The sequence below is a fragment of the Dreissena polymorpha genome, chromosome 16, assembly GCF_020536995.1.
Source record: "Dreissena polymorpha isolate Duluth1 chromosome 16, UMN_Dpol_1.0, whole genome shotgun sequence".
NCBI lineage: Eukaryota > Metazoa > Mollusca > Bivalvia > Myida > Dreissenidae > Dreissena > Dreissena polymorpha.
Window position 1 is genome coordinate 32,542,378 of NC_068370.1, and position 72,089 is coordinate 32,614,466.

Below are 72,089 nucleotides of genomic sequence, written 5' to 3' on the forward strand. Positions count from 1 at the left end.
GAAAACCGTCACATATATATTGTAAGAAGCTTCTAACAGTGCTTATGAATTGTACCTCTTAACATAACCTCAATAAATATGGTTGAATATGTTTCAATATAGTCGACCATTTTAAAGACAATTGCTGACATTGCATTGACCAGGTTTTATCCATAGTTCACCATGTTTTATGTTTCGCGGTTTATTGTCATTTTGGGGACCATGGTCTACCACGAACTTTGTAAAGACAATGTTATATTTGTTTCATGGTCATACACAACTGACATGGTTCAACGTTTTTGAAAGTTCTTGTAGTTTATTTCCAACCTAGCAACGTGGTCTTCAATGATTTGAGCATGTTTAATTTTAAACATCATTATTCATGTTTCATGTTTAGGTTTAATTTGACATTATATAAGACTTCTATTTTAACGTTTTCAGTTTCTTCACAGATATGCTATACAGGACATATTGAGCACAAAGTTAGAAAACTGACGAAAATTACGTATACATGCATTTCTATATAAAGTAATACATATAATTTTAATAAGTATGACTTCATATAATATAGTACCAACTACTTGTAAGATTTCGGTTTAATAAATATATATTTATTTGTTTTTGTATGGTGTATAAATAGTAGCACATGTACGTCTGAATGTTTTTTTCTTAGTCTGTGAATATCCATCGATTCACCTTGTACAGGTCGTAATGTCCGTTCATTCGTCTGTCTTTCTGATGTCTTCTGGTCTTTCTTACTGAAAAAAACGTTATACTGTACCCATGGTGGCAGTAGTGATATTTAAGCTGTAACTGATGTAGCATGTACAATACATATTCCTACGAAGGTTACACGGATTCTAAATACTGATTACATTTCAATAACGGTAGCCGATCTTACAATAAATGATTTACCTTCCACGAAATCATGTCTGAGATTTTAATATATTATCAAAAAAAAATTCTGATGATTTTCTTGCTTGGGGCTTTTTGATGACAACGTTTATTTGCAATAAAACTTTATGTCATTCGTTTGTTAAAAAAATCCCGCGTGTTTATTGGAGCATTTATTGTAATTTCGGAGCGGTGAAGCAGGTAGTTCCTAAATACTGGAGTCAAAGCATTTATTCTGATACACAATTCGAGAAAAATTATACATTGTAAACCGATTGCCATATTATATATGTATGGCTTCAAAATTAATTTCAACATGATTGAACCAGTTCTTTGCCGGTATAACGTCTAAGAAGGGCGTTTAAGTAAATAATTTCGATTCGAGTGAATTTCTGATAACTGCAAAATTCACACGCAGACAAATCGTATAATAATTCGACCAAAGTTAAAAGCACATTACTTTGCTTATGTTGTGAATAAAATAAAGAACTGATAATTCGACCTATTTGTTTTACCAAACGCTTGTTGCAAATAGGGATTGTTTAATTGTATTTTAGAAATAGGCAATCGTTTATAGGTGTACGTGTTACATTAACAATATTTTAAATCGTGCATTAAAATAAAGCATAGACGCCATTTTATTTAAAGGTTATACATTTTGAACAAACATAAAAACGACAATAAAGGCAATAAATCACGAGAACTGTCGTATTAGTGTATCGTCGAATTTTGTCTGCGGTCTCCAGTGTATGCAAAACAATTTACCAAAACGTGAACAGGTCCCTTTAAAGCTTTTTATTACATAATTAACAGATCAGAAAAACATTCATACTTCCTTTGTAATGTGTATACAAAAGAAAATCCACTTACCCTGATAAAAACGGTATACAGATTGTGTACTTTGTCTCACGTAGAACTTTCGCGCTCGATTTGCGCGCTCGATCTGCGCAGTGAAAAACCATATCCGGTTACTTGGTCTATTTCCGAGATCGTGAATATTTGTTTTTGTTTTAATATTTTCTTTTTTTCTGGAATTGTTAACGCAAAATAAAATAACACTATTTTGAAATATCTTTATAAATACCAAAGATAATGTCTTCAAAAAATGTCTCAGAAAAAAGTCTTCTTACTGTCTCCGTAAACACTCATATCGTTTCGACCTAGACCGTCAAGTGAGGAACTTATTATCGCATGAATATGTCAACAATAAAAACTATGTCGTAGCGAATGTTAAGCAATTTTGCTTCAATATTTTTTTACATTTTTTTATGACACTGTCATGTTATGTAGTGATGTTCTGTATTTACAAGGCGGGTTATTGAGATCTGCGAAGAACTACTTTTATTGTGCATGAATTTAGTGGTAAATCGGATTTTTGGGAATTAGGTTTTTGGCGGACAGTCAATTCGGATAGGCTCAGAATTTTGTATCATTACTATGGCCTTGGGACTACGCCCCAGGCCAAAAAACGATTGTTTATTTTTGTTTGCTGAACAAGTGATCTTAATGTGTTGCGATAAAACCGTCTTCCATTCCCTTAACTAGTTCGGCTTGTGTTTTAATACGCATATTGTTTAATACATGTTTTTAATAACTAAATTATGATCATCATGAATCATTGTTTTCTGATTATTTTGTGATTATGACATGTAAAACTGTTGTAACGATTTCAGTTATATAATATTAATACTATTAAACGATGTCCGGATATTAGGCATTCGCGAAATTCCAAACGAATTCCTCAAAAAAACCACTTAATTTACCTCTGATATATGAACAATGTTTCCGCAGTCTCTCTCCTATACACATCTCAAATAAAAGGAAATCTACTTTCTTTCTTATTGCAGATAAACAAAACATGACTTAAATAATGTTTAGTACATTTTCTGTATTTGGCAAAGCATATGGACAGTCTACTGTCTGCTGCATCAAATATGACAAACATCACAATAATATAATAATTCAACACATACATATAAAGAAAATGTTCTCTTTATGACAAACATCTCATTCATGCACATATACGTTTTCCTAGTTTGTTGTTATCTCTAAGAATACCTAAATTTAGTTCGAACATTTATTCACACTGTAATAGCAATTAAAATACAAAAAAAAGAAAACAAACACAAACTTTAACTATGTCTTTATAGTTTGACTTTCCAACGCTGAATGACGGAAACCGTCCAACACACTCGATATCCTCGGGCACGCTTTAAGTACGCCCAAGCGTTCATTACATTGCCTTCGGATTTTTTTTGTCTGATTCGTAAACTCAGACGATGAAAAAACATTTTCTGGAAGTTTAATACAATATTGGCACATTATTCAAGTTAGTCATTCTTTCGAACGGAATGCTCATCTGCTAATTTTGCTGTATTGTGTTGCTTTACCCAAGTTGTGTTTATCAAAGTGACGTCCTTCTATGTTCATGACGTCATGTCATTTTAAAGCGTAATCCGATTGGTCATTGAAATGTTATTTGCATGTGGGAAAAAGACGTCAACCAATTTAAAATATTGTAATACACGGTTAATAAGGTTAGTCGGATAACACACATACAACAAAGAACAGAACGCAGAACAGATCATATAGTTCACCAGTTCATATTAAACGCATACGAAATTCAATTATGACATCTCCACCTTTACAGGCATTTGCGCATTTAATGACGTTAACTGTTTACATGATATCCAAACCGTATAAGCCGAGTCATTGAACAAAATTCAAGTCATATGCGTTAACTGCGATAGTTTTCCGAGATACTGAAGTTTAATAACATAACATTAAACACTGATATGTCTATAATTAGAGGGAATGTGTTTTAAGTGAATTCCTGATAATATATCATTGTCAATAGTATGTTCTTTATTAACAAAAAACGCCACTTAAAATCTAATACATCATTTTTTCGCAACAGTTGATATCATTAGATCATCTTTCTTTGCTATTTATTTATTTTTGCGGTAAACGAAATAAGAATCATATAACGTTATTATTAATTTATTTTCAATAATAATGTATGATTATGCACTTAATAAAAACCCACACATTTTAATACATTTCTTTGCTTGGAGAAATTAATACAATGTGTATCGTTGTGGGGTTGGTAACCCGAATACCAGACGAATGTCCTGTCTGTCAAAATAATGCATGAACCATTTTTGGAGTTGTCAACATTACGTTGTAACGAATGTCCGGTGGGTCAAAACGACATATGAATCAATGTCCGCTCTTGTCCAAATTAGCGTAGGAACCATTGCCCAGATACCTCGTCACCGATAGAAAGGTTGAAATGAACGACATTTACAGGTATCCTATAACTATCATAAAATACACATAATACACATAATTTATTGTTGGTTCATTGTTTCCAACAAATTTATTAAGATAAAACAGCGTACATGTTTTAGCATGCATGACTTCATAGACAAGCAATTACAACAACGACTTACTTTTCCGTGCGTTACACGATGACTTAGGTCACCAGGGGCGTGAAAGAACTCTGTCTCTGTTTAGAGAACGCTTTTATTGGTCAGGGATGGCGACAGACGTTGCTTTGTGGGTTAGCAGGTGCTGGAGATACCTTCGAAGTAAAAGCCCGCCGATCATAGCAACAGGGCTTGTCAATATTGAATCAAGCTATCCGATGGAACTCTTATGCATTGACTATTTGTCACTGTTAGTACTCAAAGGTGGCTACGAGAACGTACTTGTAATTACCGACCATTTTACGCGGTACGCTCAAGCCTTCCCGACGAAAAACCAGACCGCTCGGACCACCGCAAAAGTGTTATTTGAAAATTTCTTCGTGCACTATGGGTTCCCCGAAAAACTACACAGTGACGGTGGACAGAACTTTCTTTCGAAAGTAATTCAGGGACTTTGTAAGATTGCTGGTGTTAAACGCACGCGTACCACACCATATCATCCCCAGGGAAATGGCCAATGTAAGCGTTTCAATCAAACTCTCATCAAAATGTTGCGCACACTAGAGTCAGAGCGAAAGTCCGACTGGAAATCAGCAATTTCGGCCTTGGTACACGCATATAATGTAACCAAATGTGAGGTTATGGGATACTCTCTGTACCACCTAAGGTTTGGCAGGACACCACGGCTCGCCATTGACGCTGTACTGGGCATTTTAGGTCAACGTGTTTTAGGCGCCTCGCCATCAGAATATATGCGACAACTTGAGCTTCAATTAGCCGACGCATACAAATACGCCAACCGATGCGCTCTAGAAAATGCTAATAAGGCTAAACAACGCTACGACAGGGTACAGGAGGCGAAATAACATCCGGGTGACAGGTGTGTACTTCGGAATCATTGAATAAAGGGAAAACACAAACTGAGTGATATATGGACTTCTGACGCTTACGTTATTTTAGATCAGCCTAATTTAAGTTTTCCCGTATTTCGCATTCAAAAGGAAAACGGCGACGAGGGCGTAAAACCGTCCACCGGAATCATCTGCTGGCGTGTTCCTTCTTACCGATACAGGAAGTGCAGCGTGTTTCGTCGCTTGAGGTTTCCGACGAGTCCTCCACGGACGTGGATAAACGCGCAGAGAACACGAGTTCCGACAGCAAGCAGTCGGAAGTGGAAACAGATGCACGACGCTCCAAACGTAAGGAGGTACCACGGCGCCCCAGCCAACGTCAGACCCGTTGGCCGGCGTGGTTTACATCCGGGGAGAATAAATTGTGATCGGTGTTGTTATGTATTTGCAATAATGATTAAGTATAGTGACACCGACTATTTTAATATGTGTGGATACACAGCTGTTAACATTCACTTTTGAGTATTAAAATACAAATTATTGTATTATGTGTTTCTTGTCAAAGTGTCATTGTTTTCAAATTGCAAATGAACAGTTGCAAACGAAAACAGTTATATTGTTGATTGTCATTATTTTTAACAACGATGCTTTCATAGATATTTGTATTACGAGATTAATCAAACCTCGCTTTACAAGCGGTGTTTGAATTTTAATAATGTCGAGGACGACACTTTCTTAGAGAGGGAAAATGTGTTATAGACGAATTTAAATTGTCGTTGTTGTAAATATATTTATTTTATAAATATATTTATTCTGAATGATATTGAAGTAAATTATTTGTAAAGGAAACATTGCTCTTAATATTCAATAATTGGACAGAGTAGATTTTAACAGTAAATAGGATAAGTATCGTTCTTTTGTAGTATTTGATTAGTTTTCAGTATGTAGAGACTGAGTAGACAGTTGAACTCTTTTCACTAACACTTTTATATGTTAACTGGCTTGTCACGCATGAGTTTATTCACTCAACCGCATCCGTGTCTATGAATGACTATTTCAAATATCATTCTTTGCATATGATTTATGCTGTCAACCTGTATATTTATTATATTAAATCATAAATATAATATATTTAGGTAAATATGCATTTTATACAACTTTTATACTCATGTCTGTCGGTTGTTTTATTGTATTTATTTTGTTTTAATAGTTGTATGTGTGTATTAATTCTGTTGGAATCTTACCGTCAAACACATCATTTTACATATAATTGAAATGTATACTTATCATAAGAAAGTGATTCTTTGCATATGATTCATGCTATCAACCTATATATTTATGATATTAAATCAAAATATAATATATTTAGAAACGCAAACGTGTTGGTTGAAGAAAGAACCCTAAACGCCCATACGGCAACACTTAAAAAGTGTTTATTATGATTTAATGTTACACTTTGATATCGCATTACATAGGCATAGAGATGTTCATTAGACATTGCGTATTAGCATTATACGGTCATGTGTTAAAATATCTGCCGTAGTTTAACCCATTAATGGCTAGCGTCTAGAAAAATAGCATCGGCAAACAGCGTAGACCAAGATGAGACGCCGCATGATGCGGCTTCTCACCAGGGTCTGCGCTGTTTGCTTAAAAGAATTTCTGAGAGAAGTATTCTAAATAAAGAAATAAATATACTAGACATCCTTTATTTTGGAAATAAATTGATCCAATTTAGAAGGATGGGAGAGTCAACTACGCATAAATGGGTTCACACATATACTGGGGTGTGATAAGATAATTAAATACGTGCGGACTTCAAATGTCTTTTCTAAACAATATCTCAATAAATTCTAGCAATAAAAAGTGACTGTGTGTGTATTTTGAACTGCATGAAGTCCTTCCGATCTAATTTAATAACATGACGCAAGAAAGCATTGGTAAATTTTGACGTACGCATATGCAATTATCAGTTATTCAATTGTTATTAAACGATTTTAAATTTAATTGTGGCTTTGTGTTGTGGGGGGAGTGAGTAGCCGGAGTACCCGAAGGAAACTCCACCTCTCCGGTATTGTGACCACGAACCAAACTAAAATGCTTACAGGAACACGGATTGAACCTGTATCGCCAAGATGAGACGACCCGGATTCCATCCCCGTTACCGAAAATACGTGAGTATTAATAAATACATATTTAATGTACTCAAAAGGATATTTTAGACGTGACAAGTTTTACGTTTTTAGTGATTACAATCCTGAAAAATGCATGCATACTTAGCCTTTGCGTCCGCCATGCGTGACCTCAACAAGTGTTTATTAACTGCGGTTCGACTATCCGGGTTCACGCCGTGTTCGCATCCTCAACTTCTTTAAACGAGTCCGGTACAGATACATGATAGAGATGCATAAACTGTGAGCATATATGGCATGACAAAAACATCTTGAATGGGGCTTTCCCAAGAATGTAAATGACTGATGTACATGACTAAGTGTTCGAATGAAATAGGTACAGAATTATGATTTTGTTACACTCTTATAACCAGCGGCTTTTTAAAAATCCATTTATGCCTAGTGGACTCTCCCATCCTTCTAAATTGGATCAATGTATTTCCAAAATTAGGGATGTTTAGTACATTTATTTCTATCTTTAGAATATTTCTTACAGAAATTCCTTTAAGCTAACGGCGCAGACCCAGATGAGACGCCGCATCATGCGGCGTCTCGTCTGGATCTACGATGGTTGCCAAGGCCTTTTTTCTAGACGCTAGGCAGAAATGAGTGAATATAAGTTCTGTTGTTCTTAACTTTTACAGTAGACTAGTTTGTTATTCATAAACGATATTTCTTTGTAATTTCGACTTCCATACTTTTTATATGACTTTTGATGACATCGAGCATGGCTGTTTAAGGAATATTGTGTATATGATCTTTTATTGGTTTCGTAATTTCACTGCGCAATAATTTGTTATATTCAGACAGAGTACTGCCTTAAAGTTTCTAGCAAAGTACTGTTAGTCAATTCTTCGAGGAAAAATCAAAATGACTGACATTTGGTCTCATGATTTGTATTCTGGTACAAATCTGTATTGTCATATACAGAAATATGTACGGTCAAATATATATAACTGAACAGGACATAAGTTACTCAAAATAATGATTAATTTCTACCAGGAAAAAACAACTTGGTAAGACTAATACAATTTTGATCAGTTTTTTCTTTCGATTATACATTGCCTTATATTTGACCCTAAGTTAAATCAGTCGTTTATTTGCAAAGAGTATCCGGGAGAAGTACCGGTGCATATCGTGAAAAAACGTGACGTATCTCATACTTGACTCTCAGTAAAATCAAACGGTGATTTACAAAACCAAATGATACGGTCTGAATATTTTTGATCGATTTTGATATGTTGTTCTTCCGTTTTACAGTGCCTCATATTAGACCCTAAGGTAAATCAGTCGTTTCTCTACGAAGCGTAAACCCAAAGAAGTATAGGTGAAAATCTTCACAAAACACGAAATTCTTGCATTCCACCAATATATACTTAAACTTGTACCAAACAAAACTGCCTGTATGGTGTACACATTTAACAAATGAAGTCATTGTCCTTGGTATGAATACTAAAATAGTCCATGCGGATGGGTCTAAATTAACCCATTTATGCCTAGCGTCTAGAAAAAAGGCCTTGGCAAACAGTGTAGACCCAGATGAGACGCCGCATGATGCGGCGTCTCATTTTGGTCTTCGCTGTTTGCTTAAAAGAATTTCTGTAAGAAATATTCTAAATATAGAAATAAATGTACTAGACATCCCTTATTTTGGAAATAAATTGATCCAATTTAGAAGGATGGGAGAGTCCACTAGGCATAAATGGGTTAAGTTACACACACTTTGATTCTTTGAATTATTACTGAATAGAAGGAAGTTGCGACAACACTCAAAAAAAGACAAAAAAAGACAAGAGCCTAGGCTAAGATGTTTTCAATGCTAAATCTTTTCAATATAAACGCTTTTATGGTATTTTTAGTTTCAAGGAAGTCCCTCCTTACCGAAAATCAAGTTAATTCGGAAAGTGTCGTCCCTGATTAGCCTGTGCGGACTGCACAGGCTAACCTGGGACGACACTTTACGCACATGCATTATGTCCAGCTTTCACAGAACAAGACACATACAATGAAGATGGTTGATGTCTTTTATTTATTGACACAAAGCAAAAGACGTTTGACACAGCAATGTTATTTACTACTAGGTTTAGCATCATATGTATTTGTAAAGGCTTTAACCATGTTAATGAATTAATATTATCAAACATCTTCAACACACTTCACTCAAAACCGGCGGGAAGTTTTTAAATGACATATATATTCCCAGTGTGTTAAGAGAATTATGCCTTTTATAACAAACTAGTTTATCGTAATAATGTCACACAGTTCCGGTACAGTCAAACACCCATGGTCATGGTGCCACTGCAGATAATTTAATCAACGATGCTTGAGCTTTTAAATCCATGCCTCAACGGCGAATGGTGATGTCCGTAGAACCGGAACTACCTAAAACACAACACATATCGGAAAAGTATCGCAAAACAAAAAACGCTTAGAAGGTTTGGAGGATGAAAAATAGTATTCGGTCGCTTCTTATTGTACTCAGAAACGAAACCGGCACGAACAAGAGCCATTTTGTGTGCTTTTTTGCAAGTTTTAAAATCCTTCCGGGCTAGAGACTGCATAATGTGAGGATCAAAAGTTGAATTTATTATACATTGTTTGGAACTGTGCACATGCTAAAGGCATTGTCAAATATACGATACGGTTCTCGTTGGAAATTTACATATTGAAATTTTCCTAACAAGCTAACATGTCGGTATTTGATAATTGACATTTCCAACACAACGTCAATTTACAATGCCTAGACATTGGATGATACGTTTGTAATCTTTGTAAGATTTGTAACGCATAATAGGACACATACACAACCACACATTTGACACACACGAATACATTTAAAAATGATGTGATATGTTCGAAACAGATGTAACGACTTCCGAGGAAATCTTAAATTATAAATCTTAAATCCATCTTGGAACAATGAAATGATTATGGTGTGAGAAATAAAAATAAAAAGTCAGGTAAAAGTCTAGAAAAGTAATGCCCCACAAAAAAGCATCCCAGAATATCAACTTTCGAATAAGAATGCTGTGCAATGCACACAAATGAAGCAGATAAGTATGTATACTTGAGTAGATTCCTGGACTCAGAGCCGGTTTATTTACCTTGGAATTTTCAAAGATATCACATCTTCTTCATCAATGATTCACTGACGACACAATCACATGACCGGTGAAGGGTCACGTGATACGAGGAGACTGTCATACACCCGGGGTAGCTCGAGTCCCTCGTCCCTGTTAAGTGATGGCCGCCGCTGTTTGATCTCTATTGCTTCTTTCACTTTGCGTTTCCATAGATGTTCTTCGGACGTGAGTACTTTGGTGTTGTTAGGTTTGATCTTGTGTCCAGTTTGTTTACAATGTTCATATATGGCAGAAGAAGTTCGTGTAAGATGTTCTTTTAATCTAGTGTCTAATTGTCTCGCTGTTTCACCAACATAGTCATTTTCACCATCCTCACATTGAATATGATATATGACACTACATCTCTTCATTTTGTCTGTTTTGTCTTTAACTTTGGTGAGATTCTGTCTGATGGAATTGAAAGGTTTGTGGAAGATGTTGGCTCCATGTTTTCTGAATACTCCAGCCAATACTTCTGAAGTGCCCCTGATGTAAGGTCAAGAATCTACTCAAGTATGCATCAATCAGAGCAGAGAAACCTACATGAACAGATTAGTATGGTTTGTTGAAAAAAAAACACTCAAGATATAAATGTGTGATTTTATTTCTACCACAAATTGAATTGTCTAGAAATACGCACAACTATCGACAAATGATGGATGCATTAAAATTTTCTGCAATCTAACCTCCCAATTGTCATCGTCGTCGACGTCATTTTGTGTCGATAAAGAATAATTTAATACGTGATATTAGTAATTAGTAATATTAGTACATATAGTGTGGGAAATATTATAATAATTTTATTTTATGAATATTATTTGTTTCCTGAATATCACAAATCGGACTCGATATAAAGAGCACATAGGGAGTGAACACAGAGACAGAGGCGTTAACAATAACTGTAAAGTCCTTTTTCATTTGTGGTAGAGAGGATATTTGTTGGATTCGGTGGATTATAAGATTGTTAAAGAGTTCAACTAAAGAATTGCGTTGGGATAATGACGTCATTTTGTCACGTATTTTTTTCAGTAAACAGTGAAAATTATCTATAATTTTCACTGATAATTTTCACTGTTTGAAGCAGTGAAATTATCAGTTTTAATTCACTGATATTTCTCTATGAACCACGGGAAAGCATAAAATAAAAGATAGTTATTCTTTCAACGTGAGAAAAAGACAACTTAAGAAAAGTTAATATTCCATGCAAAATGTGCATTACGTTTGTGAATTTGGCCAAATCAGAACATTTAGTCTATTTATTAGGTCTACTAGGATGAAATAAAGCTTGTTATGGAATTTAGAAACCTATTTAACAGATAAAGCCTACTTATCACCCCATGCGATAGACAAGAAAATCTCACAGGACATGAGGTCCGATACCTTTTAAAACTTACCGGACCTCACCGGATTTTACCGGACCTTGTTCTTCTGTAACTATAGACAATACTTGTTATAGAGTTTGTTTGTATCATTATGACATTCGCAGCGTTTAACAACTCTAAACAAAATAACATATATAGTTACGCCTGTTTTATTAAAACATATGGTAAGACTTTGAAATGCAAGCATAGGTATATTTGGTCAATAAAAGGGCTCCGTACGATATGTTACTGGTTCCAATAATCGCATTCGGAGTTTGTTACGTAAACAGCAAATGAAGCAAATTATTTAAATTTAACAGTTTAATTTGAATTTAAATAATCTATCGAAGAAAATGAACGCAAACCAGTCCTTGTTTTGTTTACATAATCTTAGTTTCGTTTTCATTTGAACCAAAACAAAGTGTTTCATGTTTTTTTTTGTCCGACACGAGGACCGACAGTTTCGGGAATATACGGAAACAAATTTTGTCCGAGGTCCGACGTTTTTCGCGTGGATTGTACTTAACATGCATACAAAATATAACATAAGCAGCCTATCGACCCTATCCTATATTTAGCATTTATATTTAGCATGTGAGGTAATGAAGGGGAAATAAACAGCATATCTAACACATTAGCTGCATGTTTATCATAAAGCATGTTAAAAATATAGGTTGAAAAAAGCAGTATATTTAGCATCAATACCCTACTTATACGCATGTTGTACACAATTATTAAGACTATTAAGCAAGTTGATTTCATACGATAGAATGCACAGCATCGCAGGCATAGTTAGCTAATCAAAACAGCCTATCTAGCATATTAAGCCTTTTTAATGATATTTGTGTCTTGTTCTGAGAAAGCTGGTAATAATGCATGTGCGTAAAGTGTCGTCCCAGATTAGCCTGTGCAGTCCGCACAGGCTAATCAGGGACGACACTTTCCGCCTAAACTTGATTTTCGGTAAGTAGGGACTTCCTTGAAACTAAAAATACCATTAAAGCGGATAGTGTCGTCCCTGATTAGCCTGTGCGGACTGCACAGGCTCATCTAGGACGACATTTTACGCACATGCATTATGCCCAGTTTTCTCAGAACAAGACACATTTATACAATAAGATGAAATAAACAGCCCATGTAACATATTTAATCTAGTTAGCAGTAGATTTTTCAACGGTTGAACTACGTCACGATATGTATCATTCTATCGTTGTAATGTATGTAGCTAATTTCTCACAGCGCCTCATAATGATATGATGATGTACTGCCACTAAGCGATGTTTAACATAAGTATGGGCCGACAGAGGCGACATAAGTATGGGCCGACAGAGGCGACATAAGCATGGGCCGACAGAGGCGACATAAGTCTGGACCGACAGAGGCGACATAAATATGGGCCGACAGAGGCGTCTACAATACCAAGAATTAGGCAAATCAAGGCTGAGGAGGTATCAACGAAAACATTATTTTAATTCAGTTCATTGTGTGAACTTTAATTCAGGAATGCAAAACGCTACCGTACGTGTAAGTTATTCGTGTCAATTCACGAACACAACCATTTATGGTTCAAAGTTGGTTCAAAAGTTAAATGTCTTGATGTAAAATGAATGTCACAATGCACGTTTTATCAATAATGGCGGATAGTGTCTACACAATGGGTATCACAAACTGATGTTTATTTCGAATGGTGTGACGTTAAGTTAAGTTTCTGAAACAACATTAACCCATTTATACCTAGCGTCTAGAAAAAAGGCCTCGGCAAACAGCGTAGACCCAGATTAGACGCCGCATGATGCAGCGTCTCATCAGGGTCTGCGCTGTTTGTCTAATGGAATTTCTGTAAGAAATATTCTAAATATAGAAATACATATACAAGACATTCCTAATTTTGGAAATAAATTGATCCAATTTAGAAAGAAGACGAAAAAAAAGGTAACCATTCTTTTCAGGTTTATAACGCCAAGAATGTACGTCTCCTATGGGATGCAACGTCACCAAACTTAAACAAACACGTTCCTGTTGTGAAATTAAATAGTTATCGTTGACGAACAAACCGACTGAAAGACCAGCAACTCCTTTTTTCTGCATGTATTTCGGTCCGTCCGTTTGTCTATCCGCCGTCTCCTCCGTTTGTTTTTCAAAGTAGGTTATCATCTGCTTTCTTTGTTTAACAATGCGCAATAACCTTTGAGGTGGTATCCGCGTGTAGCATTTTTATGTTAGTATATGATTAAATTGTGAAAAGCGGTAACAAAATGTGCACACTTTATTTGCAGACTGGCTGGATGGAAGGCGGGCAGACACACGGACGAACACAGGCAACGGTTTAATCCTCATGCCTTTCTACACTCGACATTGGACATGTATATTTAATATCGTTGATAAAGAGACTACAATATATCATATTAGTAATGACATCGTCACCGCTATGATTTTCTATTATAACACGTCACGTGCCAAATTTCATATAAACAAAAAATCAAATCGTCTATGAGTTATTCTGCATTACTTATGGGCGGAGCTTAGCACGCGCTGTAACAAAACAAAACTTGCCGATACATTTTCCACCAGCTTAGTTATCCGGTAATATATGAATGAAAGTCATTCAGAGCGGAGATCTGATCGACAGAACAGCCGAAAGTTATTTTTATGGGCAGAACTTAACATAAAATAGTACACAAGAAAAATAAGATACATTGTATAAATCTTTAGTACAAACCGTGTTTAGATACGTAGTTTCAAATCACTCGTGCTTCGCACTCATGATTTAATCCCTACGCATCTAAACTTCCGGCCGTGTTTTATTCGACAACAAACTAACCGTACACATGCGGTTTCTTACAATTAACTAACGGTTGACATCTGCGTCGATACAGATGTAGTCTTGATTAATAGTATATACCAGTAAAAATAACGGACCATATAACTCGATTCAGAAACAGTTATCATTCTTTTCTGTCGAGTAATTTTCTCAAAATATCTCAATTAAGCACAAACAGCAAACATACTCAAAACCATAAAAAAAAGTAACAAATATTGGCAACGTGAGTATGGGACAATCCTGAGACTTCAACGTTTTATCCAACCTCCGCGCAGAGATTTGATGGGAACCAGCATAGCTAGATCTAATCCCTGCGTTCACAACCAACCACGTAATGATAGCCTAGCCACGTGGTACAATAATTTTATCGTTGTTATTTTTTTTTAATTTATGTAATGTTTTTTAAATTATGAACCTAAACGTATACACTATTTTCAAAATGTAGAACAAAATAATACTACTTTTCATAATATAATACTTTAACCAATAAAATAAAATCCTACCAAATCTGGATTCTCTTGTGATGGCATGTGATTGCAATGTGATGACAATGTGGGAGCAAGGAACGACAACTCTTGGAGATTGCGTTTCAGCATGACATCGCAATTCCCACAGGTGCTCACACATGTAGACATATTATCTAAGGGTACAGATTACACCACTCATGTTATGCTTTTGTTGGTGAACAAAACTGAACGATGGAAAGTAAACCGGATTAATTAGGCGTAAAAGGTAACACGATACATAAACAAGCCAAACGATTATTCACAATTAAAGTGTCAGTGACTTACAGGTTTTAGTGTTATTTTTTAAAGATATTAAAATATATAATAAAATATAATATTTGTAATACTCTTTAATAACTTTAGTCCAACGCAAAACGACTATTCGTAAATGCCTTCACCGAAAATCGAACATGAGACTTTTGTTTATCTTTTTCGCGCTTTGAAACAATATAAATCATATTGTAGTGCTACATATATTTTATTATCAATGAAAACCGAACCAGATTACACATTATTTGATCTATTTAGTCCTTTAACGAAACGATGTGTTCACTATTTTTTAATCATGTGTATTATTTTGCTTGTATAAATTAAATGTTGTTTTTTAAATGAAATTTACGTTTTGAAAAATCTATATTTTATCTCTATCAAGATGTTCTTTACATAAAATGATGATTGTTTCAACGCACTGATTGAACCCTTCACCCGACTGAGCGAGAAGTGATTAATGCTGGTAATAAACGAGTTCAACTGTTGGCCACCGATACATGATTGGTCGATGATGAAATAGATATGGACGCGGTGGACGTATTAACTTGATGGGTTCGATAACTGTTAAAAACCTAAGTTAAATAAAGTTACTAAGCGTCCCACGCAGTCACTCGTAACAAAAGTGTCCAAAATCAGCGCTAAAAAGGTTTCCATTACTTTTACTTATGACTAACCAGGCGATGAAAAGATCAATTACCGAGATAAATAGGAAGATATTTTTGTTTTAAACGTGTAATTGTATCCAGACGGGTGGATAAGATTTCTAATTTTAGTCTACGTCATAGGCCTGTGGTAACATAAATATAGTCACTCGCACAGTATTTGCACAGTCATTAATTGCATTTTGATAGCATAAGAAGGATAGCCTTAGACGATTTTGAAGGTGTTTTTAGAATCCACACGCAGCGGGGATGTTTTTGGTACGTTATTACAGTGTAGTTTGATTCCATTCAAATATGCTTAATTTGTTCATCTTACATGACGATAATATTTAGCACTAAATACTGCAGAAAAACTTACGTGTGTTTCGAATACCTTTTTTATGTTAACGAGACAATGCAGTTTTGTTTTAAATTATTCATTCATTTTCACGGAGAAAGTGTTGTTTCATATTATTTTTATTAACATTCATTTTTGTTTGATAACAGTTTGATGTTATAGTAATTGTCATGCCATTTATTTTAAAATTTATTTGTATTCATATTGCATAAGCATAACTCGGGTTTACATTAATATCGTTTCGTATTAACTATTCTTAAGACACATATTAAATGTACCATTTGTTAAGATTGTATGTCTGTTTAGAGAAGATAAATTCAAATGATAATTTATCTGTGTTCTTAAGGCATCTTCTCCGGTCTTGCATGTATTGCCAATGTTGATTGCTTATTTATACGCTTGAGATGTTTTTATCAGTTTGCACAAATTTGGCAGACGGACAGGCAGACAGAAAGACATACATTTTATTCAGACTTATACCAATGTATATCGTCTTCATGCATAAAACATATGAATCGTTTTCTGTCACGCAACTAGGCATAACAACATAACATTACAGAACATTACATTGCAAACACAACGTCATGGCGAACAATCATTTTCTGTTTATTTAGTTGTACGGGAATTAGCAGGACTTTTCCATTTTGGTTGGAACATATGTATCACTATACAAAATATATTATTTGATTATAAAATCAACAACTGTACAACGTGCCTGTTAACGGACTTTACATAAAAAGCGAAAAAAACAACGCAAAAGCATATCATGCAAATAACAATTGCCGGCGCTTTTGAGACATTTTATTTGATTTTATAACATCAAACTATTCCTTGCGAAAAATATTACGGTTTGCATGTTTCTGGAGATGTGTAATGGTAAACTACATTAAGCTATTAGCATCTTAATTAAGTATTTCACGTAGAATCTAAATTAAATAAATTACGATCCTTGATGCTATTGTACGTCTTTCTATCTATTATGGATATTCCAAAGAATATTCCAGTCATCATTGCCACTTAACACAGATCCCAAATGAATCGCCTAAAAATGACAAATTTGAACATAAGCTGATATATCGCAGTGAATTCGCGAGATTGTTATTGAATCAAGTTTGTGCGTGAAGTCTTTTTTTGCATGTCTGGTTCAGTTTTGAAATAAAATATGCTGAACCGCCTTTACTGTTAGTCTTTAATTACCAAATATATACAATCGTAGTTATGTAAGTATGTGGAAATGTAATTATGTCTTGTTCTGTGAAATCTGGGCATAATGCATGTGCGTAAAGTGTCGTCCCAGATTAGCCTGTGCAGTCCGCACAGGCTAATCAGGGACGACACTTTCCGCTTCTAATGGTATTTTTCGTTGAAAGGAAGTCCATTTTTGCCGAAAATCTAGTATAAGCGGAAAGTGTCGTCCCTGATAGGCCTGTGCGGACTGCACAGGCTTATCTGGGACGACACTTTACGCAGATGCATTATATCCAGTTTTCTCAGATCAAGGCCTCAATTTATCAAATGTCTTACTTTCAGGGAGCGCTTTCGGGGCTATTGCTTTTATGCATAGCGCAGAATGTACACGGATGGTACAGAAGAAGGTACGCATTGATTGCGAGGATCTTATAACACCAATCAAGTAGGGATGGGACCGAATATCCGAATATTCGAATATTCGAAAATCGGCCGAATATTCGAATCCACAATTCATATTCGAATATTCTATTTGTGTGCAAATGTACTTCCAAAAAGTTACAAGTACATGTACAAAGTCGCAGTTTTGGATTCCATTATAAGTCATTTCTTTGATAACAGCTTCCATTAATGAACGAGATGATAATTGGGCGACGGGATGGTAAAACGTGAGGGACCAATCGTCGATTTACTATCAATTAATAGTTATGCAATATGTACAAATTATTATCTGAAAATCAGTCGGACATGAAAGTAAATTTAGGTAAAGCATTTACGTATATTGATAAACATTTAAAATTTGGTGTTTTGACAGGTTTTTTAACCTCAGCGGTCAATTGTATAAACAGTGGTTAATATTTACTTTAGTAACTTGATTAACGCAGTTATTTACATTGTTATGTTACCGCAAGATAATTGTTTTTGTATAAACGATGGTTACTTCGTTGTAACCTAACCATTGAAATTTGTTAACTTAGCACAGTAAAATTACCTACAATGCAACCCTGAAAAAGACGTCGTTTTCGCGCAATTTGTCAGATGAACATTGTCCAATATATGACTCTGTCACAAAAGAAATAAGTTAAAAACGGGCTAAACCCTTTAGTGACCTAGAGGTGGACGTTTTAAAGAACTTAATGAAAGAAAATCTTCATAAACTCAAAGCAAACCAAAGCGGCCACTCGTTACCTAATAACTAATGGACACCATGCTCGTTGTAGTCAGAAACTTGGTACAATACATTATTTAAAGCCCCATTAACACTCAAAATCAACGAATATTTCGTAAAATATTTCGTAAAAAGTTGACCCATACAAAATCACTGTTCCTTAAAGCAACAGCCAAAATGTGAACGCTATATGTGGTCTGGTAACACAGATTTAATAAAATACATTTACAAGTTAGCAGACCACATCTAGCGTTGAAAGTATGGCTATTATATACGGAACACTGATTTTGTATGGGTAAACTTTATTTTACGACATAATTACGAAATATTTGTTGATTTTGAGTGTTAATGGGGCTTTGATGTGTACGCATTGAATCGCAAAACTCATTAATTTATCGGGGGTAATATAACTATTGTGGTTAGTCTACATAAGCGACACAGTAATTCACATGGACCGAAGTAGGGTGCAACAAAGCAAAACAACGAAACGAACACATAATTTTTTAAATATGTTGTCACAAGATTTATTATCGAATCCCGGTTAAATATAGTTTCATGCTTTTGCACATAATTTCACGAAATTTATGATCGAATCCCGGCTGTATAAAGTTTGAAGCAATAAAAGTGTCCGTTTCGCAACACTTCGTTATGAGAGATAGAATCTTTATTCGAAATATGACATGAGTAAAATATACATAAAATAATTCTCTGGAACGAAACCACTTGCATTAAGTATCAACTTAACTGAAGTTTGTATATAGATAGCTAATATGTATTTACTGTTCATGACATTACGCATTAAATATTGGGGACTTAAAATGATAACTTCATTCGTTTCAAGTTACCGAATTAATATACGTAACATCACTAAAATTATGTTTCAATTAAGCTTTATTTAATTTAATTCTTACATAGTTGATAAGTCTACTTATTGCTTTGTTCACTTAGCCTACTGTACCTTATGCACATCGAAGAGTACAGAAAACAGAACAGTTGCTTAAGCTTTGAAAATGCTGATTTGTTCTCGCGATTGGTTAACCTTTAATCTTAAATGCAGTCTAACAGAGCTGTCTACGCCTTACATACCGGTAATGTTGCACTCGAGAAGTAGAAGTTGGTTGTCAATAGGGGTCAATAAGGGATTATATATATAGCGATGTTAACTTTTAGCCAGACAGAGCTTGAATAGCGAATTTTATTGTGAATTTATATAACGTTTGAACGAATATCGGGACAAATTGTCTCATATCGGGACGCTCGAACAATCACCAACCTGGAGGGACTGTCCTGTCGAGATCTGGCATGTATGTTTTAATTCCGTTAACCATACATGCAAATCTATGATTATCCAATCAGAATTTAGTTTCTCAAATCTAAAGCAAAAAAATCGTTCTTAAATGGTTCTTTATTCCAGAAATAATAGCGAAACCAAAAGCATAAATATTATCGATGGAAAGTAATCCAGATCAATTATAAGTATTGAAATAAATTAAAAAATAACGGTTATGTGCTTGTCTGAAATATCTTACGTCTAATGAAACTAAACAGTATTTATTTAAAAAAGGAGCATAATAATCAATGATCTTAAAAAAAGTATTACTCAATCCTGTTTTTCAAAGCTGCACATAAGAAACGATTTATAGTGGCATTTGTGGCAAGTCAGGAATAGTTTGCTCCGGACGGTCATAAATTCGGACATTTTGATATAAGGTTTAAAAATCGAATATTCGAATATACTCGAATAATGACAAACGAATATTCGAATATCGTTTCCAGTATTCGTTCCCATCCCTACAATCAAGTAATGAAACAACTCTTGATCTGGAAATCTGACGTATTTCGGCACACACATTATGTCGCACTATGGAGAGAAATATTACAGAAAAACATCTCCAGATCTCGAAAACTATAACCAGATTAAATTCAAAGGATTGCTGTGATTTAATTTGCACCACGACGTGATGTTGTAAGTAGTACACATTCATAAGACAGTTTATTTTTTTACTTATTTTTTTGCCTGAATTGCATCAAATAAATATCTGGAGATGAAATATGGTATTATATATTTTTCAAGTCCTTGCGGCTAAACTCGACCTTCTGACGAATGAGCTTCTCTTCATGCAGAGGAGTTTTAGTGATCTTGCCCGCCAGGTGATGATGCAGCAGACGTTTGTCGAGGAACGCATCCGGTCCGATGGCGGTTCCGGTCTGAAACAGGTAATGTCGTCAAACGTTCCGGTCTGAAACAGGTAATGTCGTAAAACCGTTCCAGTCTGAAACAGGTAATGTCGTAAAACCGTTCCGGTCTGAAACAGGTAATGTCGTAAAACCGTTTCGGTCTGAAACAAGTAATGTTGTTAAACCGCTGTCACACTGTCTAGGTGATACTATACTAAAAGATTTCTTAAACATATTCAATGTAAAAGCAACTTTTACAAAAAATAAAGTCACATTTTTTCGCGTAGAGGTCCTCATAACCATATATTTTCTTGCAGAAAATACCAAGCTGAATCGATATAAAGCGAGATTATACGATATTGTCAAATATTTATTTATTTATATAAAATGTGTAAAAAAATATACATATATTTCAATATAAATTACAAATAAAATTTCAGAAGAATTTGTGTCGAAAAATGCGAATAAGCCAGATATTTAATTCTGAAATCGGAAATGTCTATACAGTCGAATTCGCCATCATGTATATCATGCATGAACGATGTGAATCTAAATTTAGTTTAAGCGCAGATTCGTTCATACGACAAAAGGCACGATTTTGTTTTACGGATCATTTTAATTTACTGCAACTATATCTATTCATGCGACACACGAACACTAACTACGATCCTAATAAAAAGACGAATGCTTCGGTTATTGTAGGAAAATACGTACAAATTATCTTCGTCACAATCGGCTCGGGCGCTAATTTTATTTTGCTGCATATTATGAAATTCGTCTTCAATGTATATTTTTTCTTTTCTATTTTGTGTCATAATTTAACACATACAGATCGTATAATCTCGCATTAAGAAATACAATAGATAGGAAATGTGATATGTAAGAAAGAACTCAACGCGAATCGACGGTCAATTTTTTATGACCATTTTTTACCGGCTTCTCTCCAGTTGATTAGGGTTTCAAGCAAACAAGTCAAATGAAGTCTCCAACCTAAAAACAAAACAGTGATTTGTAGTATACAACCATGTTTTCGCTACCGCGTGCACACAGAAATATACAAAAATAAAGTCATGACAAGTGCCCATACAGAGAATTGTGTCTTCAAATAAATGACGTTTCATTTTTTAGAGGGTATACATATTTAGTAAACTGTAACTTTTTATTGATACTATCGAAACCAGGTTATGTCTTAATACCGTTGTTACATTAGTTTAAACGTATTCATTCAAGATTGATTGCATATTCCAGCCTGATGCTTATAGAGTCATTTTTATTGGTATCTTTAGGGGAGATCTTAATACCGCTCCCACAGTGTGGTCGAACCCGGACACTACATGTATACCCACTCTATCGTAACCTCTTATATCGACACATTTATACACGGAATCATAATTACTGTTCGTGATGTGTTTTATCGATGGAGCTTATTAAATATGTTCTTTGTTGGTATTTTAAATAGGAATTACATTGCGGCTTTCCGAAGCAACACATTGGCTATATACTTGTTTATCAGCCTCTCTCTCTGTAAACTCACCTTAATTCACGTGCGTAGAGTGCCGTCCCAGATTAGCATGAGCACTCCGCACAGGCTAATCCGTGACGACACTTTAAGCTGTTACTGGTACTCTTTTAGCACTTCGTAGCTTAAATCCAGATTAGGCAGAAAATGCCGCCAAGTGCGGACTGCATAGGCTATCCTTGGACGAAACTTGACGCAAATACATTACGCCGAGTTCATGTCATACCATTTTGTGTATACTTTACCATTTGCAGATTCGAAATCTTCAAAATGGCGACCGGATCTACCAGACCGCAGACCATGCAAGTGGCAGTGTGGCTGGGATCCACGAGCACTCCAGTAACACAAGGTCTGATGCGCAACATGCGATGTTTAGTCTAAACATTTTTATTTAAGCTCGGTTGCAGCGAAAGCCTAATGCCTGTTGAAACAATCTCGAGTCCGTTTTCTGTGTAGACTCAGTACTTGGTGGAGGTCTAAAGAACGGTCCCACAGTGGGGATCGTTCCCGTGAACTCCCGGTCGCTATGCGGACACCTTTTCCTCTACGTAATGGAAACATGCGATGTTTCACATAAGTAGTGAAATTAAAGCGACTTGTTCACAGATTTTCTTAACGTTAACAAATATCATTAAAATAATTTTAGATATGAAGACTCTAAAAAATATAACATTAACAAAAAAAATTCTTCATCGGGATATACACTCGGGACCTCAAATAAACTCTGACTCGCAGTCTTTGACCATTCAGGCGTTTGAAATTGAACGCTTCTTTTTAACGACATGTTAGCAATAAAGGCAGTTTTCTAAATATCGATGGATAGCGTTAGATACTTATTTTATTTTACCTATTTTTACATATTATTGATTATTTTCCACAGAATAACTGATATTTTTAGCGTTTCTCTTAGTCAAAAGTAGTTTTTGTGTGTGTAATGTATCTATTCTTTTTGAATCTATGACATTTTTTTTGGAAAACTGTAATTGTTCCAAATTGTGAACAAGTCCTTGTAACACTTCACATACATATCTTGATTTTCGAAAAACTGTTGTTATTTATTTTGTTTCTGAAAAAGTCCTTAGTAATGTATTTGAAAAGTTGAGACCACTTTATATTAATAAAGAGTACATAATGTGTACTTGAAATGGTCAATTGTATTGCAACTAAAGGCACATTCTCTGAGTTGACTAGTTTCAGTCTAATGTATCAATTAGGGATTCTGCAAGACACTAATGACTAATACAGGCTGTTTTTAAATAGAACGAGAGACAATATAACACTTACATTAAGGTGGCCATTACTGTATAAAAATGTATGACCGCTGTCGTTCACAGAACCATCGGAATGGGCGAGCTGAACGCCGTGATTAACGGCGTTGAATTCCGGACACGTCACAACGACTACCGCCTTGCGATGCCGGCGTCTAATAACACATACAACGCCCAGGTTGATATCCCGTTCCCGGAAGTTCCGCCGCCGGTTCTTAGTAAAGCCACAGTTGAAGAGCAGATTGCTGAAATGAAACTCTGGTTCAAAGGTCAGTTAACGCTCATCGCCGGTTCACAATCGACTCAGAATTTGGCGTTTGTAGTTGTTTAATATGAATGAAACGATGTCCTGAGAAATTATTTGCATAACTTGCTGTTTTAAAACCAAATACAGAGGTTAATATGCAATAATAAGGTTGGAAACTCGTCGTAAACATATTATTGTATGCTTGTTTTGACTGTTTAATAGCTTTCAAAATGTAAATCAATAGAAAAAGAAACGGGATAGATAAAAAAAACACGCTAGATGCCATGAATCAGGACTCTGATTTAGCAATTAAATGGGCCCGCTAAAGTTTGCCCTTTTTCATTTTCTACTCCTCACCATATACACTATCTCCACTTCGTCACCATGTATTCTCTATGTTATTACCTTGGGCAATACAATGTATTTGTATATTGTCAATTCAAAAACACGGTCATGTACCAGCCCCCCCCCCCCCCCCCCCCCCCCCAACACACACCCTTCGCAAAACCACGCACAAATCTTACAGTTCCAACCGATGTTTCACTTTGTATTTGACAATGTTTCTAGCGTTCAAGAATCAGAACTACACGGAGCGGGACTACCGTAAGTACTTTAAACCGGTACTCTGCTACCTGGAAGGCGCCTGGACGACCAACACAGATAAGCTCGAGGAACCGTTTTTCAGCGACAGGCATTTCATCGACGCCTCCAGCTGGTTTGACCTCCAGGAAAAGGTCAGATAGTTACACAAAATGGAATATTGTATACACTTTTTAACATGCAAAATAAAATTAACATGATATTCCCCAGAACTTGTGTCCGAATTATGATAAAGTAAATACACATGTCCATGGATTAGTATATGGACGATCAAATTATGGAAGCTTAAAATGTGTTGACGAAATTCCCATCTCTTTTTAACCTCGTAAAATCTTTACCAAAAACAATCTTGCTTCTCTGATTTGCTTGGCGATGTTAATCGAAACAAATGACCCTTTTCTTTTTTTATATTGAACTGTGAGCATTTGGATAAATAAAGTTTTTTTCATACTTCAATTTTAAAATATCGTTGAAGATTTTGGATTTATATCCGACATATTTTGCAAAAGATGAATTCTAGTTTTTACACTTGAAAGCACGACCAATGCTTGCCTTTCAAAAGCCTTCGTAAGGAATAAGCGGATGCTTTTATTGAAATTTATTGTATTAACAGACCAGTGCTTCTCCAGACACTCCCGAGTCCGTTTCCTTGGTAAAATCAATCTTTGGTGTATTTTGCAATTATCTCGAGAACGCTCGAAGGGTTGGAATCACATCACAAAACGACAAACTCTGCTCTGGTTTCAGGGGTGTGATTGAGGTGAAGCCTGAGAGGAAGACATTTCACAGTGACAAACCTTAAACAGACATTTAAATCAACATCATATTTAACTTATTAACAAGATGGATGAATTAAAATCTTTTGAAATTCATATTTAAAATAATATTCAAAGTCACTAGTATTAATTGTGATAAAAATCAATGTGTGTTCCGATCCCTGTGAACGATATTGCCAATCTTTCGTTTGAGCGCAATGTCTTTACATTCGAAATGAAGGTCATCAATGCAACACTGATCAACTTATGACAATTTACCACGGGATCCATAGGTCAAGAGTTTTTCACATCATGACACATGGAATATGACTTTAGCCTTACCAAGACAGTCGATCTTCCGTACCCATGTAGAAAGTAGTTTTCAATTACTCATTTATATATACTTTTGTTTCTTCCCTTTTCCATTTACATTTTTTTTTCAATAGTTTATCAATCTCCGAGATTTTGTGAGATTCATTCGTTCAATAATCTTCATTTCCGCTTCACACAGGCGCCATTTGCAAACGAATCAGCGCAAATATATAACATATTTTAAAAAACCGATTTTAACGAAAAATGCTTAGGCAGAATCTTATAGTGAAATATGCGCAGATGTTTCGCGGGCCGCGGATTTTTTCGGGCCGCTTATAAAATATGCCCGCGGATTTGTTCGTACCCCTTCCCCCATATTTAGAATTTACGCGAATCGCGGAAATGAGCCCCGGACAACTCGGTCCGCGGAAATCCGCGGAAAAATCACACCCCTGGAACCGTATATACCATTTATTTGTTCGAGGCTGTTAACATTAGCTGATTTCCTTCGTTGCCTTGGTTACAGATTCGATTTACGTCCTACACCGGTGGAAAAGACGTAGAAGAGAATTTTGCTTACCTCCCCACCACGATTATGAATGTGGCCAATGGAACGGCTGTATACGCTCAATGGAACTACAAGTAAGTAGTAGTGGACAATCAAAGAGCTGTGTACGCTCAATGGAACTACAAGTAAGTAGAAGTGGACCGTGGATCTGCTATGTACGCTCAGTGGAGTTACAAGTAACTGGTATTGGACAATCGAACAGCTGTATACGCTCAATGGAACTACACGTAAGTAGTAGTGGAAAATGGATCAGCTGTATACGCTCAATGGAACTACAAGTAGGTAGTAGTGGACAATTGATCAGCTGTATACGCTCACTGGAACAACAATAACTACTAGTGGACAATCGAAAAGCTGTATACGCCTGATGTTACTACGAGTAAGTAGTAGTGGACAATGGAACATCAGTATAAGCTCAATGAATCTAAAAGTAGGTAGTAGTGGGCAATTGATCAACTGTATACGCTCACTGGAACAACACTAACTAGAAGTGGACAATGGAACAGCTGTATACGCCTGATGTAACTACAAGTAAGTAGTAGTGGGCAATGGAACAGCTGTATAAGCTCAATGTAACTAAAATTAAGTAGTAATGAACAATTGAAAAGCTGTATACGCACAATGGAACTGCACATATGTATTAGTAAACAATCGAACAGCTGTATACGTTCAATGGACATACAAGTAAGTAGTAGTGGACATTTGAACAGCTGTATACGCTCAATTGAACTACACGTTAGTAGTATTGGACAATAAAACATCTGTGTAAGTTTGGTAGAGTTACAAGTAAGAGGTACTGGACGATGAAACAGCTGTATTAGTTCAGTAGAGTTACAAGTCAGAAGAAGTGCCCAGTGGAACGGCGATATACGCAAGATGGAGCTACAAGTAAGTAGACGTGGGCATTTGGACAGCTGTGTTAGTTCAGTGGAATTACAAGTTAAAAGTAGTTGTCAGTGGAACAGCGTTATATAACTAGATGGAGAAACAAGATTTTTGTTATGGACGATTGAACAGCTGTGTTAGTTCAACTGAGATACAATTAAGAAGTCGTGGCCAATGAAACAGCTGTGTACGCGCAGTGGAACTACAAATACGTAGTAATGGTCAAAAGAACAGCTGTATGCGCAAAGTGGAGCCATGAGTACGTAGTAGTGGTCAATGTTACAGCCATGTACGCTCAGTGGAACAACTCGAAAGAGGTTGAATATTCAAAGCGCCCACTGGAATAGATACGTGGAGCTCAAGTAAGTATAAATTATTTAAGGAACAGCTGTTTAAGTTCAATTGAGTGTAACGTAAGTTAGACCTAAAAATAAGCAAAAGAATATTGCGTTAAAAGGGATATATATATTTTTACGTATATATTAACCCATTTATGCCTAGCGTCTGGAAAAAGGCCTTGGCAAACAGCGTAGACCCAGATGACCTCATCAGGGTCTGCGCTGTTTGCTTAAAGGAATTCCTGTGAGAAATATTCTAAATATAGAAATAAACATACTAGACATCCATAATTTTGAAAATAAATTGATCCAATTTAGAAGGATGGGTGAGTCCACTAGGCATAAATGGGTTAAGATACAATAGGCAGCGGAAAACGCAATCGGTAACTGAACTTATGTAATAACGGCATTTGTATGAACCAACTAACAATATATTATGCACATTTGAACTACAATATAACACAATCGAGGGCAAAGTCGGTTTGAAAATGAACAATTACTAATATTAATATCACTGCAATATTATTATATTATATATTAGTACGTAATAATTCCTTCTGACAGTATTACATTAGTACAGAAATTATTTTCCAACCACTGCTTTTGTTTGAGAATACTATTTATCACGCCCTGTATATACCAGAACAGTACTGATAGCGGCATATGTTTTCAGGATTCTATGTCACCCGTTGCAAAGCGATTTGCCCCTGAGCGCCATTGCGTTTGTCGATGACCTGTCAAAAAGGTAAATACAGGAATATTCAGCTCGCAAACCTTCCCATGACACTTGTGCACTTGTGCACATTAATTGCATGCTACGGTTGTGCCTTTTATTCAGTCTTAGTGTTGTGTTGCACGAGAAAAATGACAACGTAACAGAACTTTTGTGTGAATTCTGGTATATGTACCTATTTAACCCGACACCCGAAAATTAGTTCATTCACCATAGCGGTATTCTATGTTATTGGTATTACAACAGTATAGTATTAAAGTCGGTTTCATGTTCATATTGGCGAAATATACTTCATGCGTTGTATTGAAATTTCATATAAATTTAACATCAATATGCGTATCGTAATCAGTAATCCCACTGCAACGCTAACGCTCCTTTTTGCAAAAATATTTTCATCTGAACAGACATATCAACCTTTTCTTAACATGACACCATAAGCGTCAATGACATGATATGAAACACTCCACTCACAACACTCAAATCTTGTCAAAGATCTTATGGTTACGTCAAACCAAGACTCACAATTCATGTAATCTGTGACAAGAACCGAGTGTTCCGAATCAAAATAATGCCAGCCAACTAACATCATAGCGAAACAAAATGACATAATGTTCGATGAACCAGCGGGATAGAACAACACACAATTAGTATACCATGACGAACACACATCATACCATGGCATAGTTAACTCGTGGCCAGTTAGTTAGAAAGTCGTGGCCTCGAGTTACTAAGTCGAGGCAACGAGATAGAAAAAAGACGAGTGCAATTAAAACAAGAGGAGTGAATGTCACCTCTATGCCGCCGTATTAGCATACCTCTACGTGCGATTTATTTAAGAAATAATGAAATATAAATTTTATGAGGCTGGATTTTTAGCAGGAACGAATATGTTGTATGATGTTTTACGTGTTAATCAGACCGTCACGAGCACTCGCGTTAATTATGTGTAATTAATTTTGCTTTATTTTGGTTGAATTAGGACAACTTGGTATACAATGATTTGTTTATTTGAATTTGAGTATTTTTTCAAATAATGATTTTTTTTTCTTGACAATTTCTCTGAATTATGCCACGTATGCATTACCTATATAACATAATGATAATGCAAGATTAATTTGAATTTACACTCGAGTGTAATGTGATTGTCTCCGGACAAAGAGTGACATTCAGATCTTCTTAAAACCAAATGTAAATGCTTTAGTTTGACCGCAACATCTTGGGAACACCAGTTGTAGTATACCGTAGTGTTTTTGTTGGGATTAGTGAACTGCATTATGCCTTGCTTTTGCTGTGTCACACAGTAACGCTCGATTGGTCATTGTCGGCACGGGTACTACTTAACTTGAGGCCATTGTGCAGGATATTGACATATATATTAACGTAATTAATTTGAAAAAAAAGCCAACAACGACAAATTTAGAGTTAGAATTTCCGGCTACGTTTCAGTATATTTTCCGTGCCCGGGGTACATTTAAGTATACTAAAGAGTGCCCGGGGTACATTTAAGTAGTACCCGAGCCGACATTGGCCAAGCAAGCCTTAATACCCATATACAAAATCCATTTAGACGACATTCAATTGTGAGTAAAGACCATCTAAAGATTAAAAAAACGTACCATAGTTATTGAAATAGTGTGCCATTGTAATAAATGTTAGACGAGATTCGGGCGGCATGCTTGTTTTATAAATATACAAATTCTGTTCACTTCTTTATTAGTTATTTAAAATTTTATTCGTTTCCGAGTATTTTTAAAAAACTATGTAAATTTACCCCCCCCCCCCCCCCCCCCTCTCCAAAAACAACTACCAAAAATACACACAAAAACCACACCAACAACAAAAACAACAACAAACAATGGAGCTGAAGAGTATTCTTATTTCAGGATGCGAAATAAGCTGACGCCCGCTCAGATACAGGAGACCCGCATGGCGAGATATCAAATACTTAGTGAAGTTCCCACCAACCCTACCAACATTCAGCCACGGTGAGTTCAGCACCGTGAATATGAAGTTAATAAAGGATAAGAAATAGCTGCAAAGGTTATGAAATAATTATAAATAACTGCAAAGCATTGCCCTATTGTCCCGCAACCTACATTAAGTTAATGTAACGGGACATCAACTTTGAGTTGAAAAGAATATGGATTGAACCGCATGATATTTGATTTACAATTTGTTCAATTTTAAATTTGCAACTCAAAACATATAAAATAAAACAATTATATAATATTGCAATTCAATACAATGAAAAACCAATAAAGGAAGTGTTGCCAAACCGGCATTGGCAGTTAAGCACATTACAGCATAGCAGAGCAAAGCTCAGCACATAACCGAATTTAGAACACATTCTAGCACACCACAGTCTTTTACAGACTTACACAACACAGCAAAGACAAGCACACATCAGCAAAGCCTAGAACAACACGGCACGGACTAGCACAACACAACAAACCTCACACAACACACCTCACAGATTCACACAACACAGCACAGACTAGCACATTACATCACATACTAGCAAAACACAGCAAAGACTAGCACAATACGGCACAGACTAGCACCACACAACATAGACTAGAACAGCACAACACAGACTCACACAACATAGCACAGATTCACACAAGACATCACAGACAAGCATAACACATCACAGTAACTTACAACACAACACAGATTAGCATAACACAGACTTGCACAACACAGCACAGCCTAGAAAAACACAGCATATACTATCACAACACATCACATACGAGAACAATACAGCACAGGCTAGCACAACGAAGAACACACTTGCAAAACAGAGCACAGACTAGCACAACACAGTTCTTACTAGCACAACACAACAGAGTCAAGCCTAACACCAACTAGAACAACGCAGACTAGCACGACACAGACTAGCACAACACAGCACATACCAGCACAAAACAGCACAGAATAGCATAACACACCACGTGCTAAAACAATACAGCACAGGCTAGCACAACAAAGCACAGACTAGCAAAGCAGAGCACAGACTATCACGCAACAGCACTTACTGCACAGCATAGTACAGTCAAGCACTATACAGCAAAGACTAGAACAATACAGCGTAGACTAGAATAACACAGCACCGACTAGCACAATGCAGCAAAGACTAGAACAATACAGCAAGGACTAGAACAATACAGCAAATACTATAACAATACAGCACAGACTAGCACAATACAGCAAATACTAGAACAATACAGCACAGATTGGCACAATACGAAAAAGTATAGAACAACACAGCACCGACTAGAGCAATACAACAAAGACTAGAACAATACAGCACAGACTAAAACAACATAACACAGACTTGCACAATAAAGCAAACACTAGAACAATATAACACATACTAGGAAAACACAGCAGAAACTATCACAACACAGCACAGACTAGAACAATACAGCAAATACTCAAACAACACATCAAATGATAGCACAACACATCACAGACTAGAGCACAATTCAGATTTGCACAGCACAGACTTGCACAACAAAGATTAGAACAACACAGACTACCACAACACAGAATATCTCAACATATACTATGACAAAATATACTTTCACCACTTAGATATCACAACACTGACTATCAAAACAAAGCCATACTCAGCCTTGCACAACATAGACCAGCACAACACAGACAATTATAACACATACTAGCACAACACAGTCTAGCACAACGCATCTTAGCACATCACAAACTAGCACAACATAGACTAGCAAAACACAGACAAACACAAAACATACTTGCACAACACATATAAGCACAACACAGCCTAGCACAGCACATACAAGCACAGCACGGACACACACAAAACAGCCTAGCACAATACAGACTATCACAACATAGACTAGAACAGCACATACTAGCACAGCAAAGATAATCACAATACAGCCTAACACAGCCTATGAAAGCAAAGTCAAGCAAAGCACAGACTATCACAGCACATACTTAAACACAACATTACAGCATAGTACAAGTACAATACAAGTACAATACAATTTCAGAGCCTACGACTGGGGTGTACTTGACGATCTGATGTATCAGATACCAGGGAAAGATAACTACGGTGCTCAACTACTGGATGATGGCTCAGGAGACACCCTGTATCACTACAACACGAAAGTCAATGCTCTGCTGGAGCTCAATACCGCTCACTATAACAGGTACTCATTTAATAGCTGCATTTAATGTCAATGCGTTAACGGTAGTTGAATGAACATATTTGCGCAAAACGTGAGATTTAAGCGCTCTTTAAAGGAACATGTGTTAATATATAACACAAGCTTTGAACTGACCTACAAATGTGGTGTTTAGTATTATTCATATGTGCTTATATTGCGTTTGTTGTTTGCTTTCATGCTGTGTCATATCCATTAATAGACAACTTGGAACTGATACTAAGATCTACACAATGCGTGGCTAGATTTTCACTGTGTTTCACATAATGTGTTGATGTTTGGAAAACCATTTACCTGTTTATTATTTAAAGTTTTTATGGTTTTATTTAAACGATCATTTGTCTGTGATAATATTAGTTTAAACATATTTATGTTAGCTCCATTGCATGTAAAGCATACGGCTTATTGAAGTGCTCTGAAGCCCGTTTCCTGGGCAGAACCAGTACTTAGTGTCTATGGGGCTGATCTAAAGTGAGGATCGAACCCGTGACCCCCCGATCGCTAATAGGGCACCCTATCCACTACGCCACGGCGTCCTCAATCTCATTGTATCTTAGGTCTAATCATATTATTACTATTTATTAGTAAGTTGTTCTTAGAACTTGTGCAAATGTTTACCCGTGGAACAACTCAATCTTTTTTGTTTCAAGAGCCTATAGGATGAAGGGCAAAGATGCTTCCGGTAACAGTGTCAACCACCGCGGTTACTCTGACCTAAACCTGTTTGCTGCCCAGGTGATAATATTATATATATGAATCGTGCGTGTTCTGTGAAAATGTGTTTAATGCTTACGCTTTAAGTTTTGTCCCAGATTAGTCCGCGCAATCCGAATAGTCAAATCAACGACGACACTGTCTGCTTTTTTGGAATTTGTCGAAAAATTGAAAATCCCTACTAAAAGAAAGTCCACTCTAGACACAGGCTTATCTGAGAGGACACTTTAAGCACCTGCATTAAGCCTCGTGTTCAGCGATGCTCATATTTTGTGTTACTGTTTTGTTATTATTATTTCTACAACGACATGCATGCAACATTAAAGAAACAAACAAGAAAACGCTTATGCTTATATTGCGAGCTTATGCTAATGGCTAAACAAACGCTCTGTTGATTTCGATCATTATCGTTATTTCCAACAAAAACAACGGTTGCGAGAACGAAATAGTTCTTGGGATCTGCGTCTTACCTTTGTAGCAGTGATGCTATTACCGGGAACAATATTGCACAGCAACAAATGCCCTTTCACGTCTGCAATTTAAACTACTTTGATCAAATGTTTTTAATTTGTAATAAAACAAACAATATCTAAATAATGAAATACGTTCAGAGCTCGAAATGTTTTGTGTATTACTCAAATAATATGTTACAATTAACTTTACCGTTAAAGTTGCGAGATTCAATAGTGTGTTAAAAAGAAACTTCATCGTTCTAATTTGTTTGCAGACAACAAGCGAAAAAATTGCTCCCATGTCAATGGAGATCTGCAAAATCGTTAGAAAGAAAACCGAGTGCACGAGAAAGTCCGCCCGTTACACGTGGGCCATTCCTCTCGAGCTTATCTACATGACGCCGCTGCTGTCTTGGAATCCGTACAATATACGTCATGTGGGTACGTGGCATAAACTGTTCATTTTAGCTTCCAGTTGCAATCTTAGTCATATTGGCCGTACCTACAGGCATTGTTTTAGAAATAACGGAACAATACGATTATGAATATAGAGATAATACACGTTTTCGAGGGCATGATCATCTGCGGGCGCTCGACAAATCCGTTCCTGCCCGAGTGCGCAGCACGAGGGCAGGAACGGATTTTGAGAGCGCCCGCAGATGATCATGTCCGAGAAAATGTGTATTATCTCTATTATTGCATAAACAAATCACACATACCAAAATAATTTTAAATAACATTGAAAACAATATGTTTTGTTCATTCGACATCGACAAAATAATTCGATTACTAGTATTTCAATACAGTTCATGGTTGTGTTTTACATATGCCTCACTCGGTCATCATCCTAAATGACGAGGCTTTACCTTCGGATAGGCAGTTTTCGATTAAAAATGTGTTTAAACAGTGGATTAATGCAAGGTTAAAATGCAGCCGCGCAAAGTAAAAAATGAGGAATTATTTTTGAATTTACAGCAGGAACGTTGATGGTACATCAACACTTACATTTACAGCATAGTCTTTTGAAAGTGTTGAGTAAATAACCCTTATTTCATTGACGTTGCCGATAAAATAAAGCTGTTGTCAAGAGAGTGCAGATTATATAACTTGAAAAGAGGATTGAAATAGTCATTATCCCTGCATGCATGAAGAAACTTGTGCTTATTCAGTTCCCCATTTATGCTTGGAAAGTAGTCGAAGGCTGGAGAAGGGAAGTAACTGCGCGTGGACCAGATTATGGATATGAAAAACGCATAACAGGGCTTGAACGGCACGTGAATCGCATTGTTAATACACGATTTATCCCGTTCAAGCCCTCCATTTGCCAAGTTTCTGCACCCCGCCAGAGGGCATTATAGATAGAGTTTATGCATTAATGTGTAGTACTATGTTATTTTTTAAATTAATGCCGCTGTGTTTTAAATGAAGAATACAATTTACATAATTAGTATTTTGTTTAAATTAAACATCTGTCATTGGTTAATTACCACAACAACTTAAGAACCGAGATAATAAATCTTTGAGGCATATCAATAGATTTTAAGCGATATGGAAGAGTCTTTCCACACACACCAGCACACAACGCATTTATTGTTCTCTTCCTGACAGCTAAGCTGTGTTTGATCTTTTTCTGGCCTCTCGTACATGTGTGATCAATGAGTTTTTTTTACAGATTTGAGAAAAAAATTATCGTGCAACATATGAATAGATAGAGCTAGCTTTATGCATGTGTTTCCATATTGCTTGTGAAACAACATACGAATAGACATAGCTAGCGTTATGCAATGGTTTCCATATTGCTTGTGAAACATATGAATAGACAAAGCAAGGTTTATGCAATTGTTTTCACATAACTTGTGAAACATATTAATAGACGAAGCTAAGTGTATGCAATTGTTTTCCATATTGCTTGTGAAACATATGAATAGAACCCCCCCCCATATTTTTGCAATTGTTTCCATATTGCTGGTAAAAACATATAAATAGACAAAGCTAACTTGATGCTATTGTTTCCATATTTCTTGTGAAACACATGAATAGGCAGAGCTAGTTTTATGCAATTGTTTCTAGTTTGCCTGCGAAACATATTAATAGACAAAGCTAGCCTTTATGCAATTGTTTATAGTTTGCTTGTCAAACATATGAATAGACAAAGCTAGCTTTATGCAATTGTTTCCGCATAACTTATGAAAAATATTAATAGACAAAGCTAACTTTAAGCAATTGTTTTCATATGGCTTGTGAAAAATACGGATAGACAAAGCTTTACGCAATGGTTTCCATATTGCTTGTGAAACATAAGAACAAAGAAAGCTAGATTTATACAATGGTTTCCATTTTGCTTGTGAAACAAGTAAATAGACAAAGCTAACTTTATGCATTTTTTTCAAGTCTGCTTGTGAAACATATGGATACACAAAGCTAGATTTATGCAATGGTTTCCATATTGCTTGTGAAACATATGAATAGACAATGCTAACTTGATGCAATTGTTTCTGAAGCTTCCTTCAAAGAGGATGAAATCCGCAGCGTCGAGTTTTCCGCCGACGGAAAGAAGCGTACTGGCGGATTTACGCCGGAGACAGCATTCAACGGAACTCACGAAAAGAGCTTTTACCGAACGCCCTCGGAGCTTTTTGGAAACAGCATGACCGTAGATCCAGGCAAAGCAGACACTGTCTTAGGTAACTTTAAGCTTTTACATATTTATACAAATATTTCAAGGAAATGATGAATGCATGTAAGCGTTTATTTAGTGAAGTAAGATATCAATCCTCAAAATTGACAGCTGAACTAAAGTTTGAGAATGAAAAAATCAATCACACATTGTTTAAGTTTTTCTATTACGGGTAAAGATGCATTTGTCAAAATTAAAACTTTAAATACATCCGAATTAGTCATCGAGAAACACTTAAAACATTTATAAAATTAAAAGTTCCATATTCGATGTCAATTAAGGTTCCGTTGGTGTTCTGGACCTAGAAGGCAATGTCCGAAAGGTTGTGGCTTCCGGTACAAGAATAATCATTCCGGAAATAGAAGGCGTCGGTAAAGTGCGCACGCGCTATCCCATAATGCCATTTCATTCTGATGGTGAGCAGACGAGAAAGGAACTGGAAGCACTCAAGGTTGATCTCTTTTAATAAGTATATGCTCCTCGTTCTGGGAAAACTGTGCTTAATTCTTGTGCTTAAAGTGTCGTCCCAGACTAGGCTGTGCAGTCCGCACAGGCTTATCAGGGACGACACTTGTAGCTTTTATGGAATTTTGTGTAAACGAAACCTCTTCTGAACGAAAGTCCACTCGACGTGGAAAGTGTCGTCTCTTATTAGCCTGTTTTGACTGCACAGGCTTATCTTGGACGACAGTTTGCTCTAAGAACCGTTTTCCCGGGGCAAGGTTCATATATCTATACTTATTGTAATGTATGGTAATTGTTTGAGATGAAAAATCACCTCCACAAGTCCAAAACGAGTCCTTGAAATGGGTTTATACGACTATCAGTTTGAAAATGTGTCTTCACCTTTTTCTAGTGGCTAGTACAAACATTCAAGGGAAAGTTAAAGAAAATAAATATCGGAACGTATCATTATCTTTTGTGTTCCCGAAAAAAATAAGTTTTATTTATCTTAGTCGTATTAAAACCCTGACCGAAACATTAAATAATTTTTCACAATATTGTTTTCGACTGGAAATTTTAAACTGATCAAGTTGTAAACATCGATTAACAAAGATTTGGCACACTGAAGTTTGTTTGACCTTTATTCAAATTTGCTATTCATTTGCGTTCATCGTGTATTTGTTTTGTTACAATTAAAGAAGGATATGAAAAGCGTTATGATTTCGGGCATAGACATTTGAATGCCAATTGAATAGTGAAGTTAAGCACTATCAAATTATGGGTAGATCCGAACGATGAAACACTTTGGAATGAGTCTGTTGTTGTCGTTTATATTGCTAAAAACACTTATTTACGAAAAACTATAAAAAGTACACAGATGTATAGCATTCAGAACTACCAATGGGTTGACACTTAAAGCACCTTTTCCGCATGAATGATAACCACCGATACTCGTGTTGTCTGATATAATGGGGCCGCAAGTAGTTTATAATACTGTTTTGTTATTACATGATGTTAAAGGGACTTGCTCATAGTTTGGTAAATTGATGGTTTCGATAAAATTGTCATAAATTCGAAAATAGAATGTGCACACTGAGTATTTGTAAAATTACGAATGTATGTGTTCAAGTCCCCTTAATATAGCTTGATATATTTAAAGATTGGTCGTTTGGACTATTAAATTACATACACATGGGCCGCGCTCTGTGAAAAAGGGATTTAATGCATGTGCAGTCCGCCCGGGCTTATAAGCGACGACACTTTCCGCTTTTGTGATTTTTTTCGCTTACAGGAAGTATCTTACTAGCAAAAATGCCAGTTTAGGTGAACAGTGATGCCCCTGATTAGCCTGTGCAGACTGCACGTGTTAATCTGGGACAATACTTTATGCACATGCATTAAATCCCCTTTTCACAGAGCACGGCCCAAATACTTTATGAGAGGCAGATGATTTCGAATACATCTCGGCATTGGTTATTCAGACGGTGACTTGAATTTTTCCCATGTTTCCCATATTTTCCCATGTCATAACAGGAGATGGTTCTGCGGATGGGGACGCACGGCTCACTTTTCTACGAGACACCGTTGACCGTTGACAACCTTGACGACTACGCTAAAAAGGAACAGCCTGTTCACCGGATACTGGTATTTATTGCTGTTTTTTTGCCGAACACTCAAGAAGCTTTTTCACGGGAAACGCATATAAACCGCAATATCATAAAACCACGTGTATTGACTTCATATGAGTATTTCTTATTGAAACTATACAAAAGCTAATGCTAGTATGTGATGTCATATTCTTTTTTACAAAATAACTTGTGTAAATAATTAATAAAAAATGTTTATTTATGTAAAGATAGGATGTACTGTAACAAAAATTAGTTTCGGTCATTCTGACTTATTATAAATGGTGCCTAGTGTATGAAGAAGCCACGGCGATTTTTTTAAATGCGGACCGACTTTATATTTATCTGACAGATACACTAACGTCGTTCAGCTTAAAATGCCTTCGACAAAAGGAAATGACGTTCAGACAGAAAATAACTATAAGGATTAATCAACGTGTTTGGCAAAACTATACGTTTGTAACGTTTAAATGCAATTCTTTATAAAATCATTCGATAAACGACCGTGTTAGTTTCGCTAACTATTGCACTTCATAAATTCGTTTAACAAATATAGTTTTGCAAAATTATATATGTGTAACGTTAACATGCAATTCTTTATACACTTATTCGAGAAACGCCCATGTATGTTTCGCTAACTATTGCACTTCTTCAAATCGTTTAACAAATATGATACGATCTGACAAACATGTCAGATTAATGGCGTCGCTCTGGAGAGCGGCGACTAGTATGTAATGCAATTTTTTCGCTTATGGGAGGAAAAGTTATTTTACGGATCAATGTATTTATTTTTGTTTTAAGAATATCTTGCATAGTGGTGATTTTTTGTGTTAATTATTGTAAATAAGTACTGTATTTGTGCCTATTACATTTATTACAACATTTATTGCCAATAATGCAAAGCTAATTGTTTTAATTAATTACTGATCCTCAACTGATCACAGGGGAAAGATCACAGGGACTGGGCAAATACGCGAAACTTTCTGGTTTTGTATAAAAACAAAACATAATCAAAATATATTTATTTTGTGGTTTTTCTAATATGCTTATTTAGTGGAGAATCAATGTAGTGCGATATTTGACGACCTATCGCGCAAGCAGGTTTATTTGAAGGCGTAGTGGTACGAAAACGTACAATGAATTAGTTTATTAATAGACATACAATAACGATCGCTATACACATTTTCACCAAATAGCAGTACATAAATGATGTCAGCCGAAATAGATCAGTTGGTAGAGCGTTAGACTGAATTTGTTTACGCAACAATCATCTAAAGGCCCCCGGTTCAATCCCGGGTTCCGGCACGAACGGAACAGTTCGGCGGCTGACAATTTTTTTTTCAGTCAGGTTAATAAATATAATAAAGCTTTATTTTATGTAGACATTGTAAAATCCATTTTTACTACAATTGGACATTTTTATTAAAATTAATGGATGCCGCGTGGTGACAGCGTTAATTAAAATTTCTTACATCACTTAAATATCTTATAAAAAATACACGTGTTTTTATATTAACGAATAAATGCAAACAGCACATCTATTATCCATGTATTTTTATTGTTGTCTATCATAGGCCCAAAGTACTATCCCTTCCACATTTAGAGCGCGAAGCGCGACACGTATTATTGATTGTAACAATGAGTTGCGATAAAAGAAGCAGCCGCTTATCAAGGAGGAGCTGTGTCCCAGCAACCCGTTTCCCTAAAGTAAAGCACTCCTCGGAGTTTTTTTTTTTAAAGAACCACATATAGAGCGCGGAGCGCGACACGTATTACTATCCAGGTGGTATGGACCCTTTAGCATTATCCGACAATTACGTCCATAGTTATCTTCCTTAGAATTTGAGAAATTTTGAAATCGTTGTTCGAAGTCCAAAATTTTTATCCGATTGTTCCCAAACTTGCACAGGTTTTTTTTTTATCAATGAGGACCCAACCCAAACTCTCTATATAAGCAATATCGCACCATAAGTCCAGAATTATGTCTCTTTGAATTTAAAAATGAAAGTGAAAAACTGCTTGGTTAGGTGATTATGTCAACATTTTTCATCAGATTCTTCCAAACTTACAGTGTCTTTATATCAATGAGCATTTGTACCTCATTAAAAATGAGAAACATCGGGACAATAATTTTTTAAAACCTACACAGTTCTGTTTCATTAATGAAAACTGCACACGGATGCCAGTAAAAAAGGAAACCAATGTAAATAATATCAACTATGAATTATTTGGGGGTTACAACACAAAATCATAGATAATGGTTATTTGGGGGTTATAACATAACATCATCAATTCTGGTCATTTGGGAGTTATAACACAAAATTATTGATAATTGTTATACCAGTATCTTTTTCTATTTTGTTTTAAATAATCGGCCAATATATTAATATTTACAGTAGAAAAAAAATGGTTCCATGTAACTTCATTGAGTGCCTTTTACACTGAAATTCCCGACGCCCTTTGATGCTTTGCATCAATACTAATCTTGTTAACGTATAATAAGCATGTTTTCCTTCGTTATAGAGTGCCCGTTAAAGGCTCTTTTTTAATTGAGAAATAATAACAAAATTCCCATTGCCATTAGAAAAATTCCTTAACGGAATGAAAGCTTCGTCAATATTGTTTCAAAAGAACGTTATCTGCATTAAACAAATATAATGATCACTGAAGCCGTTAAGCGTGTAAAAGAATATTTAGATGGGGTTTTGCATATAAGTACTAAGCAATAAAAAAGACCCGTAAAGTCCAATCTGAGGATTTCACGACTCGAGTTTAATTCATCCCGATTACAGGGTGTTGGGCGCTAATTTTTCCTAAATGGGGGCGGTGCCGATACTTTTCCCAATCGGGAAAAAACATGGCTGAAATCTTGCATGTCGATGTTTCCAAATCTTAATTCTCACGGCAGGTCGCCCCAACCACGAAGAATCCCCCCGGTCTGCATGGTCACTATATAAGCGTCATGCAGAGTGAAATTGACCTTATGAGGACCGGGAAGACCATTGTTTTCGATACCACCACTGACCAGGGTCACGCGCACACGCTCAGGGTCAAGATGGACAGCCGAGGCAAATACATCATGACATCGTGCGACGGCAAGAAGATATGCTGGGACGAACACCCCACGGAGATGATTTTCAAATTTAAAATTGCCCTAGATGATTGTTTATGATCTACTATAAGCAACCGTTTACCAATCCCAAATAAATTCAATTTTAATACGCAAGAAGCTAGTAGATTTTCTAGAGTTTCGTTGTTTTTAATATTGTATGCACGTTAATTTTCGCTGAGAGCTGTAATGGGTAATTTTAATTGCCTTAATCAATAAATAATATCGTATGTCTGAATCAAAGGTACTGAATAAACACGTATATCAATTAGGGTCTAAATTGTGAAAAGATAATACAATAAAAAGATAATAGATACACAAACTATTTAATGAAAACAGTGCAAATACTTATTTTTTTCCACCTAATTCATTGTGACTGTATTGTATTTCCATATGGACTAGTGCAAGCATTGTTTTCTGAAAGAGTTTATCTGTTTGACATATTTATGGATTGTAGCTTTAAATAGAAATTTTGAATTGTGAATTGCATATTACAATACAGATCATTACACACACTGCCAATTTCTAAGTGTACGATAAACGTTTTCTAGTTGATGTATCTTCTTGTGTATCTAATACAAGTATAATTGAATATAGCTTTGCAATTTTTTCCGCCATTGACCAAATTGTTAACGCACGTACGCAAACAATCTCACATTGATCGCGTAACCATGTTTATAAAACGTGAAAAAATATTGTTTAAAAGTCTATGCATACAAGTTACTATGTTGAATGTGTTTTTTGTGGACCTGGTCTTGGATTTTCTAATGTCCTCTTCGTATGCGATTAGACTTGCTTATTGATCTTTCGTCAACCTTGATGTAAATTGAAATATGCTATTGACATTATACAAGGATTTATTAAATGTATTCATTTACCAATTATTTCAATAATCAGTAAGACAGAATACATTTTCTTCGGCGTGAAGATGCAATCTGAATTAAGATGCATATCGGTAAGATTTCAATAACCATCCATCATCATATTGGATTGGTCGTCAAAATCGAGACATAATGTTTGACGTTTTGTCACACTTTGTCGTAGACAAGTTATAAAACGGACTTAATCAACGAAATCAGTTGCACGCAATTGCGGCGTAAACTTTCACTGACTCACGTGGATCTTAAAGCAACGCGCATTCTTTTGCAACACAATATTTTGTGAAGCATAACACATTAAAAGGGAATCATGTAAGATAAACCCACATGATAATACAACAAACACACAGCATACCCTGATACACATACAGTATACCATGACAAACACTCAGCATACCATGACGAAAACACAGAATTCCATGATAAACACACAGCACATCATGACAAAAACCCAGCATACCATGACAAAACACAGCATACCATGACAAACACACAACATACCATCACACACACACATCATACTATGGCAAGCACACAACCTACTATTATAAGCACAAATAATATGATCTAAACCCACATCATTTCAATGAAACGCAGAGCATACCATCACAAACACACAGCATACCATGTAAAACACACAGCCTTCCATGATAAACACACAACATACCATGACAGCCACACAGCAGACTATGGCAAACACACATCATATCACCACAAACGCACAGCATATCATCACAAACACACAGCATACCATCACAAACACACATCATACTATCACAAACACACAGCATACTATGGCAAGCACACAGCATACTATTATAAACACATATCATATGATTTAAACCTAAATAATTTCAATGAAACTTCCGATATATCATTAGTCAAAATGGGACAGACGAGACGCTCCATACTATGTGTTTATAATAGTGCGATGTGTGTTTTTTTGATGATATGCGGTGTGTTTGTGATGATATGCTGTGTTTGTGATGATATGATGTGTGTTTGCCATTGTCTTTTGTGTGTTTGTCATGACAAGCTATGTGTTAATGTTAGTATGTTGTGAGGTTCATTGAAATGAAGTGGGTTTAAATCAAATGATATGTGTTTATAATAGTATACTGTAGGCTTGCCATATTAATGGGTGTGTATGTGATGGTATTCTGTTTGTTGTGATGGTATGCTGTGTTTTGTCATGGTATGCAAGGTGCTTGTCATGGTATGCTGTGTGTTTGAATGGTATGCAGTGTTTTCGTCATAGTTTGCTGTGTGCTTGTCGTGGTATGTTGTGTGTTTATCATGGTATGCTGTGTGTTTGTTGTTCTATCCTTCGGATTTATCTAACATGATGTCCTTTTCATTCGCTGTGATGTAAGTTGGTGTAATTCAATTCGGAACACTCGGTTGTCATTATTTGTTTCCGTCTTGCCTATGTTTGTGTGTCCGTCTGTTTTTCTGTCTATCTGTTTGTGTGTCCGTCCGTGTGTCCGTCCGTCCGTCCGCTCGCCCACCCGTCCGTCCGCTCGCCCACCCGTCCGTTCGTCTGTCTGTTTGTCTAAAATTTAAAGTTATGACGAAGACGCGTTGAAGTTAAATTGCGTCACTTTAACTCGATATTTTTTCTCAGTATTGATTACGATGTGTCATCGAGTTATTTTGTGGGTGAATAGTACAGGGGCTCGAAGTCTACTACGATAGTATTTTTCTAATTGTATGTCGACTTATTCCAATGTGTTGATCGTTGCTTTCTAATTGTATGTATACTTATTCAAGTCTTTTCTGTAGTAATCTTTCACTTTGTAAAAATTATTTCCGGGTCACGAAATTATGTTACGCGGTGAACAAATATGGCGGCTGGCTTGGACATGGAACATTTCGATGATCTTCTATTAGCATTTATCTGTAAAATTACCTTCCCGAAAATCATCGATTTTCGACGTCTGCAGGCGCCAAAACTACAGCATGGTTCTTATAATTGTTCATATCCTGTAGCAAGGCCAACAATTCCCTGCATAACGATACCATATGCACATGAATATGTAAAATATAAAAAACAACACAATCACTGTTTATTAGTATATTAACTGCATACAATGTTTTAATCACAGTATATACTCACACGTTTCATGTTTTGACAGTTCAAATAGAGTTTGAGATGCCCCTGAGTGGTTTTGATAACGTGATCCGTTATGCCTACAACTGATCCGTTGATGCATGAATTCCGCTGTAAAAAACGTGCAACAAAAAGATAGCGTCAGCTTTTATTTTTGCTTTAACAGTAAGCACACGTACATTTTTTTTTAAATTAAATTGGTGTAATAGAAGTATCAACACATGCATTGCTTTTAACCAGCACAACTTTATAACGCTACTGATCCGGTAATTGTAAGTTTACAATACACTTGGAGACTTTTCTAACGCATCACTTTTCAAACTTGAATATCTCAGTTATGAGTAAAGATATTGATTTAAAATTTTGCATACGATCCTTTGTCTACATTATATGCAAGCTCACGATAAAATAATTTATCCGTGACGATTGGACGCTTAAGCACGTGGGTAAGGTGTGGTTCGATATTTGTGCACGTGGAAATGTTGAAATGCAATTTTATTCTAGTTTTAATTCATTTTTAGCTCATCTATTTTTTGAAAAAAAAGAGCTATTGTCATCACCTTGGCGTCGGCGTCGGCGTCGGCGTTGGCGTCCGGTTAAGTTTTGCGTTTAGGTCCACTTTTCTCAGAAAGTATCAATGCTTTTGCATTCAAACTTGGTACACTTACTTACTATCATGAGGGGACTGGGCAGGCAAAGTTAGATAACTCTGGCGTGCATTTTGACGGAATTATGTGCCCTTTTTATACTTAAAAAATTGAAAATTTTAGTTAAGTTTTGTGTTTAGGTCCATTTTATTCCTTAAATATCAAAGCTATTGCTTACATACTTGCAACACTTACTAACTATCATAAGGGGACTGTGCAGGCTATGTTATGTAACTCTGACTGTTATTTTGACAGAATTATGTGCCCTTTTCATACTTAGAAAATTGAAAATTTGGTTAAGTTTTGTGTTTAGGTCCACTTTATTCCTACAGTATCAAAGCTATTGCTTTCATACTTGCAACACTTATTAACTATCATAAGGGGACTGTGCAGGCAAAGTTATGTAACTCTGACTGGCATTTGGACGGAATTATGAGCCCTTTATACTTAGAAAATTGAAAATTTGGTTAAGTTTTGTGTTTTGGTCCACTTTACCCCTAAAGTGTCATAGATATTGCTTTCATACTTGGAACACTCGCACACTATCATAAGGGTACAGTAAAAGGACAAGTTTCATAACTCTGGTTGTCATTTTTACGGAATTATGGCCCTTTTTTGACTTAGTTACTTTGAATATATGGTTAAATTATGTGTTTCGATCCACTTTACTTCTAAAGTATCAAGGCTATTGCTTTCAAACTTCAAATACTTTCATGCTATCATGAGGTTACAGTACCTGGCAAGTTGAATTTTACCTTGACCTTTGAATGACCTTGACTCTCATGGTCAAATTATTAAATTTTGCTAAAATTGCCATAACTTCTTTATTTATGATTAGATTTGATTGATACTTTGACAAAACTACTCTTACCTGACATACCACAATAGACTCCACCCAAACCATCCCCCGTACCCTCCCCCCCCTCCCCCCGAATCCCCCCCTAATTTTTTTTAGATCATCTCACAAATGACCACCACACCCTCACACTATACCCCCCCCCCCCACAGTTTTTTTTTAAACGGTTAAAATACACAAATATTTATTTTTATTATTTTTATTTTTGAAATACCGTCCAACCATCGCACCCAAGAATCCCCTTCCCCCCACCCCACCCCCGAAATTTTTTCTTTTTTTTTTGCATTTTTCCCCGCATTTTTGGAAGATAATGTAATAAATGTCCACACCCTCACACTATACACCCCTCTTCACGTCACCCCTCCCTCCTTTGTGATTGAAATTGAGAGTCCCTTCACCTTTAAAAACAAAATAGATGAGCGGTCTGCACCCGCAAGGCGGTGCTCTTGTTATTATTTTAGGGTGGTTCTTACACAAGGAACACATAAAATTAATTTACAAAACAATATAGCTCTCATGAATATTCAGGAGCGCAATCGCGCACTTTGCATTTTACAGGCTACCCTTCCCACTTGCTAAAGCGTCCGATCGTAACGGATGAATGATTATATCGTTTGCTTGCACATATTGTAGTCAAATGATCACATGTGCAATTTTAAATAAAAATATTTACTCATTACTGAGATATGTAAGATTTAAAAGTGTTGCGTTAGAAAAATCACCAAGTGTAGTAAAAGGCGATATACATGTTATTCCAATTGAATTTTAATTTCATAGTTCTAGGTAAGATTTCACACGAGAAAAACATAACATTCATTAAAGAAAAAAACATATGGCTCGACTGAATATTCAGGAGCGAAACGGCTCAATCGGCATGTTGCAAGCCGGTCAGTTATTAAGACGTGTAAGTTTATGCGTTTTACTTTTCACATTGTTATTATTTAACGGTGTACGAGTTTGCGAATTTGACTTTTGAAGAGACGTTTTGAATTTGTTAATTTTTATATTTCGTTGTTTTTTCAATTTCAATTAAATTTTCAGGAATTATCAGATATGTAATGCACTTTTCTTGATCCAAATTTCAACACAAGCCGTTCAAAAATAAGGGACCTATATTGATATGAATAAGTGATGCGTTAGAAAAGTCTCCAAGTGTATATTTATTTGCCACAATCAATTCACACTTACAACAGATAATACAAAGAAACATAACTTATTTCGGTTATCCTGAATTCATAGTTTCTAACTATTAAGGGCATCAAATAAATTGCTAAGACATTCATCAATATTTAATATGAAACACAAACAAAACGCAAAGATAGCAATCCATTGAGATCCTTCATTGGAAAATTTAACAAGATGTGCATACAGTTTAACATATGTATAAATAATCAAAGATACCACAATAAATGAAGAATAAATCAGCATACAAACAGTTAACTATAAGCAAGCAAAACAAAACTAAAACAACTTAACATAAGAACGTAAAATAACACCACAAGATACAATAATATAAATGTAAAATAGCATCACATCATACAAAACATTGATCATATACAGTCCACTCTCGTTATCTCGAAGTCGGCGGGAACAAGAAAAAATATCAGGATAACGAGAGTTCGAGATATCCGATTAGGCGTTTTCAAAGAAACATGAGACGAAAATTTACCTTGTTTTTAACATCTAAATGTGTATTAATTGCAGTTAATTGATGTTTAAGTGACAGTTAAAGTTACAGGCCTTACTCAAGTATTAATGGCTAACGACATTACACACGTGTTATTATTGAAGCAATTAACGGATCAATTTCCTACCGCACAGTATCGGGAGCAGCCGGGCGAAGCGGGACGGTGAAGTAGCAAAGAAAAAAATTCTCACCTTTTGCTGACACTGGAACAGTTATTCGCACTTCGAGATAAACCACGGTAAATACATGTAAAATCGGGACTCGGGACAAAATTTTATATCGAGATATCGAATTATTCGACATAACGAAAATCGACATATGCGATGTTTATTTATATAGATAAAGAAGGAAAATAGTTGGGACATTGAGCTTACTTCGACATATCGAGAATATCGAGATATCCGATATCGAGATAACGAGAGTGGACTGTAATTACATTTAAAATGATGACTGATTGAAACATGGACATGTTACGATTACAAAAATTGAAGGCCTGATTTTAAAAAGTAACACACTTTAAAGGAACACATTTTTAAAGAGTTATGACTTTTTAAAAATGCTGCATGTTTAATGACTAAACCTAAATGACTCAGTCGAACAGAAAACTGAAATCTTCACGTGATAAAAGACTTCTGACTTATTTAAAATGCTGCACAGTAAGTAGGCTCTTGGAAAGACACGGGTTCACAAATAATGTTGATTCTTATGCTTAAAAGGTTTGAAGTACGTTCTACATGTAATAACATATTTGTGTTTTGTAAATTTCTTTACCAAAGGTTGCAATACATTTAGAGCATATGTAATTACCTACGAATAATAGCACACATCCTAGCTAGGTCCGCTATTGCCCTAATTCTTTATTACGTTTACGGTGGTGCAAAATCTTAGCAACGAAACAAAACTGAAATGGTTTTTTGCATGCAGAATAACTACTTAATGGTCTTAAAATATATTTATATACTTCTTACTTACCAACATAATTATAAAATGTGGCCGCGCTAAATGTCCAACCTCGTTCCCGAAACTAGAGTTAAGTAAACAAAGTCGTATATACATGTCAGCAAAACAAACCAAAGAAGTGACCGATTCAGGTAAAAAATATCGCGTTATAAACAAATGCTTTGCATTTGCTGTCCGCAAAGTATCATTTAAAAATGATAACTATTAATCGCGATACGCATTCTTGAACATCAAAGTAATCCGCTATTGATAATGATACGTTAATTGTAACTCGACTGTACTTGACTGTACAAGTATTTTATCGTAACTTTTATGTTTAAGTTTTATATTTAATAACTTACGAACACATTATTTTCAACAACATACCTGTCCGTGACATTTGATGCTGCTGCTGTACCTCATATTTGGCTGCACGAATTCACTAGTTATGCGTAAACAATCCGAACCAAACGATATATATTTTGTAAAGATCTATTCCGCTCGGTTGAACAAATTTCTTCATATACGTCTACATGAGTTGCTTTAATAGTGATCTTCCGTGAATTATAGGATACACTCCACCTTTATATTCGTTTAGCTTTTCAAAAACCTTAATTGCGTCCGCGATGGTTCATGGTATAAACCATTTATGGTAAGTAATTACAAGATAAGTATTGATGCAAAGCATCAAAGGGCGTCGGTAATTTCAGTGTAAAAGGCACTCAATGAAGTTACATGGAACGATTTTTTTTCTACTGTAAATATTAATATATTGGCCGATTATTTTAAACAAAATAGAAAAAGATACTGGTATAACCATTATCTATGATTTTGTGTTATAACCCCCAAATAACCATCATTTATGATGTTGTGTTATAACCCCCAAATAACCATTATCTATGATTTTGTGTAGTAACTCTCAAATATTTCATAATTCATTTTATTTACATTGGTTTCTTTTTTTACTGGTATCCGTGTGTAGTTTTCATTAATGGAACAGAACTGTGTAGGTTTAAAAAAATCTGCTTCATCTTGTAAGCGTAATTTCATATTTTTCTCAACTTCAAGGTGAGATGATTCTGAACTTATTCTTACGTTGCTCATTAACGATAGAAGTTGAGTACTCATTGATATGAAAACACTTAAAGTTTGAAAAAAAATGAATGAAAACTGTAAATTGTATAAAGAAGCTGTATTTCACAATACTTTGAAATTCAGTAAAAGATCATAATATATTTATTGCTCCGATATTCATCATTTTCAAAAGAGTTCGAGTAATACTGATAAAAAAACACTTAACAAGCTTGGAAAGATTCATACGAAAGTTGTGAAATCTTTTAAACAAGTGGAAATTGTTTATTTTGTCAAATTTAATAGAAAAAATTCTGGACTTATTGCCCCGATGTTTCTCATTTTAAATGAGGTAAAAATGCTCATTGATATGAAGACACTGTAAGTTTGGAAAGAATCTGATGAGAAATGTTGACATAATCACCTAACCAAGCAGTTTTTCCCTTTTATTTTTAGATTCAAAGAGACATAATTCTGGACTTATGGTCCGATATTGCTCATATAGAGAGTTTGGGTTGGGTCCTCATTGATTAAAAACCTGTGAAAGTTTGGGAACAATCGGATGAAAATTTTGGACTTCGAACAAGGATTTCAGAATTTCTCAAATTCTAAGGAAGATAACTATGGCCGTAATGGTCGGATAATGTTAAAGGGCCCATACCACCTGGATAGTAATACGTGTCGCGCTTCGCGCTCTATATGTGGTTCTTAAAAAAAACTCCGAGGAGTGCTTGACACTAGGGAAACGGGTTGCTGGGACACAGCTCCTCCTTGATAAGCGGCTGCTTCCTTAATCGCAACTGATTGTTACAATCAATAATACGTGTCGCGCTTCGCGCTCTATATGTGGTAGGGATAGGCCTATGATAGACAACCATAAAAATACATGGATAATAGATGTGTTGTTTGCATTTATTTGTTAATATAAAAACACGTGTATTTTTATAAGATATTTAAGTGATGCAAGAAATTTTAATTAACGTTGTCACCACGTTGCATCCATTAATTTTAATAAAAATGTCCAATTGTAGTAAAATGGATTTTAAAATGTCTACCTAAAATAAAGCTTTATTATAGTTATTAACCTGAATGAAAAAAATTGACAGCCGCAGAACTGTTCCGTTCGTGCCGGAACCCGGTATTGAACCGGGGGCCTTTAGATGACTGTTGCGTAAACAACTTCAGTCTAACGCTCTCCCAACTGAGCTATTCCGGCTGACATTCACTTATGTACTGCTATTTGGTGAAGTTGTGTATAGAGATCGTTAATACATGTCTATTAATAAACTAATACATTGTACGTTTCCGTACCACTACGCCTTCCAATAAACTTGCTTGCGCGATAGGTCGTCAAATGTCGTACTACATGGATTCTCCACTAAATAAGCAAATTAGAAAAACCACAAAATAAAAATATTTTGATAATGTTTTGTTTTTATACAAAACATCATTTGTTTTTATACAAAACCAGAAAGTTTCGCGTATTTGCCCTGTCCCTGTGATCTTTACCCTGTGATCAGTTGTGGATCAGTAATTAATTAAAACAATTAGCTTTGCATTATTGGCAATTAATGTTGTAATAAATGTAATAGGCACAAATGCAGTACTTTACACTAATTTACTTAAAAAATCACCACTATGCAAGATATTCTTAAAACAAAAATATATACATTGATCCGTAAAATAACTTCTCCTCCGATAAGCGAAAAAAAAATGCATTACATACTTGTCGCCGCCCTCCAGGGCGACGCCAAAAAACTATTCAATCAAATTTCGAATTAGAAGAAAAAAACATATTTTTCACAAAGAGCTCATGCGTTAACCAAAAATATAACGCTTTTGACGATCAAATTACTTAAATGTATTGCAGCGTTTTGAAAAATCAACTTTGTTCACGTGTGTGCTGTTGTGATAAAATGATTATAAAAATTCAAAATTCTTGCAATCGGCGTTTTTCGAAGAAACATGCGAGTTTGGAACGTTTATTGTGACGTAATATATGCGAAGAACAATGCAATAACCATATAAACGTAAAGCTCGTGTCGTATTCTTTATAGTTTGATGTTGAATAAATGCAATCATTAACTTAAAAAAACTTTATTTTTTTCAGGAAAATAACAACCCTTAACGAACCTTGTCCATACTTTTTATTACATCAAGCTACAGTAAATTTAATTAACGTACACTGGCGTTCATTATCAGAGTCTCATGTTTTTGAAAAAACGTAATCATGTTTTGGAATCAAACACAACAAACACATCCACAGGAAACACAGAATTTATCAAACAAACGGCATGATTTGAAATCATTGAATTCATCCCCGCGCCAGTCAATGCATAAATACATTAGACCTAATCAGACGTTTGAAATAATGATTAGTCAAGAAAATCTGTCCTGAAAGGCTACAAGGGATGTATCCAAGCCGAGTTTTACGCATCGCGGGCAATTTCAGAACTTAACATGGCTGTTTGTGTTTTTCCAATACATAACTCTTAACTTCAGTTGAGCTTATGGTGGCTATGACTTACATTCATCTCTTTCTGTAGTATTTTTACCTAACGTACACGTCTCATCTCTATGGTTATCAGCGTTTTCAACAAATGTGCCATAAACAAAATAGACCAGAGTCTATTAAATTAAAAAGAAAGTAAACACATCTTCTCATTCCAACGTCAGTAAATATATACGTGCAGTTTAATATATCATAATATCCTCTACAGTTTGAGACGCTAGTCTGGACCACAAGCGATTTGCACAAAGTCCATGTGTTTACCTGGTCCCTTTCTTTCAATATTTTGCAAAAGAATAGTACAGTTATAAACTGAATAGATCTAGTATTACATATACAAGCGCATATATATATAACGTGTGTATATATATATATAACGTATATATATATATTTACATTAATTCCGACTGCATGAACACTTATTTATTTACAGGAGATACCTGCCAATCTGTTCAACTCATTCAATTGTTCTTTTATATGGTTACTTGAATTGCGTAAAGTGCTGCGATTTAAAGTTAAACACGTCCATGATGAATGTTTTTCTTATTTCTCACTCAGTAAAATAAATAAGAAGTAATACTAAAAATCAACAAAATTATAGTTTTTACTATTGAAAATATTTTCGTTTGTTTTGTTTGCAATCGGAAACTCATACATATACGACATACATTTACAATTTTGAAAACATTTCCAATATTCTCAACAGTTTTGTTGATACGACACTTAGTCACAATTTGTGTTCTACAACGAATATGAGTAAACGTTGATATCAGCGTTAACTTGGTCGTTTTGAATTTAAATGAAGTAAGCAGCATTTGAAAAATGGAATTTTTGTAAGATATTTAATATATTTTATTTTATTCCACAAATTTCGTTCATATTTATGTATAGGCTTCAGCAATACAATACATTGCTGACATTAAAACGATGGACCATTGGTAAATAAAGATGGCTGGACATATTGCAATATTGTTATTAACCAATCGGCTTAAGTTAAAAGATCACGTGAGCCCTTTGGCCATTCAATATTGATCTTGGCCATTATGCGCTCGGATTTCTACTTGCAGCTGCTAGTACAATTAATAGAGTTTATTTTCAATACCCACCTCCACCCCTTCTCCGCCTAGAACGGAATTGTTTTTTATGTGTATTTTTTTATGTATTATATTCATTTGGTCTCATGTATCAATATGTTCTTTTGCTAAATATGAGACTTAAAATGTGTTTTATGATATGTTCTTTTGCTACATGTCTTTTTATTCTGTTCTTGTATACCTTGTCGGGCGTGTTTTACCGCCCATTATGCCAGCCGGGTTTTACCGCCCATTATGCCATTCAGTAAAATATGTTTTCTGTTTTTAATCTTTTTTATGGCATTTTAAAATAAATGCCCTTTTTCAATCAATCATTGTCTTAGTTATTTCCTTCGTGGCATACGAGTCCGTCCGGTCTATGACCTTTTCTTTACCACCAGGACATTTCATAAATAATAATTTATGCACGGACACTACATAAAAACTATTATATTATCAAAGTATTGTGAGCTGTCAATGCACGCACGCTTAAAGCGAGTACATTCGACATTACTACTATTATTTTCCATAAAGATAAAAAATTGTTTGTCGTTTACTAAATCATATACTGATTGTATGCATTTACAATCTTTTAATAAATCAATAATCTAATTAGCACCCACAAAAAGGATTTTTTTTCAAAATTGAAAAAGTTACCATTGAAAATATATGAATAACCTATTCCAAGAGCTCTTAATTATGTAATGTAATAAATAATAATACTTGAAACAGTGTTGTTAAAGGGGAAATTATATGCTTCTTTCAACTGTAACTTTTTAATGAATGTAACATAGGTGGGTATAATATGATAGATCTATACATGTTGTTTTGAAAAATATATCTAATATCATGCAGCAAAATACCTAGATCCGCTTGTGATTATGATAGAAATGTCGGCTAAATCATCTTGACATATGCATGTATGGGCAAATATCTCTTTATGTTAAGCGGTCTGTTAACCATGATGTATTATCACACCAAACTCCACCATTATTTCTCATATGACTACTATCGCAGCAATTCGAGTCCAAAGTCATCGAAAAAAATCCTGATATTGTAACTAAATACAATTCATTGGGAGCATTACCACCTCGTTTGAGTTGATCTTTAATAGTGAATACAAGCAAATTAAATAAAAACATATTTATTGTTTGTTTTGTACATAAAGCCATGCGTCTCATAACGGCTTTTATCTCTTTAATATTTTTAGTAAACAAATATTTAAATTGCTACTAGGATTTATGAACACGCAAAATAATGAAATATTCTGTATAGTTTATATTGTTTATTCGAGCCCCACGTTGGTTTACTGCACCAGCACAGAGATTTGTCATTGCTATGCCTCTGTTGATGTAAAACAACTTGACGGAATCATTTTTTATGTCTTTGAAATTAATTGTTTTCCTTATGTATAATGTTTAATGATAAGCGACAATTAATGAGGTCCAGTGTAAGTATATCATATAATATTAGTATGTTAGCCTTTTAGTCGAGTCAATAAATGAAAAAAACACCACTCAACCCCCCAACAATTGCTACAAAAGGTATTTTAACCGATCCTGGTAGGGTAGAATGTCCTTTATAACAAATAAAAAAATTACCAAAATCGGACCACCGGAAAGTTTTTTTTTTCAAGATGGCGTCCAAGATGGCCGCCAAAACCTATTAATGATGATAACTATGTGAGTATCCACTCAAATTTCATTATTTTGGTGTCTATACTTAGGTTTTGGGGGGCAAATAACACATTATGATGATAAAAATTATGTTAGTATATTACGTAACAGAGAAATCCAACAAGGCGTCCAAATGACCACTAATACAATGACCGCAAGTGCAAAACTATTGACTCAAACGTGTTATGCTTTTTCGCAATTTCATAATAAATAGATTTTTTATGTTTTGTTTTAAATAAATATCCCATTTATAACCTCGTATTCCGTTATTGAAGCTCAAGCGTAAAAAACAACACAATATAAAAACAGACCACCATTATACAAACCCATCAGACCTGCGTGTGCTAAACACTGCCTCATGCTTGTTTGTTTTTTATGGTTGCGTCAACAATGCCATTATATTAGACCCTTTCTGTGTTAATTGCAGCATTTCAAATCAGAGCATTAAACACGTTATTACTGTCTCTTTTTGTCATAAATGATAAAATAACGAGTGCAAACACATCAAATGTGCAAGGAGGAGATTGAGATTTCCAAGAATAACTGGGTGCTATTCAGTGGAAGGGAGTGAAGGGAATAAATGAAGCTTAAGTGTGAAGCGGAAGTATGATCTTGTAACTTAGGTTGGCACTAAAGTACATACAAATGTTGTCAGCAGTACACAAATGATAAAAGCATTAACAGCTATGCTGCAAAGCAAAGTTGTAGTTCTTTACAAAAGAGAACCACAAGGCCATCAAGTAGAGGTTTTGAAAGTCATAAAGGCTGCATACTATGTGGTTATAAAGTTAAATTGGACGCAATGCATTTTGGCTGGGAACGCACTGACCAATTAGTTTGAGAGGCCCGTGATTACCGTTCAGATGTCATATGGTTATTTTATGGAGAACACACAAGGTCATGCTATTATTGAAGCGGTTTGTTCACAAGCTGTCATTGCACCACTACAAGTGGGATTTGCTGCTTAAATCAATCATCTACATCGTTCGAAGGTAATTGTCGAATGCAGCGGATTTTGTGAAACGTGATATCCTGGGCAGTGATATAGATTTGTTGGAGATGTCTGTTCTCCCTGCCGCCGATAGTGTTGTTCACAATACTATCACCATTGACGGCAAATGTAAATGTTCATGGGATGGGTGTCAATACATCTACTACCCCCCCCCCCCCCCCCATCACGGACGAATTTTCTGATTCCGCGAAAACAGGCCACATAGCTGAACACAACAATTAAGACAAATTTCCTATCTTGGAGTACTAGATAACGTTGATATGCCCCTTTAAATGTATTCTATATATTCTTTTTTTTTGGGGGGGGGGGGAGAGGGGGGTTCTATAATCCTAATTTTACTGATTTTGCAACACATAATTTGTGGTTTCATTTAAATTTAAATCTACCTTTGCTTTTGCATGTCGCAATATATTGCCATGTCGAGAATTACAATTAATATCGCCGATATGCCCATTAAAATGTGCGGTATATATATTGTTTTCAATTGGATGCTCTATTAACCTACTTTAACTGATCTTGTTACACATAATGTGTGACTTCATTTACATTTAAATCTACTATTTCATTTGCATATAGCAATACATGTACCTGTATGTGTTTAGACCTGATACTTTTTTAATTGTAATTTACTTCATACAGTAACACTGCAGTTGTGAACAAACGACCCGGGTGACCTATGTTTTTCTTTTTATATTTTTATAAAGTTATAACTCATAAAATATTTGGTTGAATTTGGATAAAAATCTAGATATGGGAAGGCATGTAGAATAAAATTGACTTGTGTGCATTTTATTAATTTTCATATGTGAAATTCTGTTGTTGTTAAAAACTAATAAAACATTTATCATTTGATTGAAGTTGTTTTAAAAATGAATTTGCAGCCAAATTGAATCAGTATGATATATTTTTAGAGAAATAGAGGTTCTTTTAAACAGTTTCTCTTCAATTGTCTTATGTTTTTATGTTATTACCTTATTCGTAACAGAAATAATGCTGAAATAGCCTTGTTGTTCAGTTAACAACACCGGTGATGCATGATTTTTATTTCACTTTTCTATCCACAATATATGGTTCTAGCTAAATACCAAAAATAATCAAATTCTAGATATAACAAAATTTTCATTAAAACTGCAGTATACGTCCATAAAATGAATCAAAAGTGCCAGGATGCAGACAAAGTCATTTGAAATGAATATTTCACTGCATGATTAACACCACTTTAAATTATACACAAACACATTTAGACAATTTCTGTTGCGAAGTTAAATCATGGGTTCGATCCCCACTGTGGGAGCGTTCTGAAGATCTCCCCCAAAGACACCCAAAAATGGTTCAAGGCCCAGGAAACGGACTCGAGAGCGTTTCAAATAAGACCGAGGCTATCCAAGCAATCGAGCCAAAATGAATAGGTTTAAATTAAGTAAAATATTTATACATATCACGCATTTGCCTCTTGTATCGACGTTTAGTGTTTGGAATTTTCACACATCTCAATATGTATCGCATTCATGTACATATTAACTTAGTCACCGCATTATTACATTATTACAATTGGCAATAAGCACTCATGTTGTTTGCTAAATGATATATGATATCATTTTTTCCAAGATAAATAATTCGTTTGTCTAATGATTCCTCAGAGAAACAAACTGCGCCTGTACAATTTTTACTGGGGACCCATTAGCGCAATCGTTGAAGAGATTTTGTTTCAACGGAATTGCCTAGGTATTCATTATCAGTATGCATGGTTTAGGTATTTTTCGCGGAAGTTTTCAATAAACGTCAGTTGGTATCTGATACAAATGTGAAAGCAACATCATTAAAACACAAACTTTGACATAAATATTTCATCAAGTCGTCTTCATGATGCCGCGTCTCATCAGGGTCTCCGCTGTTTGCTTAAAGGAATTTTTCTGTAAGAAATATTCTAAATATATAAATAAATATACTAGACATCCCTAATTTTGGAAATAATGTGATCCAATTTAGAAGGATGGGAGAGTCCACTAGGATTAAATGGGTTAATATTGCACAGCAACGATAATTATTGTAGCACTCGAAAGGCTATTAGAGTTTACATCGTTGTTTCATATCCAAACAAAATGATGAGTTGTTAAGAGTGTTTCTAGGTTCAAGTGCATATAAATTTGGTACAATAGGTTATGCACATATGTACTATCACGTTCTTTGGTCACGTTTGACTTTATTGAGCATCGTTATCAGAATGCTTAACTTAACCCAACTTTCTCTAAGTGTCGAGTGCTTGACCTTTAAAATCAAGATCGAGACTATTATATTCAGGACATTTATCTGGTGCACATATTAATTTAAGACATATACTGTTTCCATATAACTGCTCATTATTGATTGCACATTTGTGATGAGAATGTGTTTTGTTCGAATTCTGGCAATTTTCATTTTGACAGGTAAAGTTCCATTCCATTCGTTGACCTTTATTTAGTTGAACAAGAATTGCCTTTTATTTTAATCTCAATCTAATTAATGAGATAATATATCTAAGTTATAACTATTATTTTAATACTTCTCCGGTCGATTATATTTTCCAAAGTGTCAGTTTAATTAAATAGTAATATAGCTTTCATTGTACATGCGCATAGTTTAACAATTTCAGTACATGTGTGCAAGTCAGCAAATGTGGCTACCATAATGAACACGTGTTACGCCTCGAACCAGAAGTTGTGTCACAGCAACCAGGCGACAGAGCAGAAAACAACCAAATACATTTGTCACAATAATGTAGCATACAGTTGGTATGTCTTATATCAGTAACTTTGTCTTATCCCACCCCAGCATTCCACAAAGTCAACAAAATCTTACAAATGTGAATATATATGGACATGTATTTGTATCCTGTTTATTTCGTTCTCATAGAAAGTCGTAGAAATCTCAAAATACAATGGCAATAAATATATACAGCAAATGATGCATGCGATGAGAAGGGTGTTTATCATTGTTTCACTATTTCAGGTGTGAAATCTTTGACCTTCTTTGCGCTCATAAATTAGAGGGAACGCACATCCGGGTTACAACAAATCCAGCGTGCAACACGACCCTTCAAGTACTTGGTTCCCAGCAGCCGATCGCTCTCACCACTACACATTCCCCACCTTATTTTGAGGCGAGTACACATATAGGTATTTATAGCGAGATTATACGATTTTTTATATGTGTTAAATTGTAATATATTGATAAAATATGTTACAATAACACAAAATAGGCAAGACCAATTATACATTGAAAACGAATTTCATAAAATGCAACAAAGACAAATTAGCGCCCCGAGCCGATTGTGACGAAGATATTTCGTACATAATAACCGAAGCATTCGTCTTTTTAGTTAGTTTTCTTGTGTCGTATGAAAAGATATCGTTGCAGGAATTTAAAATGAACCGTTAAACTAAATTAAGATTCACATCGTACATGCATGATTTACATGCTGGCGAATTCGACTGTACGGACATTTTCGATTTCAGAATTAAATATCTGGCTTATTTCGCATTTTTCGACACATATTCTTCTTAACTTTTGTTTTAATTTATATTGAAATATATGTTTAATAAGTTTTTTTTACACATTTTATATAAATTAATAAATATTTGACAAAATCGTATAATCTCGCTTTAAATTGCTAAAAGGTGTATTCGCACAGGACTTAACATCATTTCAAAACGCATTCAATATAAGTCTAGATTACACATGATCAACACTTGTACCCGACCAATAAGTTTCAAATAAGGCGAAATAAATTTTAAGCAAACCATAGCGACATAAAGTTTTGGAGCCGACCCGAAACTGATTGAAGTATTACAGGTTGAGTTGTCGATGATTGTCAGCTACATGCGATCATACTAAATTATAATGGTAAACTTAACCCATTGATGCCCAGTGGACTCTCCCATCCTTCTAAATTGGATCAATGTATTTCCAAAATTAGGGATGTCTAGTATAGTTGTTTCTATATTTAGAATAATTCTTACAGAAATTCCTTTAAGCAAACAGCGCAGACCCTGATGAGACGCCTCATCATGCGGCGTCTCATCTGGGTCTACGCTGTTTGCAATGTCATTTTTTCAGGACGCTAGGCATAAATGGGTTAAATTTAACATAGACGGATATGTTGCTAATAGATATCAAAGATTTCCGTTATTGAACCTACTTGTTTGAGTGGAAAAATAACTTAACAGGAAACAGTTAACGAAATGGTTTGCGTACCTACGTACCCAATTTTCTTGAATACGCATTTAGAACCAAATACATTATTGTTTGACTTACATTTATCATTTGAATACATGTTCCAGTTGTGTTGAACTTGTCACTAGGAATGTTTGTGAACAGTGACCGAGCAAAACATAATACATTTAACACACATATTGATACAATTTCATTATTAATTAAGCCATCACCGCAACTGCAAAATTGATTAACTAAAATGCATTTGGAATACATATTCCCAACGATATTTGGAAATAAATACGACTGTGATAAGTTAATTATATAAAGTACAAGTTATCACTCGTTGCATCTTATTCTATTCCAGACACACTTCTTCGCTGCAGCACAACACGGAATAGATGACCTTTTGTACTCAGCTAATCGGTCGGGTGCCACTGTGGACGAAATGAAGAAGATATATACAAAACAGGATCATGCTCAAAATAGTTATGTTCGGAACACAAAGTGCTGGGCATATCCGCTTGATTTAACCTCCATATCGCCGTGGAATAGTGAAAGTGGCGACAGGAAAGCTGGAGTGCTGATAAGCCCTAGGCACGCGCTATGGGTGCGTCACTATAGCATGTCCGTCAACACAACACTCAGGTTAGAAAGGCAATCTTTATGTATAACTCAATATTACACACACTTTATATTACCAGTCGCAATACAATCACATTGTTAAATGTATAGTATTCCGAAAATCTCACAATAACGCTATTCTGTGTCATTGTATTAAATTCAAACTCTTAAACAGGCGGTGTGCTTGTTTATAATAATGAGATTTATTTTTAAGACATGCCTTTACTTGATACGTGCTTTTGAGATATATAAACCCTTTTATATTAAAAAGAATCGCCTGCCAACAAATAAACATGGGAGATATATTTCTTAGGATGCAGTCTCTGATAACTATTACTTAACAGCTAGAAATAAGGATATTAATTTTCATTCCAATAAATAAAGCACATATTTCTACCCAATATGGAATTAATATATCCAGAAAAGGACGTGTAATTCGTAACACGTTGATATGTTTCCGCTATTGACATATTATTTCCTTACAAAGACTCACCAACTCTTTCTTCAAATATATACATTGTTCGGAATAACATAAATAGTATTTACATCACTGCAATAACGGACTTTTCTGTAATTGCTGATTAAATAGTGTTTACCTAACATATGAAAAAGGTTGTGAGCCAAAGTAAAAGAGTTCTTTGATTGTAGGTTTGTTGATCGCCATAACAACGTCGTGGATCGTAAAATAACTCGAGCGCAGGGGGTTCCCGTTAATGGATCACAGTTCTTAAGCGGATATGACATGGTTGTTGGCGAACTTGACAGTGATTTGCCGAGTTCGATATCTTTTGCAAAAGTCATGCCAAGAAACCTTACCACAATTCGACCTCCATTTCACAAAGTACCAGCGATGGACACAGATTTTGAGGAGAAGGCTTTAGTGGCTGATTTGAGTTATGAGAGTGGAAACATGGTATCACTGACAGTCCCGGAAACGTCGTCCATTCGGCACCTCTTTTACGAAGATAAAATCGTGGGAGATAGCGGAAATCCTGTTTTTCTCGTTGTGAACAATGAGCTATTGCTCATGTTCATGTTTACGTACGGAGGCGCTGGGTCAGGGACATCTGTAACTGCTCACTTTAGTGATATCAACAACATCCTTGCAAACTGGGGTTCAACGTATCGCCTCACGGAAATGGACCTCACGAGTTTTGCAGAAACCGGACATGTTAACATACCAAGTATCATCGGCTAGACGGCCTATCTTGGACATCTGTCGATAACATGTACTCAACTTACTCACAAGAAATAAATGATTTGTCATGAGAATTGATTTTAGTTTTGCTGAGATCTCGCTTAATTTGTACGTGGCAGGCATTTTGGAATGGTGATATTACGTAGTGTCGTACATACGGACCGGTGGTTAAACTATTTTCCATACCGGTTACATCGCGGGTTGACTTATTTGCCCAAAATAGAAGTTAATTTGTTTTTCATATCACGTCACGTGATAAAGATCCACATTCAAAACCATGTTTTAATGCCAACTTATGTTGTCAACGTTTTCCAACAACCTGCACACAAAACTCACCTTAAGTCAGTTTGGATATAAATCAACCCTACAAACTAAGTACGCCAATAAATGGAGCTTAATAGCGTTCTAATGAGCTAAATGTCTGCACAAATATATTTTTCCACGAAATGTAATATTTTGCTTGCATACTGAAGGCAAAGAACAATCATAGAGTGACAAGGGGTCATACGTTGATATGCGCATGTCGCTATGATATTGGTAAGAGTATCCATGTCACTTTAGGATTAAAGGTACTGTCAACCACGAGTGACGAAAAAAGAAAAGTTTTAAAATATCGTATTTTTTATAATTATTAGTTTATATTTATCAAAATATCACGACTGGTTTATTACATTACTTGAAAAAAGTCAATATTTTCAGTATATTCGGTAACAAAATTTCGCGATGTGAAATCCAAAGTACGTCGCGAAATAGGTGACATAACGATATACACACTATATATATAACGCAAGAAGATTGATCATATATATTATATATAAAATAAATACAATTCACTACGCATGCACATTTTGCATTCCTGGGTTTACCACGTGACGATGATAATCAATCTACTTGCGTTATTTATAGTTAACTGGTAGTTACCTGGTATACATACCCAGTAAAATTTTATAACCGAATATATGAAAATATGAAAACGTAACAACTTTTTGCAAGTAATGTAATATTCCAGTCGTGATATTGTAATCAATATAAACTATTACTATTAACTATTATTATAATATTATTAATAGTATTATTATGTGTTTTAAATCTGAATAAAAATCAATCAAAAATCAATTAATAATTGTAAACAAACACGGTATTTTAGAACTTTTGTTTTTTCGTCATTCGTGGTTGATGGTTCCTTTAAGGTATTGAGAAGTAGACCTAACATAAAGTAGCGGCTGAAATTAAAGTCATGTGGGTATAAAGCAATGCGTGTTCAATCATAACAGGAAACACGCATCCCGTTATTACAAACGCAGTGATAGGCGATACTGAATAGAATGTAGTAAAAGTCTGTAAAGAAATAAGGTGCAGTTTTGACAAAATGTATGCACAATTCATCTAAAATAGATGATAGAGACTGCTATGCTGAAAGTACTAATAGGGACCGTTGAATTATGTTATCATTCAATCATTATAATAATTACCTTATTGTACAGTATTGGTAAAAAACGTGAGACGTCGATAAATGCAAATATTGGTCATAATAAACTGGAAATCGGCCCTTATGCCTTGGTCACACTGTCACGAATCAGAGCTGCGAACGACTTAGGAATACTTTTCGGCACAGTTCGTAGCTATCCTTACTGGACTGTGGCTCTCCGTACTTGATCCGTGATCAATCGTAGTAGTTTTTGGATGTCCGTAGCGACTCTTGACAAATTTTGAACACGTTCAAAAAATTTCTACGAATTTATCGACCGTGGCGTATCCGTAGCAGTCCGTACTGATTCGTACTAGTTCGTAACGACACCGTAGTCGTCCGTCCCTTTTCGTAGCCCAAAGATTTTCAAGGACTTCTACGGATTGATACGAAGAACTACGGAGCGGTACGGTTACGCTACGTATTAGCTACGATTATTCCACGGATATACTACGGAAAGCCACGGTTCTAGTACGTTGTACTACGGATAGGTAGGAATTTGCACGATCCTGTACGATGTACTACATTTCATCACGAAACAGTACGGACATGTACGGTCCACTACAATACATTGCTACTGAAATACATCACTGAAATTATAAAGCAACCGTACTTGCATTTGTTGAGTTCACAATCCTGAACCGCCAGCAAATTGCGTTTGCGATAAATTTGTTACACTTGGGTATTGATATGGCACAAAATGAAGAGGCCGTAGTCGAGCTGCTTGACGATATGCACAAAGGTAATAATGATTCAATATGGTATAACTAGTATAGTTTTGTGCTAAAGGTAACGTATTTTGAAAATATTAGAATTTGAACTTACTAGTAATTCATTTTTTTTCTATTTGCAGGTAAGTGTCTGCCTAATATGCCTTATGAATTTTGGTCTTATACGTATTTAATAATAGTAACATTAAAAGCCGACATAATAAAATACATTATTAATAATATTTTCTTAAGCATAATCTATATGTGTACATCACTAATTACATACTTTATCAGGTCAGAGAAGAAAAAGGAGGTGGTGGATAAGAGACTGGCTTTTAAGACGATCCGGCTCTTGGTTTTGGATGGAGGAGGTAGACTCTTCCCCAGACATGGCTGTTAGCATAATTTCTGTTACGCGCTGTTGCTGCAGCCTGCATGTTCTCTTTTTGGGAGGCATTCTGTGTATGACAATACAAGAGGCTGTGGGCGCAATGTTCAATCGTAGTTCGTTCCTACCTGTCCGTACCAGTCCGTCGCAATTTTCACTGCTTCGTAGCGGACCGTTCTAATTCGTACTTACCCGTACCAGACCGTATCGGATCCGTAGTTGGATCGTACTGATTCGTGGCGCTCCGTACTAAATCGCGTCGATCAGTAGCAGTCCGTACCTTTCCTTGTTCGTTTTCCAACATTTTGATGGTAAATTCGTTGTGCTCCGTACTGAAATCGTAGCGGCCTACGAATTTTGACAATTCCGTAGTCATTCGAAGTCGATTTAATCGTAGCTCATTCGTAGCTCTGATTTGTGTCAGTGTGACCGAGGCATTATCTGGAGTGATGTCTTTGAAAACGGGCATGTGAATGAAAATCTTCTCAAATTTGGAACGCTACATCAGTAAACTTATTATTAAAAAGACAACAAATAAAATTAAACGTTCACACATTGGGCATTGGTGTTAATATGTTCACAGTCCTTATTTTTCTCTACGCAGTGTTGTTGAACTGCCCGAATTCAGACCATTGTTTTTGCAGTGGTAACTAATTAATCTCTCACAACTCACTCGCGTTGTTTATTTTCTACTATTCATTGTTATTTGAAAGGAAAAAAAGACGACGGTTTCATTATAGATGCATTTCAGATAGACTCAGTTTAATTTTTGATAACCGATCACACCAACAACAACTAAGGTATCAAACTAAAAGGGAAAACAGACAACAGTCAAAGAAAGGAAACATTTTGTATTTATTTCAGCTCGATAACGTCGAATACCTTAGTTATATTGGAACGCTCTTGCGTCAGTTTCCCTGGAACTTAGAACCAGAACTTGGTGTCTTTGTGGTCAATTGAAACAACGTTCCCACAAGGGGGATCTAACCCGGACCTCACGGTCACTATGTGGACACCTTATCCACTACTCACTGCACTTTCATTTGAAACTTTTAACATTTAATGAACATTGCATTAAACAGCAAATAAGGCAACTGTTTTCTATCATAAGACAATGATTATTTACGCATGAATTAAAACCAAGGATATAGTTCTGTACAAAATAAACAGTTTATGCTGAACGATATGGTCTTCATACCATGACATAAACCATTTTCATTATACGAGCAACCACAGCAATGCCAGTTGTTCACCATTGCCTTTATTCCTTGCTTAACAAAATTATTATAGCTGAGCATTAAATGCATTTTGGAAATAGGTTCACAACTTTGCGAGAGTAGCATGAGTACAGAAGAGAAGAAAAACCATGATGCTAAGTTTGCAATTTGTAAATACAGACATCGTTCATGTTTTAAACTCTTATTCACCGGTTGTTAAATCATTCACAGTCGTTATATAGAAATACAATATGGCATTTTATTTAAAAATATTAGATGAGCTTATTCAAAAGGCGGTTTGATTCCTCCTATAAAAGGGTTTTTGGGTAAAAAATACATCCTTCTTTGTGACTGTGTCATGATTCTTGTTGGTACTTTGAATTTGTATATAGACACCTCTTCATGCTTGATGACACTTACAGCTTGCCTGATGTCCAATGTCTATTTACATTCTGCTTAATGGTATCATGCATGTGTACAGATGCAACATTCTTGTTCGTTAATTGCATGCTGCATATGTGTATGTTGATTTGTGCAGAGAGACTTATGCAATAGGCGCAGGTCATAATGGAATCAAATATTGATGCGTTGAATAAATTAACGCGATGGCAAGATGTGAGTTTCACCCAAGCAAAAAGCAACATACAATCATGCATGATACAATGATGTCAATTGACAGTCGTTCCGAAATGCTACGGACGACTACGGAAATTTACGGCGTATAACGGAAATTTACAATCGGGACACCTCGGACAATTCCGCCATATCGGCGATCGTCTCTCGGGTGTATTTGGTGGAAGGATATGTCTAACGCCTCTAGGCGGAAGATATTACACCGAAAATATAGTTCGGGTTACACACCATTAAATTTGCACTAAATTAACTGTTAATATAGATATAGAAGGACCAATGTTATTGTTAAACATTAGTTGTCATAACATACAAAATATTCAAATGTTAATTAAATGTTTAGAAAGCCAATTAGTTGTTTCTTGAAGTATAAACAATACCATTATTCAAACTTAAAGAACCAGTATTTCTTATTATTGCATTAATTACCGGTACAACATTGCGGATGTTCTGCAGGGCGACAAACTTTGAGATTTAATCCATATGTTTAGGTTCTATACCATAAACAATCGTACAACACTGTACAGTGGTACAGGGAAAACTCTTCGGTGTAATATAAGAAATAGTAAACTCCACTTAGATCCCCCCCCCCCAAAAAAAAAACATTATAGTGACAAGCCAGGCAGTCACAAACTGTATACAGACAAAAGCCATATAGCCCTCAGTGGGGTTTACTATTACCAGTATTGAGACACCTAAAGGGTTTCGCAGGATGGAATAAGTGGAGAGCTTGATTGAATTTGAGAAACAATTGTTTCTGTGCATTTGATGATGGCAACCATATAGTACTTCTGGCAGATATTTTTTATATTTTAGCCTAGGCAACTAAATTCCAGATGTTGTTATTCTGGCCAGACCGATACTCTTTAGCTGGGAAACCAAAAAACTAAATATGGTCAACTGTGCAGGCAACAATTGTAACTAGAAGTGGCGCGGCAGAGGCCGACGCGTATCCCCACGCCGCATGTTTGACCCAGTAAGCATTTAAATGAACCTGGTGGTGAATATAATGGATCAGCCCTGTTTTAGCCTTAAGTGTAAATTGGTTATTCCAATACTGTGGAGACACCAATAACACATATAAACAAATTAAGAATACAGTTTTTATGCCCCCGGTAGGGTGGCATATAGTTTTTGAATTGTCCGTCAGTCTGTCTGTCCTTCCGTCTGAAAACTTTAACATTGCCCTAACTTTTGCAATATTGAAGATAGCAACTTGATATTTGGCATGCATGTGCATCTCATGTAGCTGCACATTTTGAGTGGTGAAAGGTCAAGGTCATCCTTCAAGGTCAAATATATGGCTTCAAAGCGGCGCAATAGGGGGTATTGTTTTTCTGACAAACACATCTCTTGTTTTTAAATGAAAAACCAAAGATTTTGTTGGAATTTAATAAGGCATCGTGTATACATTTTAAAACTCAATTTTCCACAATATGAAACAACTTTTTTAAAAGGCACCAATAAATGCTCCTCCATCCCCTATGCACGCTAAACCAAGAATCAGTTTTTTATAAGATTATCCTTCAAAATGGGCAAAAGTCAGGGGCAATAATGTCAAAATGCCCTTTAACAACTCTTGTGACATGCAGCTGTAGTCTATTTTCTCTGTATTTTTTTACAGTGAAACACATAATGTCATCATCATAGATGTATAGCTCAGAATTCATTTTATACTATATAAATATGTTATGTGGTCTTATCTATACAAAAAAACCTGGATATTTATGAAAAAGCACCATCTCCCTGTAAAGAGAGATGGCATTTGTTCACCATTAACATTTATATATTCAGTAAATTGTAAGCAACAAACATGAAAAATTTAGTCCCCCAGTCATCAAGTTTTTAAAGAGTTCAACTTAGCTTAAGTAATAATGCATCAATGTTGATTCTAACAAAAAAAGAGTAGTCATTTATGCCTAAACAGTTCTGCTTTCCAGAAGAAAGGACGTCAAACACAAGCTTTAAACCATTTTTAGTTTTAATTATTAAACAAGAGGGCCATGATGGCCCTGTATCGCTCCACTGCTGAAAAAAGGCTGAAACAAATATTCTCTGCATGTGCAAATACTTAAATATAGGCCCTATTTAAGCACATTTATACTTTTGTGACCCCCTGGGCTGGGTCAAATTTAACCCCAGGGGCATAATTTGAGCAAACTTTGTAGAGGACTACTATATCTCACTACATACATGATGTGGTAGCCCTAGGTCCTAGAGTTAAGGACAAGAATTTTTTTTAAGTTTTCACAAAATAAGTAAGATGTAAGCGTATATAATGTTCAATTTTGTGACCCGCGGGTCAGGGTCAAATTTGACCCAAAGGGCGTAATTTGAACAAACTTGGTAGAGGATAAGATGCTTCTGCATACCAAATTTGGTAGCCATAGTCCGAATGGTTTTCGACAAGAAGATTTTTTAAGATTTCACAAAATAGGCGCTTTTTAAGCGTTATTCAATTTTGTGACCCCCCGGGGCAGGGTCCAAGTTAACCCAGAGGCATTATTTGAACAAATTTGGTAGAGGTTTATTTTAGATGTCACTACATACCAAATGGTAGCCCTAAGCCCAATGGTTATGGACAAGAATTTTTGAAGTTTTCACAAAATAGGCCTTATATAAGCATATGTTCAATTTTGTGACCCCGGGGAAGAGTCAAATTTGACCCCAGGGGCATAATTTGAACAAATTTGGTAGAGGACTATGAGATGTCTCTACATACCAAATTTGATAGCCCTAGGCCCAATGATTATTGACGATAGGATTTTGAAAGTTTTCACAAAATAGGCCTTATATAAGCAAATTTTCAATTTTGAGACCCCTGGGGCAGGGTCAAATTTGACCCCAGGGGCATAGTTTGGACAAATTTGAAAGAGGTTCACCCCAAGAACATTCCTGAGAAATTTCATCAGAATTGGACGAGTAGTTTAGGAGAAGAAGATGTTTAATGGAAAAGTTAACGCGCGTACGGACGCACGCACGCACGCACGACGAACACAGGACCATGACATAAGCCCTGCTGGTTTTTGGCCAGTGGAGCTCAAAAGATATTCAGCGTATATCCTGATTTTGTAATATAGTACGAAAAATAACGTTTGTATTTGATTCTGTAGTAGAAACAAAGAAGAACCCTTTTCTTTTCAAAGTAAAAGTTTTATAATTATGATTAATTGCCAGGACATAATTATGGGCCTTTGTTTTTGACATCTGATATCTTGTGAAGCTAATAATGGTGCCCTAATACGAATGATACATGACATGAAGTAAAACAAAACAAAATTACTGCATAAGTGTGTGTGAGATAGAGAAAATTATCAAAAATCAATGAAAATTTTATTTGCATATTAAATACAACACACTTTGACAACAAAAAGTATTGTTTGTATAATCAATATGAACATAATCTAAGTTGCTGTTAATATGGGATCCCCACCAGGATATGAACCTGGATTTCCTCTCCATATAGAAAGGTGTGTTTGCTTACACTATAAGGATGTTCCAATTAACAGCAATAATACTGGTTACATTATTTCTGTAAACTATATTAATTGTTTAATTAAGTCTTGACACAAAATGTGTAAATACACGTTTTAAGCTTTTTAAAAACAATTTATTCTCCATCAATTTTTTAAGGCAACTGTCACATTGATAATGACATGTATCATAAGGGCTCGCCTTTAAAGCTGCTCTGGATCAGGAACTCATGTTTTTCCACCAGCACTGAACCTGAAATCAGAAAAAGATTATTAAAAACAACTTTTTTTTGTTATAGAAACAATAAAATGCCTTTTTTTATTTCAATAGATTATTGATCCCCATAAAAATCTGGACCATAACCCAACAACTCGTTGAAATGTGTTTGCTTATTCACATCTGTGAGTACATGTGTTGGTACATGTGACAGTGAGGCGGTAAGAAACTGCAACAACTAAATCGAAACAAATATTCAAATAACTACAATGGTATGTTTCTTATGCTAGCAATTAAGTAGCAAAGTAATGAGAATAACTAAATATGACATTTTGGGCTGCACTAACTATTAAGATCTATATAATGTTCAATGAACTTTATATACAAACAGGGCCAAGTTGCAACATTTTACAAGATAAAACGTTTGATTACTTGTACGGTAAGAAATAACACTTTTTAATTGATGTAACATGCATCAAAATAATCCCAAATAGTTTAAACAAAAAACACAGAAATATTAATTGACAAGACAGTAGATTGACATGAACAGACAGTAAAATAGAGTTTTGGAATGGTCATGTTCATCAGATCATGAACAAAAATAACAAAATTGGGACAATCATAGCTCTACACAGTTTCCAACTAGTATTTTCAATGTAAAAGAAACAGATTAAGAAAAAAAGATGTACACAGAACATATGCTTGGAAAGTTCTGGGATTATTTCATCAAAATTTCTTCAAGAAAGTATAATGTGCTGAAAAGTTTAGCTTAATAAAAAAAACACTTAACAATATATATATATATATATATATATATATATATATATATATATATAATGTTACAGATATTCACATATAAACATTGGGGACGATTGAACTTTACCGGTACGCAACACTTAACATCAAACAGCGTACCCTAACCCTAACCCTTAACACCTAACACATACCAACTAACGCAACACCTTATAATCCTTTTATCGTAATATATTTCCTTAGTATCGGGGGGATACCGCCCCCAAACCCCCGCTTTGTCGAAAGTGGTTAACAACTGCGTACCAGTAAAGTTCAATCTAGTCAAACATTGTTACTGAACTCAACAGAAAGCACTTTAAAAGTTTCAATGACTTAACATATCGTTGTTGAAAACAAGGGGCGCTTGCTGCACTGGTAACAACACAATTATATAAGGCGATAATTTGCTCATAAAATGTCCATAATCAAGAATTAGGTAAACATTGTGGGCAGTCAATCGTTTGGCATATAGGTGTTTGAACTAAATTGCATCCGATAAACAAAATGGCAGCAAAAGCTATTGATGCTATGTACATTGAAAACCCGCAGAACTAGATATAATAAGCGCTTGGTGAAATCTACAATTAATTATGCTCACCATCTTGAAATAAAAAGTTCTTCAGCAAGCGTCGATTCTTTTTTGTGTCTGATGCGCAATACACAACTGATAGCTTATTATGCCACTTGAAGTGATAAATAGTAATAACACATTTAATTAATATATCAGTGAACTAAATCTTGCAATAGACTAATACTAGTATAAATTATTACATTTTTTGACTTAATACATGGACATGTATAACTATGCTGTTTACAAATTTAGATAAGAGTGGGTCTCACTAAACACTGCAAAGACACACACAGTCTAGCAAAGGCTACAAAGACAAGTAAAGTCAGATCAAAACACAAATAAGTTAACCAGTGTATCCTTTATTCAATAAATTTAAGACTATTAGGGGAATATATTTAGGAGGAACAAAGATTTTAACATAATTTTTTTAAATTTGGTCTACAGTAGTTTAGATATAATTCCAGACAAGTTATAACAAAGGCAATCCAAGAGTTACAATGGGTTTATTGGACTTTGTGTACCTTTGCTACACTTTGTGTGTGTGTTTTTGTAGTGTTTAGTGTGAGCGTTACGGCATGTAAACAATAGCTTCTTTTAATTTTAGAGACATGTGATTAATGCTATAATGCTTCTTAAACTACGGAAAAACGTTTCGGAGTAATTTTTAGAGAATGTTTTTAATCATGTTTTTAATTTATTGTAATTAACATGTACATGATCTTTACAATATATTCATATTTCTGCTCAAATGATATGCATCCATTG

The 72,089-nt window shown here is 35.4% G+C and overlaps 2 protein-coding genes and 1 non-coding gene across 3 annotated transcripts; 2 read left to right on the forward strand and 1 right to left on the reverse strand.

Moving 5' to 3' along the window:
* The first annotated feature begins 20,835 nt into the window (after nucleotides 1-20,835).
* On the forward strand, nucleotides 20,836-42,012 carry LOC127862540 (uncharacterized). The gene is made up of 14 exons (XM_052401703.1): nucleotides 20,836-20,975; nucleotides 22,710-22,804; nucleotides 23,790-23,992; nucleotides 24,538-24,704; nucleotides 26,164-26,279; nucleotides 28,102-28,173; nucleotides 30,045-30,146; nucleotides 32,193-32,351; nucleotides 33,017-33,101; nucleotides 33,808-33,973; nucleotides 36,034-36,216; nucleotides 36,491-36,660; nucleotides 38,187-38,297; nucleotides 41,187-42,012. The coding sequence occupies exons 1-14, from the start codon at nucleotides 20,877-20,879 to the stop codon at nucleotides 41,448-41,450; spliced, it is 1,992 nt and encodes a 663-aa protein (XP_052257663.1). The 5' UTR covers nucleotides 20,836-20,876; the 3' UTR covers nucleotides 41,451-42,012.
* An 8,689-nt stretch (nucleotides 42,013-50,701) lies between these two features.
* Nucleotides 50,702-50,791, reverse strand: Trnaf-gaa (transfer RNA phenylalanine (anticodon GAA)). The gene is given in 2 exon segments: nucleotides 50,702-50,737; nucleotides 50,755-50,791. It is a non-coding gene; the product is annotated as a tRNA-Phe (tRNA).
* A 7,315-nt stretch (nucleotides 50,792-58,106) lies between these two features.
* Nucleotides 58,107-61,932, forward strand: LOC127862206 (uncharacterized). Its single transcript, XM_052401215.1, has 5 exons — nucleotides 58,107-58,271; nucleotides 58,478-58,616; nucleotides 58,834-58,984; nucleotides 60,404-60,684; nucleotides 61,309-61,932. Exons 1-5 carry the CDS (start codon nucleotides 58,226-58,228, stop codon nucleotides 61,856-61,858), a joined length of 1,167 nt encoding a protein of 388 aa, XP_052257175.1. The 5' UTR covers nucleotides 58,107-58,225; the 3' UTR covers nucleotides 61,859-61,932.
* The last annotated feature ends 10,157 nt before the right edge of the window (nucleotides 61,933-72,089 follow it).

What these genes read in the sequence shown, in the direction of transcription:
- LOC127862206 (XM_052401215.1), top strand. Translation starts at nt 58,226, where the DNA reads ATGAGAATGTGTTTTGTTCGAATTCTGGCAATTTTCATTTTGACAG. An exon ending in ATTCCCCACCTTATTTTGAG is followed by an intron (nt 58,985 to 60,403) that starts GCGAGTACACAT and finishes ATTCTATTCCAG; the next exon opens with ACACACTTCTTCGCTGCAGC. An exon ending in TCCGTCAACACAACACTCAG is followed by an intron (nt 60,685 to 61,308) that starts GTTAGAAAGGCA and finishes CTTTGATTGTAG; the next exon opens with GTTTGTTGATCGCCATAACA.
- LOC127862540 (XM_052401703.1), top strand. Translation starts at nt 20,877, where the DNA reads ATGCAGAGGAGTTTTAGTGATCTTGCCCGCCAGGTGATGATGCAGCAG. An exon ending in CCTACCAACATTCAGCCACG is followed by an intron (nt 30,147 to 32,192) that starts GTGAGTTCAGCA and finishes ATACAATTTCAG; the next exon opens with AGCCTACGACTGGGGTGTAC. An exon ending in AGCCTGTTCACCGGATACTG is followed by an intron (nt 38,298 to 41,186) that starts GTATTTATTGCT and finishes TTCTCACGGCAG; the next exon opens with GTCGCCCCAACCACGAAGAA.